General features: G+C 39.2%; 2 protein-coding genes across 3 annotated transcripts; both read right to left on the bottom strand.

Moving 5' to 3' along the window:
* Positions 1-14,066: 14,066 nt before the first annotated feature.
* On the bottom strand, positions 14,067-49,669 carry LOC137047408 (uncharacterized). The gene is made up of 16 exons (XM_067425038.1): positions 49,568-49,669; positions 48,658-48,742; positions 47,647-48,218; positions 47,440-47,535; positions 45,556-45,789; positions 45,326-45,464; positions 41,235-41,261; positions 40,577-41,123; positions 27,578-27,752; positions 25,849-25,933; positions 21,175-21,746; positions 20,968-21,063; positions 19,080-19,313; positions 18,850-18,988; positions 14,962-14,988; positions 14,067-14,824 (listed from the first exon to the last, which is right to left on the bottom strand). Exons 2-16 carry the CDS (start codon positions 48,728-48,730, stop codon positions 14,277-14,279), a joined length of 3,564 nt encoding a protein of 1,187 aa, XP_067281139.1. The 5' UTR covers positions 48,731-48,742; positions 49,568-49,669; the 3' UTR covers positions 14,067-14,276.
* A 13,657-nt stretch (positions 49,670-63,326) lies between these two features.
* On the bottom strand, positions 63,327-70,326 carry LOC137047626 (E3 ubiquitin-protein ligase TRIM39-like). Of its 2 annotated transcripts, none has more exons than XM_067425420.1 (8): positions 70,213-70,326; positions 69,272-69,353; positions 68,268-68,839; positions 68,061-68,156; positions 66,238-66,471; positions 66,008-66,146; positions 64,193-64,219; positions 63,327-64,097 (listed from the first exon to the last, which is right to left on the bottom strand). In XM_067425420.1, exons 2-8 carry the CDS (start codon positions 69,342-69,344, stop codon positions 63,550-63,552), a joined length of 1,689 nt encoding a protein of 562 aa, XP_067281521.1. In that variant the 5' UTR covers positions 69,345-69,353; positions 70,213-70,326; the 3' UTR covers positions 63,327-63,549. The 2 variants fall into 2 exon arrangements, with proteins under 2 accessions (XP_067281521.1, XP_067281520.1); XM_067425419.1 differs by having other exon boundaries at positions 63,328-64,097; positions 69,272-69,356.
* Positions 70,327-72,089: the final 1,763 nt, after the last annotated feature.

Raw genomic sequence — 72,089 nt, 5'->3', positions numbered from 1 at the left:
ACAGCTCAGAAGGGTATTGAGAGTTGCTAGACGACACTGGCGGGCAGATTAGATTCGCTGCCGCTAGCGTGCGTCTAGATTTCTAGGCTACCAGATTAATGCTGTTTAAATGACTGAAAAAAATCATTCAGAAAACACACGTCTGCCACGGAAGTCTCGTCGAGCACCTGAGAGAGAAATTTGCCGGTTTTCTTGCGATACTTTCTTGAAGGAAAGCAACGATCTCTTGCCTAAGTTCACAGAACCGTCTTAGTGCATTGCCTTTACTGAGCCACCGTACATCATTATTCTGGAGCAAATCAGTGTGATCAGCAGACATGATGATAAGAGCTTACGAAACAAGCGGATGAAATTAATTATAGACATAACTCTATCCATTGTGTTTTTAAATTCATCACTTAGTTCAGCACAAAGATCGCTCTGGTGAATCAAGCCGTGCAGCGATCTGGCGCTCTGCGATCTGTTACGAGCATATTTACTCGTTTCAAATCTAGTCCGTGCTCAGGAAAAACAGAAAACATTATTAAAAAGTATCTCACCACTTGCATGTCCCGCCAATGGATTTAATCCCAGCAGTTCCTCACAAAAGCACATCCCATCACAAAATCTCCCAGAGACACAGCTGTCCCACATCACTACCATCAGTAGATTCATCCACAGCTAATGACTTTACCTCTGCCTTTTAAAATGTTCAAAAACTTAATTTGACAGAATTTCAACTCTTCGTTTGGTTGAAGTGTCAGGCACTGGAATTTTCTGAAAAGAGGAAATGTTGTTGTTTCCTTTTTTTTCACAATCTCCTGTACAACTGTACATGCAATCTTTCACAGTCTCCGAATCGAATCAGTAAAAGTTTCTCTCTTTCTCGGTACCCAATCGAAACATGATGGCTCATCTTTGCTCATAGTCAGCAGTGAGACTTTGCACTTTACGTCGACGAGCATCAGAGTCAGAAGGATATTGAGTGTCAAAGTTAGCCTGTTTGGTTTTGAAGTGTCTTCTCAAGTTTCCTCCTTGGTTACAGCGATACACTCGCTGCATATCAAACATACTGGCTTTGGTGAAACAGGAAGAAACAGGTATTTTTCTGTCCATTCTCCACAAAACTTCTCTCTTCTTCAAGGTAGAGAGCGACATTTGATCTTGATTGGTTCTCATTTATCTGTCAAAAAAAAAAAATTATCGATTAATTGATCGTTAATTTAAACGACGATTGATCATGGGAATTTGTGAAAATCGACATCCCTAAATAAGAGACATGAAGGGTATAGATATTGATATCGCCTTGGACGAGGTCAAATTCTATTTTAGATGTGTAAATCCTCGTAAAGCTTGTGGACCTGATGGTATGAGCTGCAGGACACTAAAGGTGTGTGTTGATGAGTTGGCTCAGCCTTTCCATAGGTTGTTTCAGCTGTCATTAGATACAGGCGTTATTCCCAGTTTATGGAAACAAGTTTTAATAGTGCCTGTGCCTAAAAACAATAGACCTAAGGAGTTTAATGATCTGCGCCCTGTTGCCCTGACCTCTGCAGTTATGAAATGTTTTGAAAAATAATTTTAAAACAACTTCTCCAAGAGGTTTCACGTCTTTTAGACCCGAATCAATTTGCCTATCGTGCAGAGAGAGGTGTTGAGGATGCAGTGCTATCTTTGATGAACAGCACTCATGAGCACCTTGAACATGCTCAGAGCCTGGTGAAGATTGTGTTCATTGATTTTAGTAGTGCTTTTAATACGATCCAACCCCACTTGTTGGCGAGAAAACTACTGCATTTGGGAGTAAATCCCCAAATGATTTTATGGATCTATGACTTCTTGACAGATCGTAGTCAGAAAGTCAGATTTAATTCATGTACATCATCCTCAAAAATGATAAACACAGGGGCACCTCAAGGGTGTGTTCTGTCGCCTATCCTATACACATTATATACCAATAATTGTCAAGCTTCCTCTTCAGCTCACACTTATTTTAAATATGCTGATGATACAGCAATGGTTGGTCATTTTCTGGAAATCAATGTGAGGAAAACAAAAGAGATGGTCATAAATTTTAGTAAAAACAATGATAAATATAGCTGCAAGCAGCCATTATCGGGGCCAAGCGCAAAGAAGAAGACAAGACATGCCAGCATGGCTGGAAGTCTCAAGCCAACTGCAACAATGAGCCATTAAGGACCTATTAAGTTGATTTTAGGCAAAATAGCAGTCAAATTTTAAATACAGTCAATAATAATGGTTTAATGGTTTATCACTTTCGACCAATAGGTGTCACTGTTACGAAACTGATGTGGTTTAGTCAGATTGAGATGACAATGACACATGCAAAGTTTGGTGTCAATATGTCAAAGCATTGCAGAGATACAGCCTCAAGAGTAATTTTTGCATCATGGCTCAACTCTGTTGCAGTGGTATATGAAAACTGTTTTGTCTATCAATCCGAAATCCATAACTATTTGTCAGCATGGTCTGAAGACGATACGGATCAATTTTGGTGAAAATCGGACAAACGGTCTAGGATGAGTTTGAAAAAGTAGATTTTTAACAAATAACAAGATGGAGCACAGATATGTTTGCAAAATATGGCAAAATTGGTATCTATCTTCTCGGCATGAGCCAATGAATGTATTATGACCAGTCTCATTACAATAGGCTAATTTAATCAAAAGTTATTAGCATTTTTGTACATTTTATTACAACTTTTGACCACAAGGTGGCGCTGCCCCGAAACTTTTTGAATATCTTCGGGACATAGAGCGGAAGACACATACCGAGTTTTGTAACGATACACTAGTGCATTCTTAAATTATAGCATTAGCATTTTAAACCGTAATACTGCATTGAAGTCAATGGGAATTTCATGTTTTGTTTTATTATAGCGCCACCAAGAGGCACAATCCCACCAATTTTTTTATGTGTCCTCGTAGTGAGCCCATACATATGTGTGTCAAGTTTGGTGAAAATATCTCATTTTGTTTTGGAGTTATAGACATTTATATGAAAAAACACGTAAAAAAGGACTGACACCTGACTTTGATTGGATTTTACTACCCCTTACTATCAATATTTTGAGATTTGGGCATTAGCGTATAGCTATCGACCTATGTTTCCGAACTTCTGAGGCTGGTTTCGTCTCGATCGGACTAGCGGTTTCGAAGATATCAGCAAATGTTTTTTAAGCACTAAATTACAACTCTGCGCAAACCATATGCCGAAACCTGGCAAGTCTGGTATCGTTGGAGTCGGCAAGGATTCAGGAGACCAAAAAACACACTCCCATCAAAATATGTCAACCACACCCAAAGTTATAAGCGTTTGAAAAAAAAAATTCTCCACTAGGTGGCGCTGTTTCGAAACTTCTCAGGCTACTTCAGGGCATCGTGGTGATGACCCATACCAAGTTTCATAACAATCTGTTCATGCGTTCATAAAATACAGCATTTTTGCACATAATTCAAAATGGCCGACATCCAAAATGGCCGACATGGTAAAATTGGATATCAGTCGACTCGGCATGACGCCCTGAATCTAATGAGACCAATTTTATGATTTTTGGATAAACGGTTCAGAAGTTATAAGCCAAAATAGGCATTTTTCATATCTCCGGACAGGTAGGTGGCGCTGCGCCGAAACGCTGCATGTTGCTTCAAGTCATGCTTGTGATGACATGTACCAAGTTTGGTTTGAATACGATAAAGCGTTGCGGAGATATAGCCTTTAGTGTGTTTTTGCAACCTCCACGTAAAATTTGTTTGTGCGTTTATTGAAAACGATTGGACGAATCAACTTGAATTCCATAACTTTTTGTCAACATGCTCTGAAGATGATCTGTTTCAATTTTCGTGAAAATCGGAGCAACGGCCTAGGAGGAGTTCGAAAAAGTAGGTTTTTCAGAAAATTCAAAATGGCGGGAAAATTTGCATACCGGAAAATGACATCATAGGGTGAAATCGAATCGGCTTGAGCCAAGGAATCCGATGAAAAAAGAATTTTGTTTCTAGCCCTTAGGGGTCAAAAGTTATAAGCATAAATATGAGTGAAACTTTGGACAGGTGGTGGCGCTAGAGGGATTGAGTTAGAGGCACCAAATTTGCTATAGTGACAGCTCAGACTGGCCTCTATGAGTGTGCCAAATTTCACAACTTTTTACCATACGGTTCTATGGGCTGCCAGAGACTCCTATGGCGGAAGAAAAAGAAAAAGAAGAAGAAGAAGAAGCAGAATAATAATTATCGGGGCCAAGCGCAAAGAAGAAGACAAGACATGCCAGCATGGCTGGAAGTCTCAAGCCAACTGCAACAATGAGCCATTAAGGACCTATTAAGTTGATTTTAGGCAAAATAGCAGTCAAATTTTAAATACAGTCAATAATAATGGTTTAATGGTTTATCACTTTCGACCAATAGGTGTCACTGTTACGAAACTGATGTGGTTTAGTCAGATTGAGATGACAATGACACATGCAAAGTTTGGTGTCAATATGTCAAAGCATTGCAGAGATACAGCCTCAAGAGTAATTTTTGCATCATGGCTCAACTCTGTTGCAGTGGTATATGAAAACTGTTTTGTCTATCAATCCGAAATCCATAAGTATTTGTCAGCATGGTCTGAAGACGATACGGATCAATTTTGGTGAAAATCGGACAAACGGTCTAGGATGAGTTTGAAAAAGTAGGTTTTTAACAAATAACAAGACGGAGGACAGATAGGTTTGCAAAATATGGCACAATTGGTATCCATGTTCTCGGCATGAGCCATTGACTGTATTATGACCAGTTTCATTACAATGGGTTAATTTAATCAAAAGTTATTCGCATTTCTGTACATTTTATTACAACTTTTGACCACAAGGTGGCGCTACCCCGAAACTTTTTGAGTATCTTCAGGACATGGAGCGGAAGACACATACCGAGTTTTGTAACGATACGCTAATGCATTCTTAAATTATAGCATTAGCATTTTAAACCATAATACTGCATTGAAGTCAATGGGAATTTCATGTTTTGTTTTATTATAGCGCCACCAAGAGGCACAATCCCACCAATTTTTTTATGTGTCCTCATAGTGAGCCCATACATATGTGTGTCAAGTTTGGTGAAAATATCTCATTTTGTTTTGGAGTTATAGACATTTATATGAAAAAACACGTAAAAAAGGACTGACACCTGACTTTGATTGGATTTTACTACCCCTTACTATCAATATTTTGAGATTTGGGCATTAGCGTATAGCTATCGACCTATGTTTCCGAACTTCTGAGGCTGGTTTCGTCTCGATCGGACTAGCGGTTTCGAAGATATCAGCAAATGTTTTTTAAGCACTAAATTACAACTCTGCGCAAACCATATGCCGAAACCTGGCAAGTCTGGTATCGTTGGAGTCGGCAAGGATTCAGGAGACCAAAAAACACACTCCCATCAAAATATGTCAACCACACCCAAAGTTATAAGCGTTTGAAAAAAAAAATTCTCCACTAGGTGGCGCTGTTTCGAAACTTCTCAGGCTACTTCAGGGCATCGTGGTGATGACCCATACCAAGTTTCATAACAATCTGTTCATGCGTTCATAAAATACAGCATTTTTGCACATAATTCAAAATGGCCGACATCCAAAATGGCCGACATGGTAAAATTGGATATCAGTCGACTCGGCATGACGCCCTGAATCTAATGAGACCAATTTTATGATTTTTGGATAAACGGTTCAGAAGTTATAAGCCAAAATAGGCATTTTTCGTATCTCCGGACAGGTAGGTGGCGCTGCGCCGAAACGCTGCATGTTGCTTCAAGTCATGCTTGTGATGACATGTACCAAGGTTGGTTTGAATACGATAAAGCGTTGCGGAGATATAGCCTTTAGTGTGTTTTTGCAACCTCCACGTAAAATTTGTTTGTGCGTTTATTGAAAACGATTGGACGAATCAACTTGAATTCCATAACTTTTTGTCAACATGCTCTGAAGATGATCTGTTTCAATTTTCGTGAAAATCGGAGCAACGGCCTAGGAGGAGTTCGAAAAAGTAGGTTTTTCAGAAAATTCAAAATGGCGGGAAAATTTGCATACCGGAAAATGACATCATAGGGTGAAATCGAATCGGCTTGAGCCAAGGAATCCGATGAAAAAAGAATTTTGTTTCTAGCCCTTAGGGGTCAAAAGTTATAAGCATAAATATGAGTGAAACTTTGGACAGGTGGTGGCGCTAGAGGGATTGAGTTAGAGGCACCAAATTTGCTATAGTGACAGCTCAGACTGGCCTCTATGAGTGTGCCAAATTTCACAACTTTTTACCATACGGTTCTATGGGCTGCCAGAGACTCCTATGGCGGAAGAAGAAGAAGAAGAAGAAGAAGAAGCAGAATAATAAATATAGCTGCAAGCAGCCATTATCGGGGCCAAGCGCAAAGAAGAAGACAAGACATGCCAGCATGGCTGGAAGTCTCAAGCCAACTGCAACAATGAGCCATTAAGGACCTATTAAGTTGATTTTAGGCAAAATAGCAGTCAAATTTTAAATACAGTCAATAATAATGGTTTAATGGTTTATCACTTTCGACCAATAGGTGTCACTGTTACGAAACTGATGTGGTTTAGTCAGATTGAGATGACAATGACACATGCAAAGTTTGGTGTCAATATGTCAAAGCATTGCAGAGATACAGCCTCAAGAGTAATTTTTGCATCATGGCTCAACTCTGTTGCAGTGGTATATGAAAACTGTTTTGTCTATCAATCCGAAATCCATAAGTATTTGTCAGCATGGTCTGAAGACGATACGGATCAATTTTGGTGAAAATCGGACAAACGGTCTAGGATGAGTTTGAAAAAGTAGATTTTTAACAAATAACAAGATGGAGCACAGATATGTTTGCAAAATATGGCAAAATTGGTATCTATCTTCTCGGCATGAGCCAATGAATGTATTATGACCAGTCTCATTACAATAGGCTAATTTAATCAAAAGTTATTAGCATTTTTGTACATTTTATTACAACTTTTGACCACAAGGTGGCGCTGCCCCGAAACTTTTTGAATATCTTCGGGACATAGAGCGGAAGACACATACCGAGTTTTGTAATGATACACTAGTGCATTCTTAAATTATAGCATTAGCATTTTAAACCGTAATACTGCATTGAAGTCAATGGGAATTTCATGTTTTGTTTTATTATAGCGCCACCAAGAGGCACAATCCCACCAATTTTTTTATGTGTCCTCGTAGTGAGCCCATACATATGTGTGTCAAGTTTGGTGAAAATATTTCATTTTGTTTTGGAGTTATAGACATTTATATGAAAAAACACGTAAAAAATGACTGACACCTGACTTTGATTGGATTTTACTACCCCTTACTATCAATATTTTGAGATTTGGGCATTAGCGTATAGCTATCGACCTATGTTTCCGAACTTCTGAGGCTGGTTTCGTCTCGATCGGACTAGCGGTTTCGAAGATATCAGCAAATGTTTTTTAAGCACTAAATTACAACTCTGCGCAAACCATATGCCGAAACCTGGCAAGTCTGGTATCGTTGGAGTCGGCAAGGATTCAGGAGACCAAAAAACACACTCCCATCAAAATATGTCAACCACACCCAAAGTTATAAGCGTTTGAAAAAAAAAATTCTCCACTAGGTGGCGCTGTTTCGAAACTTCTCAGGCTACTTCAGGGCATCGTGGTGATGACCCATACCAAGTTTCATAACAATCTGTTCATGCGTTCATAAAATACAGCATTTTTGCACATAATTCAAAATGGCCGACATCCAAAATGGCCGACATGGTAAAATTGGATATCAGTCGACTCGGCATGACGCCCTGAATCTAATGAGACCAATTTTATGATTTTTGGATAAACGGTTCAGAAGTTATAAGCCAAAATAGGCATTTTTCGTATCTCCGGACAGGTAGGTGGCGCTGCGCCGAAACGCTGCATGTTGCTTCAAGTCATGCTTGTGATGACATGTACCAAGGTTGGTTTGAATACGATAAAGCGTTGCGGAGATATAGCCTTTAGTGTGTTTTTGCAACCTCCACGTAAAATTTGTTTGTGCGTTTATTGAAAACGATTGGACGAATCAACTTGAATTCCATAACTTTTTGTCAACATGCTCTGAAGATGATCTGTTTCAATTTTCGTGAAAATCGGAGCAACGGCCTAGGAGGAGTTCGATAAAGTAGGTTTTTCAGAAAATTCAAAATGGCGGGAAAATTTGCATACCGGAAAATGACATCATAGGGTGAAATAGAATCGGCTTGAGCCAAGGAATCCGATGAAAAAAGAATTTTGTTTCTAGCCCTTAGGGGTCAAAAGTTATAAGCATAAATATGAGTGAAACTTTGGACAGGTGGTGGCGCTAGAGGGATTGAGTTAGAGGCACCAAATTTGCTATAGTGACAGCTCAGACTGGCCTCTATGAGTGTGCCAAATTTCACAACTTTTTACCATACGGTTCTATGGGCTGCCAGAGACTCCTATGGCGGAAGAAGAAGAAGAAGAAGAAGAAGAAGCAGAATAATAATAATAGGAACACTAACGATTTCAATAGGTGCCTCCGCACCTTCGGTGCTTGGCCCCTAAATATAGCTGCAAGCAGCCATTATCGGGGCCAAGCGCAAAGAAGAAGACAAGACATGCCAGCATGGCTGGAAGTCTCAAGCCAACTGCAACAATGAGCCATTAAGGACCTATTAAGTTGATTTTAGGCAAAATAGCAGTCAAATTTTAAATACAGTCAATAATAATGGTTTAATGGTTTATCACTTTCGACCAATAGGTGTCACTGTTACGAAACTGATGTGGTTTAGTCAGATTGAGATGACAATGACACATGCAAAGTTTGGTGTCAATATGTCAAAGCATTGCAGAGATACAGCCTCAAGAGTCATTTTTGCATCATGGCTCAACTCTGTTGCAGTGGTATATGAAAACTGTTTTGTCTATCAATCCGAAATCCATAAGTATTTGTCAGCATGGTCTGAAGACGATACGGATCAATTTTGGTGAAAATCGGACAAACGGTCTAGGATGAGTTTGAAAAAGTAGATTTTTAACAAATAACAAGATGGAGCACAGATATGTTTGCAAAATATGGCAAAATTGGTATCTATCTTCTCGGCATGAGCCAATGAATGTATTATGACCAGTCTCATTACAATAGGCTAATTTAATCAAAAGTTATTAGCATTTTTGTACATTTTATTACAACTTTTGACCACAAGGTGGCGCTGCCCCGAAACTTTTTGAATATCTTCGGGACATAGAGCGGAAGACACATACCGAGTTTTGTAACGATACACTAGTGCATTCTTAAATTATAGCATTAGCATTTTAAACCGTAATACTGCATTGAAGTCAATGGGAATTTCATGTTTTGTTTTATTATAGCGCCACCAAGAGGCACAATCCCACCAATTTTTTTATGTGTCCTCGTAGTGAGCCCATACATATGTGTGTCAAGTTTGGTGAAAATATTTCATTTTGTTTTGGAGTTATAGACATTTATATGAAAAAACACGTAAAAAATGACTGACACCTGACTTTGATTGGATTTTACTACCCCTTTCTATCAATATTTTGAGATTTGGGCATTAGCGTTTAGCTATCGACCTATGTTTCCGAACTTCTGAGGCTGGTTTCGTCTCGATCGGACTAGCGGTTTCGAAGATATCAGCAAATGTTTTTTAAGCACTAAATTACAACTCTGCGCAAACCATATGCCGAAACCTGGCAAGTCTGGTATCGTTGGAGTCGGCAAGGATTCAGGAGACCAAAAAACACACTCCCATCAAAATATGTCAACCACACCCAAAGTTATAAGCGTTTGAAAAAAAAAATTCTCCACTAGGTGGCGCTGTTTCGAAACTTCTCAGGCTACTTCAGGGCATCGTGGTGATGACCCATACCAAGTTTCATAACAATCTGTTCATGCGTTCATAAAATACAGCATTTTTGCACATAATTCAAAATGGCCGACATCCAAAATGGCCGACATGGTAAAATTGGATATCAGTCGACTCGGCATGACGCCCTGAATCTAATGAGACCAATTTTATGATTTTTGGATAAACGGTTCAGAAGTTATAAGCCAAAATAGGCATTTTTCGTATCTCCGGACAGGTAGGTGGCGCTGCGCCGAAACGCTGCATGTTGCTTCAAGTCATGCTTGTGATGACATGTACCAAGGTTGGTTTGAATACGATAAAGCGTTGCGGAGATATAGCCTTTAGTGTGTTTTTGCAACCTCCACGTAAAATTTGTTTGTGCGTTTATTGAAAACGATTGGACGAATCAACTTGAATTCCATAACTTTTTGTCAACATGCTCTGAAGATGATCTGTTTCAATTTTCGTGAAAATCGGAGCAACGGCCTAGGAGGAGTTCGAAAAAGTAGGTTTTTCAGAAAATTCAAAATGGCGGGAAAATTTGCATACCGGAAAATGACATCATAGGGTGAAATCGAATCGGCTTGAGCCAAGGAATCCGATGAAAAAAGAATTTTGTTTCTAGCCCTTAGGGATCAAAAGTTATAAGCATAAATATGAGTGAAACTTTGGACAGGTGGTGGCGCTAGAGGGATTGAGTTAGAGGCACCAAATTTGCTATAGTGACAGCTCAGACTGGCCTCTATGAGTGTGCCAAATTTCACAACTTTTTACCATACGGTTCTATGGGCTGCCAGAGACTCCTATGGCGGAAAAAGAAGAAGAAGAAGAAGAAGCAGAATAATAATAATAGGAACACTAACGATTTCAATAGGTGCCTCCGCACCTTCGGTGCTTGGCCCCTAATAATAGGAACACTAACAATTTCAATAGGTGCCTCCGCACCTTCGGTGCTTGGCCCCTAATTCCCCCCTCTAATATTAATGGTGAATTAGTGGAGAGGGTCTCAATGTATAAATACCTCGGAGTGGAAATTGATTTTAAATTAACTTTTAATGAATGTGCACCGAACAAAACTAAGAAAATGCACCAGCGGATGTACTTCCTCAGGAAGAGTTTGTGTGTCCGTATAATCTTAGTGAAAGTGGTAAACAGATTTGGCTTGCTGTCTGCTATAGAGGGGCTCGGAGAGGATATTCTACCCGAGCTCAGATTGCCCCCCTATAACAGGCAAATTGAATGAATAAAATAATGAATGAATGAGTCGTTTATATAGTGCTTTCATATGTACTACTGTACACCCAAAGCGCTTTACACTCGTGTCAGGGATCTCTCCTCAACCACCCCCTGTGTGGTGTACAAAAGGAGGAGCAGGGGAGGAGAAGGGATGCTTCAGGAACTAAAAAGGGGAAGAGGTAAGCTGCTGGTTTTATACCTTGGTATTAATTGAAAGATTAGATGGGCGTACTCCTCCCGAAATTATGTTTATTAACTTCACTTAGAAAAACACATTCTTGTAATGTTTTATAAAAGTCTACTTCAGAGTGTTCTGTCCTTTGGCCTCATCTGTGTGTTTGGAGGACCAAAGGAAACTGCAGCGCATGATTAAGATGGCCAGCAGGATCATTGGAATTGACCAGGTGTCGGCAGTACAATGAGCTTATTTCAAAAAAGACTGACCAAATCCTTAATGACCCTACTCACCCTCCATATCATACATTCATGAGAAGTAAGAGGTCAACTGGTAGAATTTTACAACAGAATTAGAACAGAAAGGTATAATAGATCATTTGTCCCCACAGCGATCAGACTGTATAATGATCAAGCACATCGTAAGCTATCATAGTTTTAGTTACCTGTTAATATTATATATTTTAATGTTAAATGTTGGATAGTAATTGTAATTTTGTAACAATAAAGTTTACCTTGACCTTGACTTACCTTGGTTGGACGGTGTGGTAATTTGACAGTCAGTGCTTTGGTATTGCAAGGAAGTGACTTCATGATAGATTTTTGTGTGTAATGTGTGTTTAGTTTTTTGCAAATCACGGTGTGTAGAGTTTTGCAGCAAGTGTGAGGTTGACCTTATAGTTGTGCAAATACGGGCTGATGTTTTGCTTCATAAGAGTAAGGTTTTGCTAATAATGTACTACTTTTAATTTTAGTGTGTAAGCAATCCAAAAAAACTGTAAAAAACAAAACAAAAAAACACTTCAAACGAAATTTAATTTTTCTTTCGCTGTTGCCGAAAGGTTGATTAACGCGTTTGTTTTCTCGCGGTTAGATTATTGTAATGCCCTTCTTGTCAGAGTTTCCAAATCTTGTATTAACAAACTTCAATATTTGCAAAACTCTGCGGCTAGAAATGTATCTGGGGCGAGGGCAGTTGATCACATAACTCCTGTTTTGGCTTCCAGTCAAATTTCGTGTTGATTTTAAAGTCCTGATGTTAACATGTAAGGCATTGGATGGTTTGGCTCCTCAGTACTTAACCGAGTTTTTAATACCGTACACGTCTAGTCGTAACCTGCGTTCTTCTCAGAGTGGGCTTTTAGTCGTTCCTAACACTCGGCTTCGCTCGAGGGGTGATAGGGCTCTCTCATCTTATGCCCCCAAATTGTGGAATTCTCTCCCGTCTGACATCAGGGAAGCTCATTCTTTAGTCAGTTTTAAAAATCATCTTAAAATCTTTTTTTTGTTTTTTAATTGCATTTTTAATTTGTTGTTTATTTACTGTTATTTCCTTTTATATTACTTTTTTTTCTTATATATATACATTGTTGTGGTTTTTGTGATGTGAAGCGCTTTGAGAAAGCAACTTTTAAAGGCGCTATACACAATAAATGTATTATTATTATTATTATTATTATTATTGTTATTATTATTATTATTATATTTTTGTTTGCTATTTCCAGCTGTTTGTGTCACTGGTGTTTGCAGGCAGAAGAATGAAGAGCGGCAGATACAATTTCAAAAGATGTTAAAGATTCTCAGGCGAGTCAAAACACGCGATACACAACGGAGATCAGATCAAGACTAAAGGGAAACAGCAGAACTTAAATTGGGAACACAAACGAGATAATAGACCAGACACAGCCGAAGAGAAATAACTAATGAGGGTTACCATGGTGACACATGAGCGGCGGGAAACTGGAACAAAGGAACATGTGATCAGGAAACAGAACGACAACACACACTGACAGACAAATGAACACACACTGACAGTCCAAGGACAAAACAGAACATAACTTACAATTTGGGGATTATTTTATGACACTACAATCTCTTTTACTGAAGGCTACCGAAAGCTAATAGACAACCTTATAATGTCTGCTTCTAATTTATTACTTTAACATAATAGTGTGTGTGTGTTAAATTATATACATATTGTATTTTTTGTACCATTTAAAAATAAATAAAAAGATATTACATTTTTGTTCCTGAAATCCACCCTTCTGCTGGGATCAGGACAATCCTTTTTTATCAAATGTATCCCAATCCTACTAAATAAGTTTTGAACAACACAAACTGATGATTAGACCCACATTTACTGTGTGTGTGTGTGTGTGTGTGTGTGTGTGTGTGTGTGTGTGTGTGTGTGTGTGTGTGTGTGTGTGTGTGTGTGTGTGTGTGTGTGTGTGTGTGTGTGTATCGTGTAGGTGGAGGTGTACGTGTGTGTGTGTGTGTGTGTCCATGAGGGCCACCAGCGAGCCAATAGACACACACCTCAGCTGTAAAGTTCAGATGACTGTAGTGATGTGTCAGTTGTGTAGAAGTAGAAGATGTTGATTGTGTTGTTGAGCTGTGAGAAAGCATCATTACACTGTTACTGGAACTGAACGCTTTAAATATTTACCCTCAGATAGAAATGATTTGAGACATTTTATTTTTTAGTGTGGGAGGATGTGATGACCTCAAAGAATTCACAGGTGAAAAAGACACAATATTAAATATTATTAAAACTATATTTGAAATTCGAGTATTATGCATTTTAATGTATTTCTAAAAAGTATAATAAATATATTCTTAGTTAAGCTTTTAAGAAATATGCTAAACACAAGCATAATTTAAGTGAAGGTTTCGTGTATTTACAGAAAACTCTTATTTTACTCTTTCTCAAAGTATATTTGATGTGTATTTTGTGTGAGAACAGTAAAATGATTGAGCTCAAGCGTGCTGCGTAACACTGGTTACTAGAGTTAGACTTTAATGATAATATTTGAGGAAACAAATGACATGAAACTATAAAATATTTATGATCACATTTTTTTAACAAGCATTTTACATTTAAAATATGTAATTATTGCTTACAAATTAAAATAAAAAATAGCAGCACATAAATCATGTTTTAAGTTAAAATTATTAAGAAAATTAATTTCATATTGGGCTGTAAATTCATTTATTGTATTTGACAGGTGTGATGATCAGAGGAGTTGAGTTTTTACCTCCATCATTAAGGCACGGGCAGAAATATGGATAGAGTTTCTCAGTGAAAGACTGAGCAGTGAAAGAGTAGATATGAGAGCTGGACTCCACATCATAAAAGGAGACGAGACCCTCCTCATAATCCACAAACACACCGACCCGCTGCGGCTTCACTCTCAGAGACAGAGAGACTGGAGGACCAGCAAAGGCTCTATATTCATTCTCATTCCTCAGCCACACAGCCCAGAATCCATTACTGGGTCTCGCTGTGATCTCTCCCTTCCTATCAACAGATTCTCTGGCCACTCCTAAATCCCATTTAGTCTTTCCCTTCACCTGCACCTCAAAATAAAATCTCCCTGAGGAGAATCCCTCTTTTCCCAGGACACATGCACATTGATCAAATCTCTCTGGTTTGTCTGGGAGTTTCTGTCTAATGTCTCCATGTCTCACTTGTTTTCCATCATCAGACAGGATGAGATGAGGATGAGCTGTGTCAGGATCCAGAGTCACATCCACTGAGAAAACAGAGAATAGGAATCATGACTCAATACACACACACACACACACACACACACACACACACACACACACACACACACACACACACACACACACACACACACACACACACACACACACACACACACAGTACCTGCATACTGCTGCATCCTCTTCAGAACTGTAGAGACAATAAAACATCTTCAGATCTTTGACATGTTTATGTGTGAAATTATAGACAAGATTTAAGATTATATTTTATTTAAGTCTCTGATATTCAGAGAATCAAACAGAAACTTCTGTGATTGGCTGCTGTGAGACTTCAGTGTAAACGCCCACTACTGTGATTGGCTGCTGTGAGACTTCAGTGTAAACGCCCACTGCTGTGATTGGCTGCTGTGAGACTTCAGTGTAAACGCCCACTGCTGTGATTGGCTGCTGTGAGACTTCAGTGTAAATGCCCACTGCTGTGATTGGCTGCTGTGAGACTTCAGTGTAAATGCCCACTGCTGTGATTGGCTGCTGTAAGACTTCAGTGTAAACGCCCACTGCTGTGATTGGCTGCTCAGTGTCAACACCCACTGCTGTGATTGGCTGCTGTGAGACTTCAGTGTAAACGCCCACTGCTGTGATTGGCTGCTGTGAGACTTCAGTGTAAACGCCCACTGCTGTGATTGGCTGCTGTGAGACTTCAGTTTTAACGCCCACTGCTGTGATTGGCTGACATCTTTGCATATGAAATCAGTATTACATATTGAATGCTCTCAAATACTTTGACTGCGTTGTTACGTGTTGATTATATTTAGATCTATTCCCATCCCATGAAAGGTTGCAGTGATAAGCGTTGAGCAGATGACGTGACATTGATCTCATCATTGCAGCGCGATTAATGCACTCTCACGAATGCTTTCATCATAACTAACAATGCAAACACAAATCTTTACATGACCCATTTAAATAAGTGAGGTATTTAATCTCTCTTTATTAACCAATATATCTGCTGCTGACCTTTGATGATCCATTTCAACCACACTAACACGCAAAATTACTTTAGATAAACCACATTTGTGTTTATTATTATTATTATTATTATTATTATTATTATTATTATTGTTGAAGTAAGAGTCTTGAATTTTCTTTAGCCTGAGGCTTTTTATTTTACTTTTGTTGTGAAAAGGTCTTTACATTTGCCAAAACTGCACTGTAAAAAAATACGGTAACACTTTACTTGAAGGGGTGTGCATAAGACTGACATGACACCTTCATAATCATGACACGTGTCATGAATATGAAGGAGTTTTTATGCATGTTTATGACAACTGTCATTAAGTGTAATTCGCTTAATTATGTCATTTTTAATGCAATGATGACATTTCGGAGTTGTCTTTATTATGACAACTTGACATAAACCAATACATCACAACCTGTCAGTGTCTTTGTCATGACAACTTGACATTACCAAGACAACACAACCTGTCATAAACAGACATGAAATGACATAGCAGATTAATTATCAAATTTAAGAAACTAGCTTTTTGGGTTTACATTACATTAGTTGCTAGGCAACGTGGGGGAGAGGATGCTGGCGTTGTCTGTTCGCCGCTTCTCCACCCACAAGTCATGTTAACTTTACTATTAAATTTAGATTTTATTTTATTTTCTTATGTTTGTGACTAGTCTAACAGAGCTACTATTGGGACTGTTGCTGATTGCTGGCAGCCACTGAGAGGACGTTGTTTGCCGTTTTTTCACCGCTTCTCTTCTGTTTTTGTTTGAATATGTGGTTGGTTTTGGTTTGAAGGACATTTGATGTTGCTCGCTGCGGCTGCTCTCTCTTCTGGTGTCGGCTGCTCACTGCTGGTCTCCCTCGGGCTTGAACTGCATGGTGGCTGAAGTTTGCACCAGGCTAGCGTCATCAGCGTCCGGCATGATGTTGAGATGTAATTTTTACTTGTTATTCATGTATTGTTATTTTTTCCCTTTGTTGCACTTTGAGATTATTCGGAATGAAAAGTGCGTTATAAATAAAATATATTATTATTATTATTATTAAACTGTCATGTGGTTGGTTTTGACAGTGGCTGTCATTAGGCTATTATAATGTCATGATTTTTTAATAAATTTAATTTGTCATTTACATGTCATTAAGTGTCAATACTGTGTCAAAATATTTTATAACATTGTCATGAATATATTTCTTAACCTAAACTACAGTGGTACAAGTTGAATTTGTCATTAACATGTCATTAAGTGTCAATACTGTGTCAAATTATTTTATAACAGTGTCATGAATATTTAGCTTGACCTGAAATATGGCATCATAGAGGAAATCGTACAGAGTCATTAAAAACTATTAATATAACTCAAAATGATAGAGTGGCATAGTCATATACACCTATGATGTCTATGGTGGCACCACTGGTAATGTGTATGCTGTAACAGTTGTTGGCAGAGCCTCAGTCAGGTTAGTTTGTTTAGGTGTTTAATGTCAATTTAGTTTGCAGTAAGTAAAAACAATTCACAACAACGTTATTTTGGGTTTAATATACTTTATTTAAACTTTCGCTCACTCTTTAACGAATAGTTTGAGTTTATTCTTACCATTCCGTTTGTTATGGTGGAGTCTCGTGTGCTGGTGCACCGTCTAAAGAGGTTCGGGCGGAAACGTTGGCCCTACATATAATGTTCCTGCCTAGGCTCTAGCCACAACCATTCCTTGTTCAGCCCGGGGTGGGGCTCTAAAGACTATTTCTCTTATTTGTATACATCGGAAGATAATTTATAAAGTGAAGTCATTTGACAACGTGTTATTTTTCTGTGTTTGTTTATGTGTGTATATGATGTTGATATATATATGTTTATTTTGTGTAATGGCCATTATTTGTGTACGTGTTTTCCCCTTTTTGCGTTAATTGGTGCTGGTCACCTGTGTATAAATTAATGCCTTGTGTTTTTAAGAGTCAGTTCTGTGAGAGGGCAGGTCTTAAAAATTAAATGATTGATTTTATTTCTCGAACTCCTTTTCATATTTTTAAGACATTTGAAATTGTCTATTATCTAACCTTCTGTTGAAGCTGGTGGAGGAAACTTAAAAAATAAAATAAAACATTGTGAACTGAAAAATATTAATGATGCTGTTATTAAAAAATAATTTGACAGCGTATTAACACCTAATTACATTTTAATGACAAATTAAACTTTTGCCACTGAAAATTTTTTATGACATTATAATGGCCTCAGTCAACATCAAAACCAACCACATGACAGTTTAAGGTTAACCCTAAAAGCTAAGTAAGTTTCTTAAATTTGATAATCTGTTATGTCTGTTTATGACAGGTTATGTTGTCTTGGTAATGTCAAGTTGTCATGACAAAGACACTGACAGGTTGTGATGTATTGGTTTATGTCAAGTTGTCATAATAAAGACAACTCCGAAATGTCATCATTGCATTAAAAATGACATAATTAAGCGAATGACACTTAATGACAGTTGTCATAAACATGCATAAAAACTCCTTCATATTCATGACATGTGTCATGTCATGATTATGAAGGTGTCATGTCAGTCTTATGCACACCCCTTCAAGTAAAGTGTTACCAAAAATACTGTCAAATTAACAGTAACTTACTGTCAACAATTATCCAGTAGTTGCTGTATTTCATTCAGCAGTAAAATTACTGTAACACTAACTACAGTAGAGTTTAGCATTCTGTGAAATTGAATACAGCAATTTACTGTTATTCTTACCATGAAACTGTTGAGAAAAACAGTATAATACTGTGAAGACAACAGAAATCATTTACAGTGTGGACTTCTGTTTTTCTGTTATTAAAAACAAACAAACAAGCAACAAACTATAATAAAAAAGTAACGTAACACTACTTTCCATAAAAGTTAACTAAGTAATGCAATTAGTTACCGTTTTTAGGTACTAACCCAATATTGTAAAGCATTACTTTTAAATGTAACGTTCCCCAACACTGCTGATGTTTAAAGATGATGAATATCTGTATCTGTGCGGTGTGTTTGATATTGTCGTACCAGTGTGTGTGAGTTTCTCCTGTAGAGTGTCCTGCAGTTGAGTCAGAGCTCTCCTCAGAGTCTCCAGACTCTCATCAGTCTTCACACTGATCTCAGGCCAGTTCCTGGTGTTTCTAGAGCTGCACAGGGATGAGTCGATCTACAGCAGGAGAGAGGAGAAATCCTTCAGCATGGGGAGTGTTATGGTGTCATATACTGCATTATCATTGATCAGAGAGATGCTGACTGACCTGTAGGAGGTGGAGGTGATCTTCAGTGTGTGAGAGCTGCTCCAGCTCAGTGTTTCTCATCTTTAGCTCAGTGATCTCCTGCTCCAGCTCTTCAATGAGCTCTTCCTCCTGTTTCTCCAAAGCTTTCTGCTGCTCCTCCATCATCTCCAGCAGTTCAGTCTGACATCTCTCAATGGAGCGGATGAGATCAGTGAAGAGCTCAACACGGGCTGCTTTCTCCTCCTCTGTGTTTCTCTGCTCAACCAGGACAATCAACCAATGATTAGAGGTGTTTGATAAGACAAGAATCAGTGTTACTATTGCTCATACTATACTATAGCAAAACCCCTCAAATTAAGTATTCTGGAAGAATTGTTGCTGTGACGGCGCAATAACTAGCCTGACAAGCCAGACCCACATCAAGATGTTTGGTCTGGAAACTCACCATTGACAGCTCAATCCGAGGGGCGGATAAACGGTTGTCTTTCAAACTCACTCTGCACGCGATAGGATAGCGCTACACCAACCAGAGCAACGAAGGTGAAGCAGAGCTCGCTGACAGATTAAACATTCGCCGTATTCGGTCGGCTAAACCCCGAACACATCTTCCCTTTTTAAGAATGACTTCAGTGCCGTTCTTTGTTCTTTTCTCAGAGAAAAGCTCAACTCCAAGTTTTCCAGAGTCGCGGTCAAAGCTGATTCGAAAGACCGCCGCCGTTTGCCAGTTTCTGTGTTTACCATAGACAGTAAAAGAATTGGACACAGCGACCCCATAGACTACAACGGCAAAAAGTGAAGTCAATTACAAGCACTCACTTCCTGATGGCTGAGCGAACTGCGCAGGCTCAGACTGTGCTTGACGACGAAGATGTGACGTAAGCAACCTGACTGACAGCTGTAGGTCTTCTAGTCAGTGCCGTTTCTAGGCATAGGCAAGCTAGGCGGTCACCTAGGGCGCCAACAGCCGGGGGGCGCCAGTGAGCCCCCACCCCAACAAGATTTTTTAGTTATTTCATATATATTTTATTATTAATATTTTGTACGTTTGCTTTTTCGAGGCATTATGATTAGTTGTGATTATTGGAGTGAAGTCGCCATGGTGATAGTGGCGCTGCTGTAATGAGATCATGTAGAGGCCGGCAGGGAACGTCGTCATCCGTGCTTTAGTTTCATCATCATGAAGAGGTCAAAGCCATCAGGGCTCAGTATCATAAAAAGAAAAAAGAGGAAATATAAAAAAGAAAGCAAAATATACAAGTATGCTAGACTACTTACTGGTTACTTGTTCTCTACTAAGCTGGTCGCTCTATCATAACGTTGAGCAAAACATTACACTGAATATTAGTGCTGGACGGACCACACGCCATGATCATTTATTTCAGGTGCAGAACATTATAGCAGTTAATTTGAATAATTAAAAAAATGATGCTATCGTTAGCCTATTTTTACAAAAGCAGCTTCTACGGGCGATAGTGTAAGATACAATGTAATGGAGCCTTTTATGCATTGTTGTGTTTCTTTATTAATAAACAATGGACAAATGGAGTCTTTAAACGCCTCAGATGTAAAGTTATTCACTGTCAAAGTGACGCAAAAACAAATGGGAGTCAATGGGATGCTAACAGCAGGTGATGGCTTGGTTACTAATGGCCGCCCCTATGGGTGGAACGCTTTCCGGGTGCTAGATTACCCCCTTGGGGATTACTAGTAGCACACAAGCGCAACTCTGCTGCTACTGTTAAGCCCCGCCCACTGACTCTATACACGATGTGATTGGCCTGACCAGAGTCTAGAGTTCTAGGCTACCCAATGACTGCTGTTTACATACATTCATAATGAAGATCGACACGACTGGCTCCTCCTGAATCTGTGTAGAGATCTTCATATAATGACATTATTTTAAACTCACTTTTCTGACTTCTGCTGAGTGTTTGACGTCTTGAATCTTCTTGATTCTGTCCTGGATCATCTGCTGCACGTCTTTCTGTGTCTTCATCAGTTGAGTCTATAGACACAGAACAACACAATATGTTTTCAAAACTGATTCATTTATAATAAAGAGCATGTGATTCTTCATGATAAGAGCCTTTAAATTCAGTTTGTCAGTAACTTCTACCTTCTTCTCTTCACTCTCCTCTTCTAGAGGAACAGTGTTGTGGTTCTTGTGGTCCGTCACAGTGCAGATCGGACACACACACGTCTGATCATCTCTACAGAACAGCTCCAGAGGTCTCTCATGTTTCTGACAGATATAGTCCTCCAGATTCCTCACAGGATTGATCAGTTTGTGTTTCTTTAAACCTGCCACTCTCAAATGACGCTCCAGGTGAGTTTCACAGTAAGAGCTCTGACACACCAGACACGACTTCAGGGCTTTCTGCTTTCTTTCCTCACAGACGTCACACACAACTTCAGGTTTTTTCAGAACTCCAGGTTTTGTCTCAGGACTTTTCTTTTTATAGTGATCTACAACTTCTCTGAGTGTGGTATTAATCTTGAGATCAGGTCTGTGCTTGAATGTTTCTTTACAATATGGACAGTTGCAGGTCTGGCTGTTGTCCCAGCACTTATTCAGACAGGTCTTGCAGAAGTTGTGTCCACATGGAGTGCTGACTGGATCAGTGAACACGTCCAGACATATAGAGCACTGAAGCTCGTCCGTCAGTCGACCGCTGGAGGAAGACATCACTGGAGAGAGAAATGAAGAAGAGAAATCACTACTAGTCTAAAGTCTGGAGACACTTGAACAACACTGAATTCAAGTTTCTCATGCAGAGACATTTAGTTTGAAGAGCTTAAATTTAAAATATTGAGATGATGATGATTTTATTATACGGATGAATTAGAGCAGATAAGAAAATAATGTTTAAAAGAATCCCATGATTCACCTCATGAATTAGGTTGAAGGTAAAGAGCAGCTTTGAAAAATATCTAATTGTGGCAAGGGGGGCGTGGTTTAGCGAGGTCTGCAGCGGGAGAGAGAGCCGCGGGACGAGCGGTAAGTGAGTGGGTTGGACGCAGATTAATAACACCTGTATCTTGTTCCAGTAATGGGCGTGGAGAGAGGATAAAACGCCAGTGGAACCGGAAGCCAGGGAGAGAGAGAGTCGGACTGTTGACGCGATCCCCCACAGAGACTGAGTTAACCCGGAAGCCGGAAGTGCCGACCCGGAAGTGATCGTTGTGTTGAGAGAAACCACACTATTGAGTGTGTTGAAAAGTGTTTGAGTATTCTAAATAAAGAGAAGCGTCAACAGTCCAGCCGACCCCCGTGTCCTCTTCCTTCCCCACCCACGAACACGTTACACTGGTGCCGAAACCCGGGAAGGAAGTAGGACAGCGCCGCCGCCATGCAGACACCCTCCGCCACGCCGTTTGCGGACATCATTACATCCCTCGCGGCCCTCCCCCAGGATTAACATCAGGCCATGCTGGACCTTCGGGCGGACCAGGAGCGCCGCTTCGCGGCCATCGTCCAAGGCCAGCAAGAGGACCGCGAGAGGTTCCGGAGCTGGATTGACCGGGAGGTTCGCACCGAGGCCGCCGGGCTGGTCGGCGCACCGGTTCACGTGCCCCTTCACAAAATGGGGCCACAAGATGATCCCGAGGCCTTCATAGACCTTTTCCAAAAAGCAGCGGAGGCCTGCGGGTGGCCCCGGGCACAGTGGCCGGTGCGCCGGATACCACTACTGTCCGGAGAAGCCCAGGCGGCCGCCCAACAACTGCCGGTGGCGAACCTTGCAGGGGCGGTGGGTAGGCCTGGGCTGGCCTAATGGCGTTGCGGCGACCCGGATCATTTTGTGGACCGATGTCCTATGATGGACATCGGGACAATGATCCGGGTCCCGGACGTTCAGCAGACCACCCCCGATCAAGCAGGAGAGTACCAAATTCCTGTGAGTATCAAGGGGGGTACATATCAGGCCTTGGTGGATTCAGGATGTAACCAAACCTCAATCCATCAAAGCCTGATGCAGCCTGGGGCATTGGATACAAGCCGCTTGGTTAAGGTGCGGTGTGTGCACGGGGATGTGGTGGAATATCCGCTTGTCCCAATCACGATACAGTTTCGGGGAGAAAAGCATAATGTAGAGGTGGCGGTTAGTCCTCACCTCCAGCATCCGCTAATTCTGGGGACGAATTGGCCCGCCTTTTCGGCTTTATTGGGATCATTATGTGCGGATGCCGCTTGGGAGAAAAAGGCTAGGAGGGGGGCGGCGCGAGTGCAGCTTGGGGAGACTGAGACGGGACCCTTGGGGACGGCTTCAGAGGAAACGAGCGGGATCAAGAGACTGATTCTCTCGGACCGCGATGACTTCCCTCTGGAGCAGTCCCAGGATGAGACCCTCAAAAACGCCTTCCAGCAGGTCCGCTCTATTGACGGCCAGTCTCTCCAACCTGCCTTGCCTGTCACTTATCCCTATTTCGCCATAATAAAAGACCGGTTGTATCGAGTGACCCAAGACACTCAGACAAAGGTAGATACAACCCAGTTGTTAGTTCCAAAGAGCCGCCGGGAAATGCTTTTCCAGGCGGCTCACTCTAATCCAATGGCGGGTCACCTGGGACAGGCGGCCACGCTGAATCGCCTTATGACCCGATTTTTTTGGCCAGGCATTCATGACAACGTGCGCAGGTGGTGCGCGTCTTGTCCGGAATGTCAGTTGGTGAATCCACTGGCCGCCCCAAAAGCACCATTGCGCCCCCTTCCATTAATGCAGGTCCCCTTCAAGAGAATTGCGATGGACCTCATCGGGCCATTAGAGCGATCCGCACGCGGACATCGTTTTGCGTTAGTCATCGTGGACTACGCAACACAATATCCGGAAGCAGTGGCTCTCCACAACATCTCCGCGAAGAGTGTTGCGGACGCACTGTTTCGACTAATCTCCCGGGTGGGGGTTCCGAAAGAAATCCTCACTGATCAAGGCACGGCGTTTATGTCACATACGTTACGCGAACTGTACGGATTATTGGGCATTAAATCCATTCGAACAAGCGTCTATCACCCACAAACGGACCTCTTGGTCGAACGGTTTAATCGCACACTTAAAACCATGATCCGTAAGTTCGTGCAGGAAGACGCCAAAAATTGGGATCGGTGGTTAGAACCCCTCTTATTTGCCGTGCGGGAGGTCCCACAAGCCTCCACAGGGTTTTCCCCCTTCGAGCTTCTCTACGGGCGCCAGCCACGGGGGGTGCTGGTCGTCCTGCGAGAAACTTGGGAGGAGGGACCTTCTTTGGCGAAGAACGAAATTCAATATGTGCTGGACTTGCGAACAAAACTCCACACACTGGGGCGGCTATCCAGGGAGAATTTGTTGCAAGCCCAGGACCGCCAGAGCCGGTCATATAACAGGGGTACGAAACTACGCAAATTCACACCGGGAGAGAAAGTGCTCGTATTACTCCCTACGTTGAGCTCGAAATTAATGTCAAAGTGGCAGGGGCCGTTTGAGGTCGCACGACAGGTCGGGGATCTCGATTATGAAGTGATACGATCCGATAGGAACGGGGCGCGTCAAATATACAACCTCAACCTACTTAAAAAATGGAATGAGGTGGAATCAGTGTTGTTGGCAACGGTGATCGGGGGGGAGGATGATCTCGGGCCAGAAGCGAGCATCAAGGCACAATTAGTCGTACTGGCCCCTGGTGGAGATCACCTCTCACCGTCCCAACTCACTGATTTATCAAAATTACAGGCGGAGTTCGCCGACGTGTTCTCGCCCCTACCGGGACGTACCGACTTAATTCAGCACCATATCGAGACGGAGCCGGGCGTGGTAGTTCGCAGCCGGCCTTATCGATTGCCTGAACACAAGAAAAAGGTGGTTCAGGAAGAATTAGGGGCAATGCTGGACATGGGAGTAATAGAGGAGTCCAACAGTGACTGGGCGAGCCCGATAGTTTTGGTTCCTAAAACCGACGGCTCGGTCAGGTTCTGTGTGGACTATCGCAAGGTGAACGCAGTGTCGAAATTCGACGCTTATCCAATGCCGCGGGTTGACGAGTTGCTTGATCGGCTGGGCTGGGCTCGATTTTATTCGACATTGGCGGGTGGAAGTAAGGTATCTGGGCTTCCACTTGGGTCATGGACAAGTGCGTCCCCAAATTGATAAGACTGCCGCGATTGCAACCTGTCCGAGACCCAAGACCAAAAAGGAGGTAAGGCAGTTCTTGGGGCTGGCGGGATATTATAGAAGGTTTATACCAAATTATTCGGACCTCACCAGCCCTTTGACTGACTTTACTAGAAAGGGGCTACCAGATACGGTCCAGTGGACGGAGCTGTGCCAGCAGGCTTTCACCCAAGTTAAGGCTGCTCTATGTGGCGGGCCGCTTTTACACTCCCCTGACTTTTCTCTCCCTTTTCTGTTGCAGACTGACGCGTCGGACAGGGGGCTGGGCGCAGTACTGGCCCAGGAGGTGGAGGGGGGAGAGCGGCTCCGACCCGGAACTGATCGTTGTGTTGAGAGAAACCACACTATTGAGTGTGTTGAAAAGTGTTTGAGTATTCTAAATAAAGAGAAGCGTCAACAGTCCAGCCGACCCCCGTGTCCTCTTCCTTCCCCACCCACGAACACGTTACACTAATATTATTTCTCAAATATATAAGAGGTCATGTATAATTTAGTCGTTACTGCACAATGAATCCAGACAAGCTGATCAGTGCCTTAATGTGAAGTAGTACTGTATATTCCTGAACTGTACATTTAAAATATCAACATATGAGAAGAGTTAAAGTCATTCATGCACTAATTCAAACTTTACTGAGTTATTGACTTACATGGAGGATCAAAGTCAATACTGCGTCTCCTGGTTTTTCTTTCTTTTGTTGATGTTGGTGAAGATTCTGCCATTGTTCTTTCCTTCTTCAAGCCATTTCAAGAAATTAAAAAAACATATTGTATTTCAAAATTTTAATTATGACCAACAGACTGATAATACCAAACTAAGCCCATTCACTATATTTTTTCACCAAAGTTTAAATTAAGTCTTGAAGTTTCAAATCTTGAAGTCTAGTCAGATTTGGGGTTACTTCATATTCTCTCTATAAAAAATATTTCTATTAAAGTTTAAACTCATAAACTCACTTAATCTGAACTATGACCTTCTGTTTAGATCAGAAACAGTACAAAGGTCACATGCTTACCTACGAATAAATATATATCTCCACAAAATAAACATAAATACTGTATGACCGGGTGAAGCTTGCATGACAAAGTCTAGTTTTAATCTTTAACATAAATGTGATTTTAAGCTGCAGTTCAACAGGTTTGTCAAGTCTGTCTGCAGTTCATTTTACTTCCTGTTTCTTTAGTCTTTATGTAACGTGACAAAATGACAGAAACACTAAACTTTGCTTTACAACCAATCAAATTACATTTTTAATACAATTCTGATTTAATTTCAGTGCTGTAAACTAAAGTAGTCGAGTATTTGACATGATTAAACCTGGTTCTGTTCAACTTATCCCAGTTTGACATAAACCCACTAAACCAGATCACTTCCATTAGAAACCTGTTCAGCTCAATCTCTCTTATATTTCTGTCATTACCTGTGAGGATCAGATGTGTCCACAAGACTCTCTGAGCGGATCAGTAAATATTCTGTTGTTTGAAGAGGTTGATCGTTTCAGGCGTCCGTGCTGTTGCTGATCAAGTTAGTTTCACTTTCTCTGAATCTCTCTGAACTGCAGTGATGTCAGAGCTCCTCCTGTATTCACACACTTACATTCGTCCCTGTATTCAGTGTGTTGGGTTCATGTGTGTCTGTTTGTGTTTAATCTCATTCTTTAATATATAGACGATACAAGAGGACCAAAGAAGAAATATTTGTATGAATTTCTAAATGTCTTTTGTGATCCACTGAAGAAAGTCCCTCAGGTTCAGAACGACATGAGTAAATGATGACAGAAAGCTGCTCTTCCTTTTAAACATCTTACTTTTGTGCCGGTTTTCCAAAGCAAAATCAGATTGGATCACCCTGATCCAGATACACACTTTAATCTGGATTATTAAAGCAGCTCTTCTTTGAGGGCCAGATTTAAAAAATGTAAATATGACCCGGGCCAAACTTTTACCATTCTCTTATAACCTATTATATATTACTGTGTTATAACTAATATATTGTTTTTGTTACTTATAGGTCATATCTTAAAAAACATGCACACAGCTTGTATCCAGTATTTTGCCTTTTAATATTTACTTATAAATCATTTCTTTTTTAAGTCATACTTTAAAATACAGTTTAACAAATGTTAATAGTTCAACTATGAACATTGTACAAAAAGTTCAAAGCAAGTGTAAATAATCATCACGTCAATGATCAACATACTGTATTTGTACAGCACTGTAACTGTAATGCAGAGCTCTTAAACGTCTTTTGTTTATAACTGTTTAACATTTTAAAAATATATGCAAGTATTCACAACCTATGCCGGTCTTTTGCTAAAGACTAAAATTGCATTTGCTTGATCTTGAAAGAGCAGCAAAAAATTGGGCCCAGAGCTGTACACATCCTCCAGACAGAAATGAACTCTCAGCATCAGATGACGTCTGGATGTCTATGAGCTCCTGCAGCAATCCTTCATCGAGTGAAATGAGCGCCTCTTTGGCTTTAGAAGCAAACGCTCGTCCCGCATCAACACTAAACGGGTCCTTGACACACTGCATCACCTCGGGGGGTAAACTGAAGTCGCCAAACCTCAAAGCAAAATTTACACACAGTTTTTCCAAAAATCTGTCATATCTCTGGAAGTTTTTGCTGACATCCCACAGTGTTGGGAAATGCAGCATTTTCACAATATTCAAATCGGTTACAAACAAGCCCATCTTGCTTTTCTCCACAATATCACTCACGGTTTAATCCTTTCCCTGCAACTCCAGATTAATAGCCTGACAAGCCAGACCCACATCAAGATGTTTGGTCTGGAAACTCACCATTGACAGCTCAATCCGAGGGGCGGATAAACGGTTGTCTTTCAAACTCCCTCTGCACGCGATAGGATAGCGCTACAACCAACCAGAGCAACGAAGGTGAAGCAGAGCTCGCTGACAGATTAAACATTCGCCGTATCCGGTCGGCTAAACTCCGAACACATCTTCCCTTTTTAAGAATGACTTCAGTGCCGTTCTTTGTTCTTTTCTCAGAGAAAAGCTTAACTCCAAGTCTTCCAGAGTCGCGGTCAAAGCTGATTCGAAAGACCGCCGTTCGCCAAGAACAACACACAAGAACAACATACATACAAAGGGTCACAGAGTATTTTTATCGATTACATACATAATAGCATCAAAGGAAACAACAGAAAGGAAAAAATAAAAAATAAAACAAACAGAAGAAAAAAAGAAAAAAAATTCAGAGAAAAATGTACAAAATTTCAAAAAGAAAAGGATTTAAAAATTCTCTACATTCTTATCACTTTTTTATTTCTTGCATCTTTTCGGGCCTCAATATAATGTTTAAGTTCAATTGTAAATAGTATAATGTTAGGTTTATTATTTGTCCATTCCTGTTTGTGTATATGGTATTTTCCATACATAATTATTAAGTTAACCACCAAATTCTGCTCCAAATTCTTATTTTTGTATAACAAAAATATATCTTTACCAGACAGTCGTATCTTACACTTTGTGAATTTAAATATCAAATACTCAACATCAATCCAAAACAACTGGGTAAATACACATTCAAAAAATAGGTGTTTTATGGATTCTTCTTCTGTGTTACAAAAGGCACATGTCTCTAAAACATCTTGAGACAACTTGTTTCACTGGATAAATCAAATGAATAACTTTATATGTCATTTCTTTAATTTTATTAGTGAGACAGTATTTAACTCCAGACCTCTTTCCATTCAATCTGATTATATATTGAGTTTTGCATTTCGGTAATAATGTAGTTCTACATAATTCTTTAATATAAACGTTATTTAAAAAAATTCTACAATTTTCACACCATTAATACTTAAGTGATTGGTTGTATATACAGAGATAGATTCAGAAGCTATATTACCTGATAAAAGTTGAATAAGGCCACTAGGAATGGCATCAAATACTGCAAACTCTTTAGCAGTAACAGGGACATTATAATAATTAAGGAATTCACAGTAATTAAATAGATGCCCATTATTCTTAAATAACTGTCTGACTAATATTATACCATTATTAGACCAATTTCTATCAAATAAAGATTTGTCTTTAAATATAATACATTTGTTGTTCCAAATCACAGATTCGTGTGGAGAAAAGTTATGCTTAAAGATGAGCATCCATAATAAAAAAAACCTGTTTATGAAAGGAAGAAAGTTTTATCGGAATCTTGTTTACATCAAAATTGGACCTCAAAAAAAATTCTAAACCCCCAATTTATCAGAAATGAACTCGGGGATGATATTCCAAATTTTGCCTTTAGAGCTGAAGTAGTTCTTTATCCACTTGTTCTTGAATACACCATTGGCAGTATTAAAGTCAAGTACATTTAGACCACCATCTTCAACTGGATTGCATAGAATAGTTTTTTGTAAATAATGTGGTCTGTTCTTCCAAATAAAATTGAACAAAACAGTGTCCACCTCTTTTATGACTGATTGTGGAACGTCTAAAACGAGAGCTGTATACACCAAGCGCGATAACCCTTCAGTGTTTGATAGTAATATTCTTCCTTATAACGAAAGATCTCTCATTAACCATGAGTTAAATTTTTGTTTAACTTTCCTAATAATTGGGGTAAAATTCCCGTTCGCCAGTTTCTGTGTTTACTCGGCCGTCGTCATTATGGCCCCGCCCACCGACTCTATACACGATGTGATTGGCCCGGCAAGAGTTTGGCGTTTACAGCTCAGAAGGGTATTGAGAGTTGCTAGACGACACTCGCGGGCAGATTAGATTTGCTGCCGCTGGGGTGCGTCTAGATTTCTAGGCTACCAGATTAATGCTGTTCAAATGACTGAAAAAAATCATCATTTAGAAAACACACGTCTGCCACGGAAGTCTCGTCGAGCACCAGAGAGAGAAATTTGCCGTTTTTCTTGCGATACTTTCTTGAAGGAAAGCAACGATCTCTTGCCTAAGTTCACAGAACCGTCTTAGTGCATTGCCTTTACTGAGCCACCGTACATCATTATTCTGGAGCAAATCAGTGTGATCAGCAGACATGATGATAAGAGCTTACGAAACAAGCGGATGAAATTAATTATAGCCATAACTCTATCCATTGTGTTTTTGAATTCATCACTTAGTTCAGCACAAAGATCGCTCTGGTGAATCAAGCCGTGCAGCGATCTGGCGCTCTGCGATCTGTTACGAGCATATTTACTCGTTTCAAATCTAGTCCGTGCTCAGGAAAAACAGAAAACATTATTAAAAAGTATCTCACCACTTGCATGTCCCTCCAATGGATTTAATCCCAGCAGTTCCTCACAAAAGCACATCCCATCACAAAATCTCCCAGAGACACAGCTGTCCCACATCACCACCATCAGTAGATTCATCCACAGCTAATGACTTTACCTCTGCCTTTTAAAATGTTCAAAAACTTAATTTGACAGAATTTCAACTCTTCGTTTGGTTGAAGTGTCAGGCACTGGAATTTTCTGAAAAGAGGAAATGTTGTTTCCGTTTTGTTTTTCACAATCTCCTGTACAACTGTACATGCAATCTTTCACAGTCTCCGAATCAAATCAGTAAAAGTTTTTCTCGTGCTCGGTACCCGATCGAAACATGATGGCTCATCTTTGCTCATTGTCAGCAGTGAGACTTTGCACTTTACGTCGACGAGCATCAGAGTCAGAAGGATATTGAGTGTCAAAGTTAGCCTGTTTGGTTTTGAAGTGTCTTCTCAAGTTTCCTCCTTGGTTACAGCGATACACTCGCTGCATATCAAACATACTGGATTTGGTGAAACAGGAAGAAACAGGTATTTTTCTGTCCATTCTCCACAAAACTTCTCTCTTCTTCGAGGTAGAGAGCGACATTTGATCTTGATTTGTTCTCATTTATCTGTCAAAAAAAAAAATACGCTGACGCTGAGTGTAAATTGGTTTGTGTAATTTCTAAACGTCTTCCGCCAGAGAACAAATCAGATCGGCTAAACATGAATGGGCAGCGGCTCGATCTTAAAGTAACCGCGCTGATTTTAAATGTTTAGGAGGGTCAGATAATAATCGATAATAATGATGAGCACCAGTTGATTAGTCCTGCTCTAAAGGGACATGATGGGGAAAAAAATATTTCAATGCTTTTGTCTCACAGTAAAGTTTTGTGTAGTGAGAAACTGAGAAACTGCCTTTACTCACAGAGAACTTTTGACTGACCCATCTCTTATTGTGCCAATGTGGTTTACAAACAGTGAGTACAGTTTTTTTGGATTGCTTAAGCATGATTTTCAAAACACTACACACAATTAGCAAAAAAAATACAGATCCTTTGCATAATTAAACACACTTGTAAAAACTATAGACATCTGTTTAAAAAACACACTTTGTAACCATATGAAACACACACGTTTCACATTTCTATACTTTCTTTGCCTGAGTTACACTCTGCTGTGATAATCCTAAAACACTTTTAGCACTTCTACTTCCCTATGATTAGAGTAGGCTACCATCAATGTACAAATATAATGTAAATCCACCAAACACTACATGAGACTAATGTTGCAAACTGAAGAAACTCATTTATTTCAACATGCCCAAAATGTTAAAAAACAAAAATCAGCCTAGACATTGTCTCTTCGCCTAGCTGGATCTGGCCAGAGATTTTCATCAACAATGTTATCTTTAGCAAGACACCTTGGAAAGAAACGTCTTGAATGACGAATCCATCCTTGCATTGCTGCTCCTCCGTCTGGTCACAGGCCTCCACCTTGTCCTCCTCCTCGTCTTACTCTTTCTCTGACTCTTGTGCTTGAAGACCGATGAACTCACCTGCTGCTTTTTATAGTGCTTATACACCTGATTGGTGTGTCTGCAATTCAGCAAACAAGTGTTTGCACAGCGGATGACTGTGTTGAACCAATTGGGCGAGCGGCGACATGGTCTCTTCGCTTGTCCTTAGCTGTGTTTGTTTTATTACAGTTTTTTTCAACTGCTTACACACAAAATTGTTACTTGTCACACAATTTTTAAAACCTGACACTCAAACACCAGAACCACACACTAAATCTGCAAAACCATACACTAATTTTTGGCCTTTTACTCAGTTTTCAATTTCATTAAACACTTTTTGCAAAACACAACACACAATTTTCTATGCAACACACACAAATCTGAGAGGAAGTTTCTTGATTTCCTTTTATAAACACAACCAATCAAAATGCCACACTAATTCATCAGTGCCTCACACTAACTCCTCACATGTGCAAACACTTGTTGCTTTACTTAACAACAACCAATCATAACTTTAGTAGTGGCCTATAAATAGGCAAACGGTCAAGTAATAGCTTTTGGACAATGGATGCAAACAATGCAGACAGAGTAAGAGGAGTTGGAGGGAGAACCAGATGACGAGTTCGACTAAGAGGAGTTGGAAAGGGAGGAAGAGGACGAGTCAGAAATGGAGGAGGACAAGGAATGAGAAGAGTGGTCTCAAATGAGATTAGGGCTACAGTAGTCGATCATGTGATAAACCATGGTTTAACAATGAGAGAGGCTGGACTGAGAGTCCAGCGTAATTTGAGTAGATTTACTGTGGCGGGTTTAATTCGAACCTTTAGAAATGAGAACAGGTATGTAACAATCCAATGTAATGTACACATGTTCTAATGTACACACAATAGCTTTTTTTACCATAACAAACAGTAGGCCTATACTATAATAAATATATTTTACTGTAGTACTCTTGCATTCATTTACTACAGTGCATTGCATTGGTCACAGTTTGGTAAGGTATCAAACTGTACAATAAAACAGCCAACTTTAAGACAATCTGACCATATTACCAATTAAATATTATATATATTGTTACAGTTTATGGCACACACTTACTGTTCCTGAATCTTTTACAGAGTGGAAAGGCAAAGGGTTCATGGTGGGCGATGTCACATGTTCACTGAAGTGCAGGAGACGGCTATTGTGAATTTGGTTTTGGCCAATAATGCTATTACAATCTGTGAAATACGCAACCATATCCTTAATGATGCCACAATTTTTGCGACCATAAATGCTGTGAGTGCCTCAACAATACACCGCATCCTCCAGAAAAATCAAATGAGAATGAAACAACTGTACAGGGTCCCTTTTGAAAGGAACTGTGACAGAGTCAAGAATCTTCGACATGACTTTGTGAATGTATGCATTTCTCCAATATATCAGACTTGCACCTGCAAAACCAGGCTACTCGGCTGTGCATATTCTGATCTACAGATTCATTTGTCTTTTACAGAGAGTTTTGGAGATGGATGCCCATGCCAATGTCCATGAATACATTTTTGTGGATGAGGTGGGCTTTAATCTAAGTAAAACCAGAAGAAGGGGAAGGAATGTCATTGGACAAAGGGCCATTGTCAATGTCCCTGGACAACGTGGCGGAAACATTACAATGTGTGCTGCAATTTCACAAAATGGTGTCCTGCACCATCACGCCACACTTGGCCCCTATAACACTGATCACATCATACAATTTCTGGAAACTATTCATGACATGCTTGTTCAGGGTCTGCAGAATGAAGACCAGGCAAGATTTGTCATCATCTGGGATAATGTCAGGTTTCATCATGCCCATCAGGTCCAAAACTGGTTTGCTATGCATCCCCATTTTTCTGTTGTCTACCTGCCTCCATATTCACCATTTCTAAATCCTATTGAGGAATTTTTCTCCACATGGCGCTGGAAAGTGTATGATCGTCGTCCCTATGTTAACATGACACTTCTCCAGGCAATGGAGGAGGCATGTGGAGACATTGATGCTGCCTCCATCCAAGGTTGGATACGCCATACAAGAAGGTACTTTCCACGGTGTCTGGCAAGAAAGAATATAGCATGTGACGTGGATGAAGTATTGTGGCCGGACCCAGCCCGGAGGAGAGATGGAGCCTAGATACACCCAACCATCTCCACATGCAAGCACACACATTATGTTTGGTTTTACACTACATGCTACAACACTACATATTTTTGATGTGTTTTTTTCTTTCTTTTCAAACTGTGTAATACTACATTTACAACCACAAAGAGCAAAAAAATAAAAATAAAAACATAAATAAAAAGTTTGGTTTCAATTTTGCTTTTGTTTTTACTTTATATATTCAACAGCTCTCTCCCGATTACATTCATTCATGTACATGTGAGCTTTTAAAAGAAGAGCTTTAGGTTTTGAATAACAGTGTGTATATGACATAATCAAAAATATAACATTGTGGTAAAGGTGTTTACAACGTAAGACAAATGTTTGCTTTTGAAATATGTTTGTGATATTTTGACTGTGTTGTTTCATTTTGAAAGAGATGTGAGGCATTTTGCATCTTGTGTGTGGAATTCTTGAATTTGTGTGTTAAGTTTTGAAAAAAAGAGGAAACCTTTAGAAAATGTGTGTAAGCAGTTGAAAAAAACTGTAATTGTTTTACAATCCATCAATATTAACGGTTAAAGTAAGTCTCTTTTATTTAGATAGGTGAATGTCCACGGCTCAGAATGAAACCGAACTCTGTTATCTTGCTGGTGATTTTGATCACTTATGCTGCCGGTTACAATCATTACATATATAGTGACCAGGGAGCGCGAATCACCTACACACGAGACTTTCTGCTAAATTTTAATTCCCCTGCAACGCGATTTCATCCCTATGACACATCTTTGTTACCACTGGAATGTGTCAGAGGCAACAACGTTAAAACAAGGAAACGTGGCAGGAAAGGAGGAATCCGGGAACGAGTGAGAAGACAGCCCTACAGACAATCACTTCTAACCATCATGCTCGGCGATGTCCAAAGCTTACGGAATAAGGCAGATGAGTTGCGGGCATGCACTCAGTATCTCACCGAGTACCGGCAATCCTGCCTTATCTGCCTGACAGAAAGTTGGCTTACCGAGACTCTGACTCGTCGGTCAAACTAGAGGGCTACACGCTGGTGAGGATGGACCGTAATCAGAACTACGGGAAAAGGAAAGGTGGAGGTGTGTGTGTTTGTTAATAATACATACTGTAACCCTGGTCATATTACGATGAAGCATCAGATATGTACGAAGGACATTGAATTAGTAGCGCTCTCTTTAAGGCCTTATCATTTCCAAATACACCAAATCAGACTGTTTGTTGTGTATATTGTGCCCTCTGCCGATACATTGGCCGCTGCCACTACGATTCATGAACTTGTAACTAAAGCGGAGGAAGAGACCCCCGACGCAGCTAAATTTTTGTTGGGTAACTTTAATTCATGCAGTTTAAAGGAACATTTACCTACTTATCAACAATACGTCACCTGTTCAACGCGCAATAAAGCTTGCCTTGACCATTGTTATGGAAACATCCAGGATGCGTTTTACTCTAAGCCCCTGCCCGGGTTAGGGAATTCGGACCATAATATGATTAAACTGATACCAATATATGTGTCCCGCCTACGGCGTGAGAAATCAAAAAGGTGAAGGTTAAATGCTGGACTGATGTTGCGATTGAGGCACTTCAGGATTGCCTGGAGTGCACAGATTGGAATGTCGTGACTGATCTGACTGACAATGTCAATGACGCAGCGTTCACTATATCAGGGTATGTACAATTCTGTGAGGACGCAATCATCCCCGAAAGACTGTTAAGATGTTTCCTAATAATAAGCCCTGGGTTACCCCAGAGTTAAAGCAACTCCTTAATGGGAAAAAGTGTGTGTTTAAATCAGGAGAAAGTAGAGAAGAGAAAAAGACTAAAAGATTAAAAGTAAAATCAATGACTGTAAAGCAGCATAAAAACATAAGTTAGAAAACATTTTTAAAGGTGATCCTAGGAGAGCTTGGCAGGGAGTCCAATCTATCACAGGATATAAGCCCAAGAAGCATTCGTTGGTAGCAGAGAATAACTTTAACATGGCAAATTAATTAAATGATTTTTATTGTCAATTTGATATATATGATTTTAAAGCTGAACAGAATGAAACCATTACAGAAATAAGAGACATGAAGGGTGTAGATATTGATATCGCCTTGGACGAGGTCAAATTCTATTTTAGATGTGTAAATCCTCGTAAAGCTTGTGGACCTGATGGTATGAGCTGCAGGACACTAAAGGTGTGTGTTGATCAGTTGGCTCAGCCTTTCCATAGGTTGTTTCAGCTGTCATTAGATACAGGCGTTATTCCCAGCTTATGGAAACAATTTTTAATAGTGCCTGTGCCTAAAAACAATAGACCTAAGGAGTTTAATGATCTGCGCCCTGTTGCCTTGACCTCTGCAGTTATGAAATGTTTTGAAAAATAATTTTAAAACAACTTCTCCAAGAGGTTTCACGTCTTTTAGACCCGAATCAATTTGCCTATCGTGCAGAGAGAGGTGTTGAGGATGCAGTGCTATCTTTGATGAACAGCACTCATGAGCACCTTGAACATGCTCAGAGCCTGGTGAAGATTGTGTTCATTGATTTTAGTAGTGCTTTTAATACGATCCAACCCCACTTGTTGGCGAGAAAACTACTGCATTTGGGAGTAAATCCCCAAATGATTTTATGGATCTATGACTTCTTGACAGATCGTAGTCAGAAAGTCAGATTTAATTAATGTACATCATCCTCAAAAATGATAAACACAGGGGCACCTCAAGGGTGTGTTCTGTCGCCTATCCTATACACATTATATACCAATAATTGTCAAGCTTCCTCTTCAGCTCACACTTATTTTAAATATGCTGATGATACAGCAATGGTTGGTCATTTTCTGGAAATCAATGTGAGGAAAACAAAAGAGATGGTCATAAATTTTAGTAAAAACAATGATAATTCCCCCCTCTAATATTAATGGTGAATTAGTGGAGAGGGTCTCAATGTATAAATACCTCGGAGTGGAAATTGATTTTAAATGAACTTTTAATGAATGTGCACTGAACAAAACTAAGAAAATGCACCAGCGGATGTACTTCTTCAGGAAGAGTGTGTGTCCGTATAATCTTAGTGAAAGTGGTAAACAGATTTGGCTTGCTGTCTGCTATAGAGGGGCTCAGAGAGGATATTCTACCCGAGCTCAGATTGCCCCCCTATAACAGGCAAATTGAATGAATAAAATAATGAATGAATGAGTCGTTTATATAGCGCTTTCATATGTACTACTGTACACCCAAAGCGCTTTAAACTCGTGTCAGGGATCTCTCCTCAACCACCCCCTGTGTGGTGTACAAAAGGAGGAGCAGGGGAGGAGGAGGAGGGATGCTTCAGGAACTAAAAAGGGGAAGAGGTAAGCTGCTGGTTTTATACCTTGGTATTAATTGAAAGATTAGATGGGCGTACTCCTCCCAAAATAACGTTTATTAACTTCACTTAGAAAAACACATTCTTGTAATGTTTTATAAAAGTCTACTTCAGAGTGTTCTGTCCTTTGGCCTCATCTGTGTGTTTGGAGGACCAAAGGAAACTACAGCGCATGATTAAGATGGCCAGCAGGATCATTGGAATTGACCAGGTGTCGGCAGTACAATGAGCTTATTTCAAAAAAGACTGACCAAATCCTTAATGACCCTACTCACCCTCCATATCATAAATTCATGAGAAGTAAAAGGTCAACTGGTAGAATTTTACAACACAGAATTAGAACAGAAAGGTATAATAGATCATTTGTCCCCACAGCGATCAGACTGTATAATGATCAAGCACATCGTAAGCTATCATAGTTTTAGTTACCTGTTAATATTATATATTTTAATGTTAAATGTTGGATTGTAATTGTAATTTTGTATTTGGATTGTCATTTTCTTTTTTGTAGTATTATTTCTTTTTTGTCTTTATTGTTCTATTTATAGACTGCTGTGTATTATGTGTTGTGTTTTTGAAGAATATGTTGTGATAAGGGCGCGTAATGAATGAATGACCATATGAATTTCCCCTTGTGGGATAATAAAGTTTACCTTGACCTTGACTTACCTTGGTTGGACGGTGTGGTAATTTGACAGTCAGTGCTTTGGTATTGCAAGGAAGTGACTTCATGATAGATTTTTGTGTGTAATGTGTGTTTAGTTTTTTGCAAATCACGGTGTGTAGAGTTTTGCAGCAAGTGTGAGGCTGACCTTATAGTTGTGCAAATACGGGCTGATGTTTTGCTTCATAAGAGTAAGGTTTTGCTAATAGTGTACTACTTTTAATTTTAGTGTGTAAGCAATCCAAAAAAACTGTAAAAATAAAAAAAACACTTCAAACGAAATTTAATTTTTCTTTCGCTGTTGCCGAAAGGTTGATTAACGCGTTTGTTTTCTCGCGGTTAGATTATTGTAATGCCCTTCTTTGTCAGAGTTTCCAAATCTTGTATTAACAAACTTCAATATTTGCAAAACTCTGCGGCTAGAATTGTATCTGGGGCGAGGGCAGTTGATCACATAACTCCTGTTTTGGCTTCCAGTCAAATTTCGTGTTGATTTTAAAGTCCTGATGTTAACATGTAAGGCATTGGATGGTTTGGCTCCTCAGTACTTAACCGAGTTTTTAATACCGTACACGTCTAGTCGTAACCTGCGTTCTTCTCAGAGTGGGCTTTTAGTCGTTCCTAACACTCGGCTTCGCTCGAGGGGTGATAGGGCTCTCTCATCTTATGCCCCCAAATTGTGGAATTCTCTCCCGTCTGACATCAGGGAAGCTCATTCTTTAGTCAGTTTTAAAACTCATCTTAAAATGTTTTTTGTTTTTTAATTGCATTTTTTATTTGTTGTTTATTTACTGTTATTTCCTTTTATATTACTTTTTTTTCTTATATATATATATACATTGTTGTGGTTTTTGTGATGTGAAGCGCTTTGAGAAAGCAACTTTTAAAGGCGCTATACAAAATAAATGTATTGTTATTATTATTATTATTATTATTATTATTATTATTATTATTATTATACTTTTGTTTGCTATTTCCAGCTGTTTGTATCACTGATGTTTGCAGGCAGAAGAATGAAGAGAGGCAGATACAATTTCAAAAGATGTTAAAGATTCTCAGGCGGGTCAAAACACGCGATACACAACGGAGATCAGATAAAGACTAAAGGGAAACAGCAGAACTTAAATTGGGAACACAAACGAGATAATAGACCAGACACAGCCGAAGAGAAATAACTAATTAGGGTTACCATGGTGACACATGAGCGGCGGGAAACTGGAACAAAGGAACATGTGATCAGGAAACAGAACGACAACACACACTGACAGACAAATGAACACACACTGGACAAAACAGAACATAACTTACAATTTGGCGATTATTTTATGACACTACAATCTCTTTTACTGAAGGCTACCGAAAGCTAATAGACAACCTTATAATGTCTGCTTCTAATTTATTACTTTAACATAATAGTGTGTGTGTTAAATTATATACATTTTGTATTTTTTGTACCATTTAAAAATAAATAAAAAAAGATATTACATTTTTGTTCCTGAAATCCACCCTTCTGCTGGGATCAGGACAATCCTTTTTTATCAAATGTATCCCAATCCTACTAAATAAGTTTTGAACAACACAAACTGATGATTAGACCCACATTTACTGTGTGTGTGTGTGTGTGTGTGTGTGTGTGTGTGTGTGTGTGTGTGTGTGTGTGTGTGTGTATCGTGTAGGTGGAGGTGTACGTGTGTGTGTCTGTGTGTGTGTGTGTGTGTGTGTGTGTGTGTGTGTGTGTGTCCATGAGGGCCACCAGCGAGCCAATAGACACACACCTCAGCTGTAAAGTTCAGATGATTGTAGTGATGTGTCAGTTGTGTAGAAGTAGAAGATGTTGATTGTGTTGTTGAGCTGTGAGAAAGCATCATTACACTGTTACTGGAACTGAACGCTTTAAATATTTACCCTCAGATAGAAATGATTTGAGACATTTTATTTTTTAGTGTGGGAGGATGTGATGACCTCAAAGAATACACAGGTGAAAAAGACACAATATTAAATATTATTAAAACTATATTTGAAATTCGAGTATTATCCATTATATATTTCTAAAAAGTATAATAAATATATTCTTAGTTAAGCTTTTAGGAAATATGCTAAACACAAGCATAATTTAAGTGAAGGTTTCGTGTATTTACAAAAAAACTCTTATTTTACTCTTTCTCAAAGTATATTTGATGTGTATTTTGTGTGAGAACAGTAAAATGATTGAGCTCAAGCGTGCTGCGTAACACTGGTTACTAGAGTTAGACTTTAATGATAATATTTTACAGTTTCACTGTCGAGAGATGGGAGAAAAAATTATAAAATAAATGGAAAAAAAATATTTATTGAATAAGCATTATATTTTTACAAATTAAAATATGCAATTATAGCTGACAAATTAAAATAAAAAATAGCAGCACATGCTTTTTTCATATTTAATTATTAAGATCATTACTTTCATCTCATTTCATATTGGGCTGTAAATTCATTTATTGTGTTTGACAGGTGTGATGATCAGAGGAGTTGAGTTTTTACCTCCATCATTACGGCACGGGCTAAAATATGGATAGAGTTTCTCAGTGAAAGACTGAGCAGTGAAAGAGTAGATATGAGAGCTGGACTCCACATCATAAAAGGAGACGAGACCCTCCTCATAATCCACAAACACACCGACCCGCTGCGGCTTCACTCTCAGACACAGAGAGACTGAAGGATCAGCACAGGCTTTATATTCATTCCCATTCCTCAGCCACACAGTCCAGAATCCATCACTGGGACTCAGTGTGATCTTTCCCTTCCTATTAACGGATTCTCTGACCACTCCTAAAGTCCATTCAGTCTTTCCCTTCACCTGCACCTCAAAATAAAATCTCCCTGAGGAGAATCCCTCTTTTCCCAGGACAATTACATATCTATCAAATCTCTCTGGTGTGTCTGGGAGTTCCTGTCTAATGTCTCCATGTCTCACTTGTTTTCCATCATCAGACAGGATGAGTTTAGGATGAGCTGTATCAGGATCCAGAGTCACATCCACTGAGAAAACAGAGAATATGAATCATAACTCAATACACACACACACACACACACACACACACACACACACACACACACACACACACACACACACACACACACACACAGTACCTGCATACTGCTGCATCCTCTTCAGAACTGTAGAGACAATAAAACATCATCAGATCTTTGACATGTTTAAGTGAAATTATAGACAAGATTTAAGATTATATTTTATTTAAGTCTCTGATATTCAGAGAATCAAACAGAAACTTCTGTGATTGGCTGCTGTGAGACTTCAGTGTAAACTCCCACTGCTGTGATTGGCTGCTGTGAGACTTCAGTGTAAACGCCCACTACTGTGATTGGCTGCTGTGAGACTTCAGTGTAAACGCCCACTGCTGTGATTGGCTGCTGTGAGACTTCAGTGTAAACGCCCACTACTGTGATTGGCTGCTGTGAGACTTCAGTGTAAACGCCCACTGCTGTGATTGGCTGCTGTGAGACTTCAGTGTAAACGCCCACTGCTGTGATTGGCTGCTGTAAGACTTCAGTGTAAACGCCCACTGCTGTGATTGGCTGCTCAGTGTCAACACCCACTGCTGTGATTGGCTGCTGTGAGACTTCAGTGTAAACGCCCACTGCTGTGATTGGCTACTGTGAGACTTCAGTGTAAACGCCCACTGCTGTGATTGGCTGCTGTGAGACTTCAGTGTAAACACCCACTGCTGTGATAGGCTGCTGTGAGACTTCAGTGTAAACGCCCACTGCTGTGATTGGCTGACATCTTTGCGTTTGAAATAAGTATTACATATGGGACACTCAAATACTTTGACTGCGTTGTTACGTGTTGATTATATTTAGATCTATTCCCATCCCATGAAAGGTTGCAGTGATAAGCGTTGAGCAGGTGACGTGACATTGATCTCATCATTGCAGCGATTAATGCACTCTCACGAATGCTTTCATCATAACTAACAATGCAGACACAAATCTTTACATGACCCATTTAAATAAGTGACGTATTTAATCTCACTTTATTAACCAATATATCTGCTGCTGACCTTTGATGATCCATTTCAACCACACTAATACGCAAAATTACTTTAGATAAACCACATTTGTGTTTATTATTATTATTATTATTATTATTATTATTATTATTATTATTATTATTATTATTGTTGAAGTAAGAGTCTTGAATTTTCTTTAGCCTGAGGCTTTTTATTTTACTTTTGTTGTGAAAAGGTCTTTACATTTGCCAAAACTGCACTGTAAAAAAAATACGGTAACACTTTACTTGAAGGGGTGTGCATAAGACTGACATGACACCTTCATAATCATGACATGTGTCATGAATATGAAGGAGTTTTTATGCATGTTTATGACAACTGTCATTAAGTGTAATTCGCTTAATTATGTCATTTTTAATGCAATGATGACATTTCGGAGTTGTCTTTATTATGACAACTTGACATAAACCAATACATCACAACCTGTCAGTGTCTTTGTCATGACAACTTGACATTACCAAGACAACATAACCTGTCATAAACAGACATGAAATGACATAGCAGATTAATTATCAAATTTAAGAAACTACTTAGCTTTTTGGGTTTACATTACATTAGTTGCTAGGCAACGTGGGGGAGAGGATGCTGGCGTTGTCTGTTCGCCGCTTCTCCACCCACAAGTCATGTTAACTTTACTATTAAATTTAGATTTTATTTTATTTTCTTATGTTTGTGACTAGTCTAACAGAGCTACTATTGGGACTGTTGCTGATTGCTGGCAGCCACTGAGAGGACGTTGTTTGCTGTTTTTTCACCGCTTCTCTTCTGTTTTTGTTTGAATATGTGGTTGGTTTTGGTTTGAAGGACATTTGATGTTGCTCGCTGCGGCTGCTCTCTCTTCTGGGTGTCGGCTCGTGGTCTCCCTCGGGCTTGAGCTGCATGGTGGCTGAAGTTTGCACCAGGCTAGCGTCATCAGCGTCCGGCATGATGTTGAGATGTAATTTTTACTTGTTATTCATGTATTGTTATTTTTTCCCTTTGTTGCACTTTGAGATTATTCGGAATGAAAAGTGCGTTATAAATAAAATATATTATTATTATTATTATTATTATTAAACTGTCATGTGGTTGGTTTTGACAGTGGCTGTCATTAGGCTATTATAATGTCATGATTTTTTAATAAATTTAATTTGTCATTTACATGTCATTAAGTGTCAATACTGTGTCAAAATATTTTATAACATTGTCATGAATATATTTCTTAACCTAAACTACAGTGGTACAAGTTGAATTTGTCACTAACATGTCATTAACTGTCAATACTGTGTCAAATTATTTCATAACATTGTCATGAATATATTTCTTGACCTAAACTACAGTGGTACAAGTTGAATTTGTCATTAACATGTCATTAAGTGTCAATACTGTGTCAAATTATTTTATAACAGTGTCATGAATATTTAGCTTGACCTGAAATATGGCATCATAGAGGAAATCGTACAGAGTCATTAAAAACTATTAATATAACTCAAAATGATAGAGTGGCATAGACATATACACCTATATGATGATGTCTATGGTGGCACCACTGGTTATGTGTACGCTGTAACAGTTGTTGGCAGAGCCTCAGTCAGGTTAGTTTGTTTAGGTGTTTAATGTCAATTTAGTTTGCAGTAAGTAAAAACAATTCACAACAACGTTATTTTGGGTTTAATATACTTTATTTAAACTTTCGCTCACTCTTTAACGAATAGTTTGAGTTTATTCTTACCATTCCGTTTGTTATGGTGGAGTCTCGTGTGCTGGTGCACCGTCTAAAGAGGTTCGGGCGGAAACGTTGGCCCTACATATAATGTTCCTGCCTAGGCTCTAGCCACAACCATTCCTTGTTCAGCCCGGGGTGGGGCTCTAAAGACTATTTCTCTTATTTTTATACATCGGAAGATAATTTATAAAGTGAAGTCATTTGACAACGTGTTATTTTTCTGTGTTTGTTTATGTGTGTATATGATGTTGATATATATATGTTTATTTTGTGTAATGGCCATTATTTGTGTACGTGTTTTCCCCTTTTTGCGTTAATTGGTGCTGGTCACCTGTGTATAAATTAATGCCTTGTGTTTTTAAGAGTCAGTTCTGTGAGAGGGCAGGTCTTAAAAATTAAATGATTGATTTTATTTCTCGAACTCCTTTTCATATTTTTAAGACATTTGAAATTGTCTATTATCTAACCTTCTGTTGAAGCTGGTGGAGGAAACTTAAAAAATAAAATAAAACATTGTGAACTGAAAAATATTAATGATGCTGTTATTAAAAAATAATTTGACAGCGTATTAACACCTAATTACATTTTAATGACAAATTAAACTTTTGCCACTGAAAATTTTTTATGACATTATAATGGCCTCAGTCAACATCAAAACCAACCACATGACAGTTTAAGGTTAACCCTAAAAGCTAAGTAAGTTTCTTAAATTTGATAATCTGTTATGTCTGTTTATGACAGGTTATGTTGTCTTGGTAATGTCAAGTTGTCATGACAAAGACACTGACAGGTTGTGATGTATTGGTTTATGTCAAGTTGTCATAATAAAGACATCTCCGAAATGTCATCATTGCATTAAAAATGACATAATTAAGCGAATGAACTTAATGACAGTTGTCATAAACATGCATAAAAACTCCTTCATATTCATGACATGTGTCATGTCATGATTATGAAGGTGTCATGTCAGTCTTATGCACACCCCTTCAAGTAAAGTGTTACCAAAAATACTGTCAAATTAACAGTAACTTACTGTCAACAATTATCCAGTAGTTGCTGTATTTCATTCAGCAGTAAAATTACTGTAACACTAACTACAGTAGAGTTTAGCATCCTGTGACATTGAATACAGCAATTTACTGTTATTCTTAGCATGAAACTGTTGAGAAAAACAGTATAATACTGTGAAGACAATAGAAATCATTTACAGTGTGGACTTCTGTCTTTCTGTTATTAAAAACAAACAAACAAGCAACAAACTATAATACAAAAGTAACGTAACACTACTTTCCATAAAAGTTAACTAAGAAACGCAATTAGTTACTTTTTTAGGTACTAACCCAATATTGTAAAGCATTACTTTTAAATGTAACGTTCCCCAACACTGCTGATGTTTAAAGATGATGAATATATGTATCTGTGCGGTGTGTTTGATATTGTCGTACCAGTGTGTGTGAGTTTCTCCTGTAGAGTGTCCTGCAGTTGAGTCAGAGCTCTCCTCAGAGTCTCCAGACTCTCATCAGTCTTCACACTGATCTCAGGCCAGTTCCTGGTGTCTCTAGAGCTGCACAGGGATGAGTAAATCTACAGCAGGAGAGAGGAGAAATCCTTCAGCATGGGGAGTGTTATGGTGTCATATACTGCATTATCATTGATCAGAGAGATGCTGACTGACCTGTAGGAGGTGGAGGTGATCTTCAGTGTGTGAGAGCTGCTCCAGCTCAGTGTTTCTCATCTTTAGCTCAGTGATCTCCTGCTCCAGCTCTTCAATGAGCTCTTCCTCCTGTTTCTCCAAAGCTTTCTGCTGCTCCTCCATCATCTCCAGCAGTTCAGTCTGACATCTCTCAATGGAGCGGATGAGATCAGTGAAGAGCTCAACACGGGCTGCTTTCTCCTCCTCTGTGTTTCTCTGCTCAACCAGGACAATCAACCAATGATTAGTGGTGTTTGATAAGACAAGAATCAGTGTTACTATTGCTCATACTATACTATAGCAAAACCCCTCAAATGAAGTATTCTAGAAGAATTGTTGCTGTGACGGCGCAATAACTAGCCTGACAAGCCAGACCCACATCAAGATGTTTGGTCTGAAAACTCACCATTGACGGCTCAATCCGAGGGGCGGATAAACGGTTGTCTTTCAAACTCCCTCTGCACGCGATAGGATAGCACTACACCAACCAGAGCAACGAAGGTGAAGCAGAGCTCGCTGATAGATTAAACATTCACCGTATTCGGTCGGCTAAACTCCGAACACATCTTTCCTTTTTAAGAATGACTTCAGTGCCGTTCTTTGTTCTTTTCTCAGAGAAAAGCTCAACTCCAAGTTTTCCAGAGTCGCGGTCAAAGCTGATTCGAAAGACCGCCGCCGTTCGCCAGTTTCTGTGTTTACCATAGACAGTAAAAGAATTGGACACAGCGACCCCATAGACTACAACGGCAAAAAGTGAAGTCAATTAGAAGCACTCACTTCCTGATGGCTGAGCGAACTGCGCAGGCTCAGACTGAGCAAGACGATGAAGATGTGACGTAAGCAACCTGTCTGACAGCTGGAGGTCTTCTAGTCAGTGCCGCTTCTAGGCATAGGCAAGCTAGGCGGTCACCTAGGGCACCAACAGCTGGGGGGCGCCAGTGAGCCCCCACCCCAACAAGATTTTTTAGTTATTTCATATATATTTTATTATTAATATTTTGTACGTTTGCTATTTCGAGGCATTATGATTAGTTGTGATTATTGGAGTGAAGTCGCCATGGTGATAGTGGCGCTGCTGTAATGAGATCATGTAGAGGCCGGCAGGGAACGTCGTCCTCCGTGCTTTAGTTTCATCATCATGAAGAGGTCAAAGCCATCAGGGCTCAGTATCATAAAAAGAAAAAAGAGGAAATATAAAAAAGAAAGCGAAATATACAAGTATGCTAGACTACTTACTGGTTACTTGTTCTCTACTAAGCTGGTCGCTCTATCATAACATTGAGCAAAACATTACACTGAATATTAGTACTGGATGGATCACACGCCATGATCATTTCAGGTGCAGAACATTATAGCAGTTAATTTGAATAATTAAAAAAATGATGCTATCGTTAGCCTATTTTTACAAAAGCAGCTTCTACGGGCGATAGTGTAAGATACAATGTAATGGAGCCTTTTATGCATTGTTGTGTTTCTTTATTAATAAATAATGGACAAATGGAGTCTTTAAACGCCTCAGATGTAAAGTTATTCACTGTCAAAGTGACGCAAAAACAAATGGGAGTCAATGGGATGCTAACAGCAGGTGAGGGCTTGGTTACTAATGGCCGCCCCTATGGGTGGAACGCTTTCCGAGTGCTAGATTACCCCCTTGGGGATTACTAGTAGCACACAAGCGCAACTCTGCTGCTACTGTTAAGCTCCGCTCACTGACTCTATACACGATGTGATTGGCCTGACCAGAGTCTAGATTTTTAGGCTACCCAATGACTGCTGCTTATATACACTCATAATGAAGATCGACAGGACTGGCTCCTCCTGCATCTGTGTAGAGATCTTCATATAATGACATTATTTTAAACTCACTTTTCTGACTTCTGCTGAGTGTTTGACGTCTTGAATCTTCTTGATTCTGTCCTGGATCATCTGCTGCACGTCTTTCTGTGTCTTCATCAGTTGAGTCTATAGACACAGAACAACACAATATGTTTTCAAAACTGATTCATTTATAATAAAGAGCATGTGATTCTTCATGATAAGAGCCTTTGAAATCAGTTTGTCAGTAACTTCTACCTTCTTCTCTTCACTCTCCTCTTCTAGAGGAACAGTGTTGTGGTTCTTGTGGTCTTTCAAAGCACACATCGGACACACACACGTCTGATCATCTCTACAGAACAGCTCCAGAGGCCTCTCATGTTTCTGACAGATATAGTCCTCCAGATTCCTCACAGGATTGATCAGTTTGTGTTTCTTTAAACCTGCCACTCTCAAATGAGGCTCCAGGTGAGTTTCACAGTAAGAGCTCTGACACACCAGACACGACTTCAGGGCTTTCTGCTTTCTGTCCTTACAGACGTCACACACAACTTCAGGTTTTTTCAGAACTTCAGGTTTTTTCTCAGGACTTTTCTTTTTATAGTGATCTACAAGCTCTCTGAGTGTGGTATTAATCTTGAGATCAGGTCTGTGCTTGAATGTTTCTTTACAGTATGGACAGTTGCAGGTCTGGCTGTTGTCCCAGCACTTATTCAGACAGGTCTTGCAGAAGTTGTGTCCACATGGAGTGGTGACTGGATCAGTGAACACGTCCAGACATATAGAGCACTGAAGCTCGTCTGTCAGTCGACCGCTGGAGGAAGACATGACTGGAGAGAGAAATGAAGAAGAGAAATCACTACTAGTCTAAAGTCTGGAGACACTTGAACAACAGAATTCAAGTTTCTCATGTAGAGACTTTTAGTTTGAAGAGCTTAAATTTAAAAATATTGAGATGATGATGATTTTATTATATGGATGAATTAGAGCAGATAAGAAAATAATGTTTAAAAGAATCCCATGATTCCCCTCATGAATTAGGTTGAAGGTAAAGAGCAGCTTTGAAAAATATCTAATATGATTTCTCAAATATATAAGAAGTCATGTATAATCTGGTCGTTACTGCAAAATGAATCCAGACAAGCTGATCAGTGCCTTAATGTGAAGTAGTACTGTATATTCCTGAACTGTACATTTAAAATATCACCATATGAGAAGAGTTAAAGTCATTCATGCACTAATTCAATCTTTACTGAGTTATTGACTTACATGGAGGTAAAGTTTCAATACTGTGTCTCCTGGTTTTTCTTTCTTTTGTTGATGTTGGTGAAGATTCTGCCATTGTTCTGTCCTTCTTCAAGACATTTCAAGAAATAAAATAAATAAATTATGACCAATAGACTGATAAGACCGATCTAAGCCCATTCTCTCCTGTATTTGTTCACTGAAGTTTAAATGAAATCTTGCCTCAAAAGTCAGATTTGGGGTTACTTCATATTCTCTCATGATCCTTTAATAAATATTTCAATTAAAGTGTTAAAATCTCATAAACACAATCACTCCTCATACAGACTCATAAACTCACTGAACAATCTGAACTATGACCTTCTGTTTAGATAATAATTATAATAATTTGTTCGATTTATATAGCGCTTTTCAAGGCACTCAAAGCGCTTTACATTGAAGGCGGGAATCTCCTCAACCACCACCAATGTGCAGCATCCACCCGGGTGATGCTACGGCAGCCATATTAGAAGCAGAAACAGTACAAAGGTCACATGCTTACCTACGAATAAATATATAACTCCACAAAATAAACATAAATACTGTATGACCAAGTGTAGCTTGTATGAATAAGGATAGTTTTAATCTTCAATATAAATGTGATTTTAGCAGGTTTGTCAAATCTGTCTGCAGTTCATTTTACTTCCTGTTTCTTTAGTTTTTATGTATTGTGACAAAATGACAGAAACACTAAACTTTGCTTTACAACCAATCAAATGACATTTTTAATGCAATTCTGATTTCATTTCAGTGCAGTAAACTAAAGTAGTCGAGTATTTGACATGATTAAACCTGGTTCTGTTCAACTTATCCCAGTTTGACATAAACCCACTAAACCAGATCACTTCCATTAGAAACCTGTTCAGCTCAATCTCTCTTATATTTCTGTCATTACCTGTGAGGATCAGATGTGTCCACAGGACTCTCTGAGCGGATCAGTCATATTCTGTTGTTTGAAGAGGTTGATCGTTTCAGGCGTCCATGCTGTTGCAGATCAAGTTAGTTTCACTTTCTCTGAATCTCTCTGAACTGCAGTGATGTCAGAGCTCCTCCTGTATTCACACACTTACATTCGTCCCTGTATTCAGTGTGTTGGGTTCATGTGTGTCTGTTTGTGTTTAATCTCATTCTTTAATATATAGACGATACAAGAGGACCAAAGAAGAAATATTTGTATGCATTTCTAAATGTCTTTTGTGATCCACTGAAGAAAGTCCCTCAGGTTCAGAACGACATGATGAGTAAATGATGACAGAAAGCTGCTCTTCCTTTTAAACATCTTACTTTTGTGCCGGTTTTCCAAAGCAAAATCCGATTGGATCACCCTGATCCAGATACACACTTTAATCTGGATTACTAGTGCTCTACGGAGCCCCTAAAGCAGCTCTTCTTTGAGGGCCAGATTTTAAAAATGTAAATATGACCCGGGCCAAACTTTTACCATTCTCTTATAACCTATTATATATTACTGTGTCATAACTAATATGTTGTTTTTGTCACTTATTGGTCATATCTTAAAAAACATGCACACAGCTTGTATCCAGTATTTTGCCTTTTAATATTTACTTATAAATAATTTCTTATTTAAGTCATACTTTAAAATACAGTTTAACAAATGTTAATAGTTCAACTATGAACATTGTACAAAAAGTTCAAAGCAAGTGTAAATAATCATCACGTCAATGATCAACATACTGTATTTGTACAGCACTGTAACTGTAATGCAGAGCTCCTAAACGTCTTTTGTTTATAACTGTTTAACTTTGATACATTGTTACATTTCAAGAAAATATATGCAAGTATTCACAACCTATGCCGGTCTTTTGCTAATGACTAAAATTGCATTTGCTTGATCTTGAAAGAGCAGCAAAAAATTGGGCCCAGAGCTGTACACATCCTCCAGACAGAAATGAACTCTCAGCATCAGATGACGTCTGGATGTCTATGAGCTCCTGCAGCAATCCTTCATCGAGTGAAATGAGCGCCTCTTTGGCTTTAGAAGCAAACGCTCGTCCCGCATCAACACTAAACGGGTCCTTGACACACTGCATCACCTCGAGGGGTAAACTGAAGTCGTCAAACCTCGCAGCAAAATTAAAACACAGTTTTTCCAAAAATCTGTCATATCTCTGGTAGTTTTTGCTGACGTCCCACAGTGTTGGGAAATGCAGCATTTTCACAATATTCAAATCGGTTACAAACAAGTCCATCTTGCTTTTCTCCACAATATCACTCACGGTTTAATCCTTTCCCTGCAACTCCAGATTAATAGCCTGAGAAGCCAGACCCACATCAAGATATTTGGTCTGGAAACTCACCATTGACAGCTCAATCCGAGGGGCGGATAAACGGTTGTCTTTCAAACTCCCTCTGCACGCGATAGGATAGCGCTACACCCATAGACATCATATAGATAGACGCCCTATCGAGCGCTACTTCCTATTGGTACGGTCGAGCCGTGGAGCCGCCATCTTGGACCGGTCGCCAGCTCCACTCAGTGTAACTTGTTTGTCAGGTGCAGTGAGCTGTCAGCGAATTTAATCAAATCTCACTGAATACCTAACCGATTGTAACGCGTTTTTTTTTTTTTTTTGCTGCAAAGGTCATTAATCTAGCTATGATACAGGACACATGGTTCAGCGTATTTCAATATTCTTAAGCCATATTCGGATGGTAATTGTTTCTCGTGGGGTCGTAAGGTATTTTTCGGATGCATTTTAAAGATCTAAAGCCTACACTTTTATTACTAAAATGCTGGAAAGTATTTACAAGAATAATCTTTCATCACCGCTTAAAAGAGAAAGAGAAAAAAAACACTTAAACATTTGAAATGAGCCGTTATTTCCGCTCATTTTTAAAATGACTTTTTTTAAACAAGACATTTAAATAAAATAATAATGTCTTATTATTAAATATGATTTTTTAAATCCTTTTTATTCCAAGCATATGACATTTTTACAGCAGACAATCATTTGAATTACCACGTGAGCAGTGTTTCCCAGGTGCGGAGGATCACTCGCTCCTCCACCGGGAATATATCGCCATCCGAATAGACTAGTTTTATCACTGAGGTGGCCTGCAAATGTATTTTACAGACGTCCACATGAGAAACAATTACCGTCCGAATAGGGTTATAGTGGGCGTAACAGTTACATAATATTCTGATATAAGATATAAAGTGTCCAGACGTCCAAAATCAAAATATGTGATATAGGATATACGGGGATTTATAAAACCACACAATATATATAAACAGAGAGTTGAAGTAAAATAAGATATTTTAATAAGTTGAAAAAATGTATAATGATTTGTGACACTCGCTCTTGCTCACACACACACACACACACACACACACACACACACACACACACACTAGTGTTGTAGTACTCGAGATCGGTCTTGGTCTCGAGACCACTTTTTAAAGGTCTTGGTCTCGTCTCGGTATCGACCGCATTTTTACTCGGTCTCGTCTCGGGCGAAGATGACTCGGGATTTTGTCTCAAGACCGGTCAAGACCACAGCTGAAGGCATATAAAGAGCAGAGAACTCCACAATGCGCGCACTCTCTCTGTCTTCAAAATAAGCAGATAAGCTCTCTCTGACACTTCACATATTAAGCTACATTAAAAGTTCAGAAAACCGAATCCATGTTGAACGTTGCGCATTCGGACAACTGTTTTGAAGTACCGCTCGGTGTGAATTGCGCTCAAAAAACGTTTGACCAGCTAAACAGCTGACGTAAATCATACATTAAATAAACAGGAAACAATTTCTATCCAGTTATGAAGTGTTTTCTGTGTGACAAACCTTCCGCGATGTTCTGACAGCCGTGATTCACACACAACGGGTCTGCTAATGTCCGATTCACGACCAAATGACTCATTTGAACCGAATCATTTTAACGACGGTAATAAGAACTGATCTGTTTAACAATGAACTGAACGAATCAGTTTAATCATTTACTCAGAACACCTCAGAAATGAGAACACAAGTGTGCTTACCCAATTTAGCAAGAGTGGAGAGGAAGATTTATTAGTTTTAACTATCCACAGTATTTCAGCTTATGTATGTTGAATGTGTAGTAAAATAAATAGTCTAAAATCATTTAGTTTAGACTGGAGTGAGGTGAAAACAGAACAAAGTTGTTTGTTAGCTAGCTGATCATTTTATTAAATTGTATATGGCAGAAAATGTGGCTATTTGTTAACTGTTAATGCTATTTCTAATATTGATATGATTATATACCAAAACAATTCAACCTGTTGGAACAAAAGAAACATCAAGATAAGAGATCATACATAATATGAGATATAAACATAAGATAATAAAAAATGATTGTTTCGTTGCATTGTGAGATATTTGTTAAATCAAACTGTAGTTAATCAAAAAATGCAAGTACAGGGTTTCTTTTCCTTGTTGTTGCACAATAAAGCTGCACAATAAAGCTGCAATAACATTTTCAATTTGTAAATAAAAAATATGTACATATATAAAATAATTTGCTTAAGCAGCATACTAACATATCTGTATGATACATCTTCCACCTCCTGTTATTCACATTCATTTAAGACATAATGGACTGTGTCTGAGATTAATACCTCATCCAGATTAGCATTCTTAGGGAACTTTGAGTTTTAAAATGGGCACGAGCGCTTTTCACAAAACAAAACACAAAACTGTTTGGTGTTTGTGTCCACCATAGACTGTAAACAATATGGACACGTCGTCTTCAGTGCCTCCCATTGACGAAAAGTTAAGTGTAATTTACTTATAGAAGAAAAAGATTAATTTCCACAAAGCTGCAATGCCTTTTGATTATTTGATCAAAACTTCTCTCATGGTACACTTACACACCCACACATACGAGAGAAGTGCCAATCATTATGCATATTCCACATTTTATCATAAGTGTGGGGACATTCATTGGTCTCGGTCTTGACTCGGTCTCGGCCTGTCTTGGTCTTGGTCTTGACTCGGTCTCGGCCCTTCAAAGTCTTGGTCTTGTCTTGGTCTCGGCCCTTCAAAGTCTTGGTCTTGTCTTGGTCTCGGCCCTTCAAAGTCTTGGTCTTGACTCGGTCTCGGCCCTTCAAAGTCTTGGTCTTGTCTTGGTCTCGGCCCTTCAAAGTCTTGGTCTTGTCTTGGTCTCGGCCCTTCAAAGTCTTGGTCTTGACTAGGTCTCGGCCCTTCAAAGTCTTGGTCTTGTCTTGGTCTCGGCCCTTCAAAGTCTTGGTCTTGTCTTGGTCTCGGTTTAGGTGGTCTTGACTACAACACTAACACACACACACACACACACACACACACACACACACACACACACACACACACACACACACACACTAAATATATAATATTCTGATAAAGTTCCGGCATCAGCCTTTGTGATTGGGATTGTTCTGTTCGTCTTCATCTGCAACACAACGACAGTTATTATGCCCGGTCAGCAATGCATGTATTTAACTTCAGATTGGATTGTGTTGGTACTAATAGGCACATAATGTTACCAAACGCTAAAAGTAAGTTTCGTGCATCTAACAAGTGCTTTCTAACATCTTTTTGATCTGAATAGTAACTTAAGTTATGTGGAAAACACTTGAGTTGAGGGAGATACATAGCTTAGCTAACATTAGCTAGCTACGATTTCAGTACAGTACTATCAAAGATCCTTGCTCCTTCTCAATTATCTGGATTTAAGGACAAAATACAACCAATAGTACGATGGCAAAGCTAAATCTTACTTGTGAAAAGTAATCCCGCGAGCCCTACCTGCGATGGTTCGCCGATTAGAACAGGAAAATGCTGCACAGTGCTCTGGCATCTTAACTGCTGCTATGCAACGAAACTAGGAGTATGACCGGTTCAAAATGGCCGCCGCAAATCTCGGCGCCCTATATGATGTCTATGGCTACACCAACCAGAGCAACGAAGGTGAAGCAGAGCTCGCTGACAGATTAAACATTCGCCGTATCCGGTCGGCTAAACTACGAACACATCTTCCCTTCTTAAGAATGACTTCAGTGCCGTTCTTTGTTCTTTTCTCAGAGAAAAGCTTAACTCCAAGTCTTCTGGAGTCGCAGTCAGAGCTGATTCGAAAGACCGCTGCCGTTCGCCAGTGTTTTTTTTTTTTTTTTGATTTGGCAGTTGTTGTTTTTTATATTTATTGCATAACAAGAACAACATACATACAGAGGATCACAGAGTATTATTATCTATTACATACATAATAACATCAAAGGAAACAACAGAAAGGAAAAAAATAAAATAAAACAAACAGAAGCAAAAAAAAGTTTTCAGGGGAAAATTTACAAAATTTTAAAAAGAAAAGGATTTAAAAATTCTCTACATTCTTATCGCTTTTTTATTTCTTGCATCTTTTCGGGCCTCAATATAATGTTTAAGTTCAATTTTAAATAGTATAATGTTAGGTTTATTATTTGTCCATTTCTGTTTGTGTATATGGTATTTTCCATAATTATTAAGTTCACCACCAAATTCTGCTCCAAATTCTTATTTTTGTATAACAAAAATATATCTTTACCAGATAGTCGTATCTTACGCTTTGTGAATTTAAATATCAAATACTCAACATCAATCCAAAACAACTGGGTAAATACACATTCAAAAAATACGTGTTTTATGGATTCTTCTTCTGTGTTACAAAAGGCACATGTCTCTAAAACATCTTGAGACAACTTGTTTCACTGGATAAATCAAATGAATAACTTTATATGTCATTTCTTTAATGTTATTAGTGAGACAGTATTTAACTCCAGACCTCTTTCCATTCAATCTGATTATATATTGAGTTTTGCATTTCGGTAATAATGTAGTTCTACATAATTCTTTAATATAAACGTTATTTAAAAAAATTCTACAATTTTCACACCATTAATACTTAAGTGATTGGTTGTATATACAGAGATAGATTCAGAAGCTATATTACCTGATAAAAGTTGAATAAGGCCACTAGGAATGGCATCAAATACTGCAAACTCTTTAGCAGTAACAGGGACATTATAATAATTAAGGAATTCACAGTAATTAAATAGATGCCCATTATTCTTAAATAACTGTCTGACTAATATTATACCATTATTAGACCAATTTCTATCAAATAAAGATTTGTCTTTAAATATAATACATTTGTTGTTTCAAATCACAGATTTGTGTGGAGAAAAGTTATGCTTAAAGATGAGCATCCATAATAAAAAAACCTGTTTATGAAAGGAAGAAAGTTTTATCGGAATCTTGTTTACATCAAAATTGCACCTCAAAAAAAATTCTAACCCCCAATTTATCAGAAATGAACTCGGGGATGATATTCCAAATTTTGCCTTTAGAGCTGAAGTAGTTCTTTATCCACTTGTTCTTGAATACACCATTGGCAGTATTAAAGTCAAGTACATTTAGACCACCATCTTCAACTGGATTGCATAGAATAGTTTTTTGTAAATAATGTGGTCTGTTCTTCCAAATAAAATTGAACAAAACAGTGTCCACCTCTTTTATGACTGATTGTGGAACGTCTAAAACGAGAGCTGTATACACCAAGCGCGATAACCCTTCAGTGTTTGATAGTAATATTCTTCCTTTTAACGAAAGATCTCTCATTAACCATGAGTTAAATTTTTGTTTAACTTTCCTAATAATTGGGGTAAAATTCCCGTTCGCCAGTTTCTGTGTTTACTCGGCCGTCGTCCAGGGCCGGCTCTAGCTCTTTGGTTGCCCTAGGCGAGATGGAGTTTTGCGCCCCCCACCCCACCCCACCCCACTCACTTTTATCGTCTCTATTCTAATTCAGCACATGTCTGTTTTCCTAGGCCTACCCCTAACCGAGAAGCACTTATTATTAAACACGTTCGACGCTTTATTTCCACTTTTCAAACATTTTCTCACTTTTTATTGAAAATAAATGCCTTTCCGATCTGATATGTGATGGGAAAGGGGAATAGAGCGAGTGTGGTAAAAGGTAGGCTCGAACCTCTGATCGATCTGCATCAAATCTTTATGCCATGCGTCTTACCACTACACTACAGCCGCTAAGTAGAATTTGGTGAATACAGCAAATTTGTGTTTAATGTAAATAATATGGTATCTATCGTTAGGCTGCTCCAGTAAAAAAAAAAAAAAAACGAGAGGCCGTATTTATTTCCTTCCGACGCCCACGTAGAGAGCGTTTGTACTTTTTATAACTAACGTGCATAGGCCTACGTTATCCATATTCATAACGAACTGGGCTTTTGATATTTAAATGACATCCATGTAGGTTATTGTAGATTATTGTCAATGAAAATATGTTTGCAATACGTATAGCCTAGTAATTATGTAGCAAGTGATAGCTTGGATAGCTTGGTGACAATATTAATAATATTTATAAAATAAATATTAGTTGATAAGATTGATACTAAGTAATTTTATTTTGTTTGACATCTTATTGGCTGAGATAAGAAGACGAACCTCTATACTGGGCTTTCTTTCGATTTTCTTCCTTTCTCTTTTTCTATTTTTCCGTCCCTGTGCACCCGCGGGGTTTAGGCGCCTCATTTTTGATGAACGCGCAAGATGAGCACTTGACCTAACGCCTGAACTAATAATCAATAATCACCATCAATTCAATCCAATAATCAGGTTGAAAAGTAATTAAACGTGTGGCTGAGGGGGCGCCCTATGATGATCATGTTTCATGAACATTATGTTGTATGTCGCTCGTTCCGATTATATGCTTAATGTGAAGTAATGGGCGGCACTAGAGCGCGCTCGCGCCCCTAACACAATTGTCGCCCTAGGCGACCGCCTAGCTCGCCTATAGCAAACGCCGGCCCTGCCGTCGTCATTATGGCCCCGCCCATCGACTCTAAACACGATGTGATTGGCCCGGCAAGAGTTTGGCGATTACAGCTCAGAAGGGTATTGAGAGTTGCTAGACGACACTCGCGGGCAGATTAGATTCGCTGCCGCTAGGGTGCGTCTAGATTTCTAGGCTACCAGATTAATGCTGTTCAAATGACTGAAAAAAATCATTCAGAAAACACACGTCTGCCACGGAAGTCTCGTCGAGCACCTGAGAGAGAAATTTGCCGGTTTTCTTGCGATACTTTCTTGAAGGAAAGCAACGATCTCTTGCCTAAGTTCACAGAACCGTCTTAGTGCATTGCCTTTACTGAGCCACCGTACATCATTATTCTGGAGCAAATCAGTGTGATCAGCAGACATGATGATAAGAGCTTACGAAACAAGCGGATGAAATTAATTATAGACATAACTCTATCCATTGTGTTTTTAAATTCATCACTTAGTTCAGCACAAAGATCGCTCTGGTGAATCAAGCCGTGCAGCGATCTGGCACTCTGCGATCTGTTACGAGCATATTTACTCGTTTCAAATCTAGTCCGTGCTCAGGAAAAACAGAAAACATTATTAAAAAGTATCTCACCACTTGCATGTCCCGCCAATGGATTTAATCCCAGCAGTTCCTCACAAAAGCACATCCCATCACAAAATCTCCCAGAGACACAGCTGTCCCACATCACCACCATCAGTAGATTCATCCACAGCTAATGACTTTACCTCTGCCTTTTAAAATGTTCAAAAACTTAATTTGACAGAATTTCAACTCTTCGTTTGGTTGAAGTGTCAGGCACTGGAATTTTCTGAAAAGAGGAAATGTTGTTTCCTTTTTTTTCACAATCTCCTGTACAACTGTACATGCAATCTTTCACAGTCTCCGAATCGAATCAGTTTTTCTCGTGCTCGGTACCCGATCGAAACATGATGGTTCATCTTTGCTCATAGTCAGCAGTGAGACTTTGCACTTTACGTCGACGAGCATCAGAGTCAGAAGGATATTGAGTGTCAAAGTTAGCCTGTTTGGTTTTGAAGTGTCTTCTCAAGTTTCCTCCTTGGTTACAGCGATACACTCGCTGCATATCAAACATACTGGATTTGGTGAAACAGGAAGAAACAGGTATTTTTCTGTCCATTCTCCACAAAACTTCTCTCTTCTTCAAGGTAGAGAGCGACATTTGATCTTGATTGGTTCTCATTTATCTGTCAAAAAAAAAAAAAAATTATCGATTAATTGATCGTTAATTTAAACGACGATTGATCATGGGAATTTGTGAAAATCGACATCCCTAAATAAGAGACATGAAGGGTATAGATATTGATATCGCCTTGGACGAGGTCAAATTCTATTTTAGATGTGTAAATCCTCATAAAGCTTGTGGACCTGATGGTATGAGCTGCAGGACACTAAAGGTGTGTGTTGATCAGTTGGCTCAGCCTTTCCATAGGTTGTTTCAGCTGTCATTAGATACAGGCGTTATTCCCAGCTTATGGAAACAAGTTTTAATAGTGCCTGTGCCTAAAAACAATAGACCTAAGGAGTTTAATGATCCGTGCCCTGTTGCCCTGACCTCTGCAGTTATGAAATGTTTTGAAAAATAATTTTAAAACAACTTCTCCAAGAGGTGTCACGTCTTTTAGACCCGAATCAATTTGCCTATCGTGCAGAGAGAGGTGTTGAGGATGCAGTGCTATCTTTGATGAACAGCACTCATGAGCACCTTGAACATGCTCAGATCCTGGTGAAGATTGTGTTCATTGATTTTAGTAGTGCTTTTAATACGATCCAACCCCACTTGTTGGCGAGAAAACTACTGCATTTGGGAGTAAATCCCCAAATGATTTTATGGATCTATGACTTCTTGACAGATCGTAGTCAGAAAGTCAGATTTAATTCATGTACATCATCCTCAAAAATGATAAACACAGGGGCACCTCAAGGGTGTGTTCTGTCGCCTATTATATACCAATAATTGTCAAGCTTCCTCTTCAGCTCACACTTATTTTAAATATGCTGATGATACAGCAATGGTTGGTCATTTTCTGGAAATCAATGTGAGGAAAACAAAAGAGATGGTCATAAATTTTAGTAAAAACAATGATAATTCCCCCCTCTAATATTAATGGTGAATTAGTGGAGAGGGTCTCAATGTATAAATACCTCGGAGTGGAAATTGATTTTAAATGAACTTTTAATGAATGTGCACTGAACAAAACTAAGAAAATGCACCAGCGGATGTACTTCTTCAGGAAGAGTGTGTGTCCGTATAATCTTAGTGAAAGTGGTAAACAGATTTGGCTTGCTGTCTGCTATAGAGGGGCTCGGAGAGGATATTCTACCCGAGCTCCGATTGCCCCCCTATAACAGGCAAATTGAATGAATAAAATAATGAATGAATGAGTCATTTATATAGCGCTTTCATATGTACTACTGTACACCCAAAGCGCTTTACACTCGTGTCAGGGATCTCTCCTCAACCACCACCTGTGTGGTGTACAAAAGGAGGAGCAGGGGAGGAGGAGGGATGCTTCAGGAACTAAAAAGGGGAAGAGGTAAGCTGCTGGTTTTATACCTTGGTATTAATTGAAAGATTAGATGGGCGTACTCCTCCCGAAATTACGTTTATTAACTTCACTTAGAAAAACACATTCTTGTAATGTTTTATAAAAGTCTACTTCAGAGTGTTCTGTCCTTTGGCCTCATCTGTGTGTTTGGAGGACCAAAGGAAACTACAGCGCATGATTAAGATGGCCAGCAGGATCATTGGAATTGACCAGTTGTCGGCAATACAATGAGCTTATTTCAAAAAAGACTGACCAAATCCTTAATGACCCTACTCACCCTCCATATCATAAATTCATGAGAAGTAAGAGGTCAACTGGTAGAATTTTACAACACAGAATTAGAACAGAAAGGTATAATAGATCATTTGTCCCCACAGCGATCAGACTGTATAATGATCAAGCACATCGTAAGCTATCATAGTTTTAGTTACCTGTTAATATTATATATTTTAATGTTAAATGTTGGATTGTAATTGTAATTTTGTATTTGGATTGTCATTTTCTTTTTTGTAGTATTATTTCTTTTTTGTCTTTATTGTTCTATTTATAGACTGCTGTGTATTATGTGTTGTGTTTTTGAAGAATATGTTGTGATAAGGGCGCGTAATGAATGAATGACCATATGAATTTCCCCTTGTGGGACAATAAAGTTTACCTTGACCTTGACTTACCTTGGTTGGACGGTGTGGTAATTTGACAGTCAGTGCTTTGGTATTGCAAGGAAGTGACTTCATGATAGATTTTTGTGTGTAATGTGTGTTTAGTGTTTTGCAAATCACTGTGTGTAGAGTTTTGCAGCAAGTGTGAGGTTGACCTTATAGTTGTGCAAATACGGGCTGATGTTTTGCTTCATAAGAGTAAGGTTTTGCTAATAGTGTACTACTTTTAATTTTAGTGTGTAAGCAATCCAAAAAAACTGTAAAAAAAAAAAAAACACTTCAAACGAAATTTAATTTTTCTTTCGCTGTTGCCGAAAGGTTGATTAACGCGTTTGTTTTCTCGCGGTTAGATTATTGTAATGCCCTTCTTGTCGGAGTTTCCAAATCTTGTATTAACAATCTTCAATATTTGCAAAACTCTGCGGCTAGAAATGTATCTGGGGCGAGGGCAGTTGATCACATAACTCCTGTTTTGGCTTCCAGTCAAATTTCGTGTTGATTTTAAAGTCCTGATGTTAACATATAAGGCATTGGATGGTTTGGCTCCTCAGTACTTAACCGAGTTTTTAATACCGTACACGTCTAGTCGTAACCTGCGTTCTTCTCAGAGTGGGCTTTTAGTCGTTCCTAACACTCGGCTTCGCTCGAGGGGTGATAGGGCTTTCTCATCTTATGCCCCCAAATTGTGGAATTCTCTCCCGTCTGACATCAGGGAAGCTCATTCTTTAGTCAGTTTTAAAACTCATCTTAAAATCTTTTTTTTGTTTTTTAATTGCATTTTTTATTTGTTGTTTATTTACTGTTATTTCCTTTTATATTACTTTTTTTTCTTATATATATATATACATTGTTGTGGTTTTTGTGATGTGAAGCGCTTTGAGAAAGCAACTTTTAAAGGCGCTATACACAATAAATGTATTATTATTATTATTATTATTATTATTATTATATTTTTGTTTGCTATTTCCAGCTGTTTGTGTCACTGGTGTTTGCAGGCAGAAGAATGAAGAGCGGCAGATACAATTTCAAAAGATGTTAAAGATTCTCAGGCGAGTCAAAACACGCGATACACAACGGAGATCAGATAAAGACTAAAGGGAAACAGCAGAACTTAAATTAGGAACACAAACGAGATAATAGACCAGACACAGCCGAAGAGAAATAACTAATGAGGGTTACCATGGTGACACATGAGCGGCGGGAAACTGGAACAAAGGAACATGTGATCAGGAAACAGAACGACAACACACACTGACAGACAAATGAACACACACTGACAGACAAATGAACACACACTGACAGACAAATGAACACACACTGACAGACAAATGAACACACACTGGACAAAACAGAACATAACTTACAATTTGGGGATTATTTTATGACACTACAATCTCTTTTACTGAAGGCTACCGAAAGCTAATAGACAACCTTATAATGTCTGCTTCTAATTTATTACTTTAACATAATAGTGTGTGTGTTAAATTATATACATTTTGTATTTTTTGTACCATTTAAAAATAAATAAAAAAAGATATTACATTTTTGTTCCTGAAATCCACCCTTCTGCTGGGATCAGGACAATCCTTTTTTATCAAATGTATCCCAATCCTACTAAATAAGTTTTGAACAACACAAACTGATGATTAGACCCACATTTACTGTGTGTGTGTGTGTGTGTGTGTGTGTGTGTGTGTGTGTGTGTGTGTGTGTGTGTGTGTGTGTGTGTGTGTGTGTGTGTGTGTGTGTGTGTGTGTGTGTCGTGGAGGTGGAGGTGTGTGTGTGTGTGTGTCTGTGTTAGTATCGTGGAGGTGTGTGTGTGCGTGTGTGTGTGTGTGTGTGTATCGTGGAGGTGGAGGTGTGTGTGTGTGTGTGTGTGTGTGTGTGTGTGTGTGTGCCTGTGTTAGTATCGTGGAGGTGTGTGTGTGTGTGTGTGTGTGTGTGCGTGTGTGTGTGTGTGTGTGTGCGTGTGTGTGTGTATCGTGGAGGTGGAGGTGTGTGTGTGTGTGTGTGTGTGTGTGTGTGTGTCTGTGTTAGTATCGTGGAGGTGTGTGTGTGCGTGTATGTGTGTCTGTGTCAGTATCGTGGAGGTGTGTGTGTGTGTGTGTGTCCATGAGGGCCACCAGCGAGCCAATAGACACACACCTCAGCTGTAAAGTTCAGATGACTGTAGTGATGTGTCAGTTGTGTAGAAGTAGAAGATGTTGATTGTGTTGTTGAGCTGTGAGAAAGCATCATTACACTGTTACTGGAACTGAACGCTTTAAATATTTACCCTCAGATAGAAATGATTTGAGACATTTTATTTTTTAGTGTGGGAGGATGTGATGACCTCAAAGAATTCACAGGTGAAAAAGACACAATATTAAATATTATTAAAACTATATTTGAAATTCGAGTATTATCCATTATATATTTCTAAAAAGTATAATAAATATATTAAGATTAAGCTTTTAGGAAATATGCTAAACACAAGCATAATTTAAGTGAAGGTTTCGTGTATTTACAGAAAACTCTTATTTTACTCTTTCTCAAAGTATATTTGATGTGTATTTTGTGTGAGAACAGTAAAATGATTGAGCTCAAGCGTGCTGCGTAACACTGGTTACTAGAGTTAGACTTTAATGATAATATTTGAGGAAACAAATGCCATGAAACTATAAAATATTTATGATCACATTTTTTTTGAACAAACATTTTACATTTAAAATATGTAATTATTGCTTACAAATTAAAATAAAAAATAGCAGCACATAAATCATGTTTTAAGTTATAATTATTAAGATAATTAATTTCATATTGAGCTGTAAATTCATTTATTGTATTTGACAGGTGTGATGATCAGAGGAGTTGAGTTTTTACCTCCATCATTACGGCCTGGGCAGAAATATGGATAGAGTTTCTCAGTGAAAGACTGAGCAGTGAAAGAGTAGATATGAGAGCTGGACTCCACATCATAAAAGGAGACGAGACCCTCCTCATAATCCACAAACACACCGACCCGCTGCGGCTTCACTCTCAGAGACAGAGAGACTGAAGGATCATCACAGGCTTTATATTCATTCCCATTCCTCAGACACACAGTCCAGAATCCATCACTGGGACTCAGTGTGATCTTTCCCTTCCTATTAACGGATTCTCTGACCACTCCTAAAGTCCATTCAGTCTTTCCCTTCACCTGCACCTCAAAATAAAATCTCCCTGAGGAGAATCCCTCTTTTCCCAGGACAATTACATATCTATCAAATCTCTCTGGTGTGTCTGGGAGTTTCTGTCTAATGTCTCCATGTCTCACTTGTTTTCCATCATCAGACAGGATGAGATGAGGATGAGCTGTATCAGGATCCAGAGTCACATCCACTGAGAAAACAGAGAATATGAATCATAACTCAATACACACACACACACACACACACACACACACACACACACACACACACACACACACACAGTACCTGCATACTGCTGCCTCCTCTTCAGATCTGTAGAGACAATAAAACATCATCAGATCTTTGACATGTTTATGTGTGAAATTATAGACAAGATTTAAGATTATATTTTATTTAAGTGTGTGTGTGTGTGTGTGTGTGTGTGTGTGTCTGCTGATATTCAGAGAATCAAACAGAAACTTCTGTGATTGGCTGCTGTAAGACTTCAGTGTAAACGCCCACTGCTGTGATTGGCTGCTGTGAGACTTCAGTGTAAACGCCCACTGCTATGATTGGCTGCTGTGAGACTTCAGTGTAAATGCCCACTGCTATGATTGGCTGCTGTGAGACTTCAGTGTAAACGCCCACTGCTGTGATTGGCTGCTGTGAGACTTCAGTGTAAACGCCCACTGCTGTGATTGGCTGCTGTGAGACTTCAGTGTAAACGCCCACTGCTATGATTGGCTGCTGTGAGACTTCAGTGTAAACGCCCACTGCTGTGATTGGCTGCTGTGAGACTTCAGTGTAAACGCCCACTGCTATGATTGGCTGCTGTGAGACTTCAGTGTAAACGCCCACTGCTGTGATTGGCTGCTGTGAGACTTCTGTGTAAACGCCCACTGCTGTGATTGGCTGCTGTGAGACTTCAGTGTAAACGCCCACTGCTGTGATTGGCTGCTGTGAGACTTCAGTGTAAACGCCCACTGCTGTGATTGGCTGCTGTGAGACTTCAGTGTAAACGCCCACTGCTGTGATTGGCTGCTGTGAGACTTCAGTGTAAACGCCCACTGCTGTGATTGGCTGCTGTGAGACTTCAGTGTAAACGCCCACTGCTGTGATTGGCTGCTGTGAGACTTCAGTGTAAACACCCCCTGCTGTGATTGGCTGCTGTGAGACTTCAGTTTTAACGCCCACTGCTGTGATTGGCTGACATCTTTGCATATGAAATAAGTATTACAATTTGAATGCTCTCAAATACTTTGAGTGCGTTTTTACGTGTTGATTATATTTAGATCTATTCCCATCTCATGAAAGGTTGCAGTGATGAGCGTTGAGCAGATGACGTGACATTGATCTCATCATTGCAGCGCGATTAATGCACTCTCACGAATGCTTTCATCATAACTAACAATGCAGACACAAACCTTTACATGACCCATTTAAATAAGTGACGTATTTAATCTCACTTTATTAACCAATATATCTGCTGCTGACCTTTGATGATCCATTTCAACCACACTAATACGCAAAATTACTTTAGATAAACCACATTTGTGTTTTTTTATTATTATTATTATTATTATTATTGTTGAAGTAAGAGTCTTGAATTTTCTTTAGCCTGAGGCTTTTTATTTCACTTTTGTTGTGAAAAGGTCTTTACATTTGCCAAAACTGCACTGTAAAAAAATACTGTCAAATTAACAGTAACTTACTGTCAACAATTATCCAGTAGTTGCTGTATGTCATTCAGCAGTAAAATTACTGTAACACTAACTACAGTAGAGTTTAGCATCCTGTGAAATTGAATACAGCAATTTACTGTTATTCTTACCATGAAACTGTTGAGAAAAACAGTATAATACTGTGAAGACAACAGAAATCATTTACAGTGTGGACTTCTGTTTTTCTGTTATTAAAAACAAACAAACAAGCAACAAACTATAATAAAAAAGAAAACGTAACACTACTTTCCATAAAAGTTAACTAACGCAATTAGTTACTTTTTTAGGTACTAACCCAATATTGTAAAGCATTACTTTTAAATGTAACGTTCCCCAACACTGCTGATGTTTAAAGATGATGAATATATGTATCTGTGCGGTGTGTTTGATATTGTCGTACCAGTGTGTGTGAGTTTCTCCTGTAGAGTGTCCTGCAGTTGAGTCAGAGCTCTCCTCAGAGTCTCCAGACTCTCATCAGTCTTCACACTGATCTCAGGCCAGTTCCTGGTGTCTCTAGAGCTGCACAGGGATGAGTCGATCTACAGCAGGAGAGAGGAGAAATCCTTCAGCATGGGGAGTGTTATGGTGTCATATACTGCATTATCATTGATCAGAGAGATGTTGACTGACCTGTAGGAGGTGGAGGTGATCTTCAGTGTGTGAGAGCTGCTCCAGCTCAGTGTTTCTCATCTTTAGCTCAGTGATCTCCTGCTCCAGCTCTTCAATGAGCTCTTCCTCCTGTTTCTCCAAAGCTTTCTGCTGCTCCTCCATCATCTCCAGCTGTTCAGACTGACATCTCTCAATGGAGCGGATGAGATCAGTGAAGAGCTCAACACGGGCTGCTTTCTCCTCCTCTGTGTTTCTCTGCTCAACCAGGACAATCAACCAATGATTAGAGGTGTTTGATAAGACAAGAATCAGTGTTACTATTGCTCATACTATACTATAGCAAAACCCCTCAAATGAAGTATTCTGGAAGAATTGTTGCTGTGACAGCGCAATAACTAGCCTGACAAGCCAGACCCACATCAAGATGTTTGGTCTGGAAACTCACCATTGACAGCTCAATCCGAGGGGCGGATAAACGGTTGTCTTTCAAACTCCCTCTGCACGCGATAGGATAGCGCTACACCAACCAGAGCAACGAAGGTGAAGCAGAGCTCGCTGACAGATTAAACATTCGCCGTATCCGGTCAACTAAACTCCGAACACATCTTTCCTTTTTAAAAATGACTTCAGTGCCGTTCTTTGTTCTTTTCTCAGAGAAAAGCTCAACTCCAAGTTTTCCAGAGTCGCGGTCAAAGCTGATTCGAAAGACCGCCGCCGTTCGCCAGTTTCTGTGTTTACCATAGACAGTAAAAGAATTGGACACAGCGACCCCATAGACTACAACGGCAAAAAGTGAAGTCAATTAGAAGCACTCACTTCCTGATGGCTGAGCGAACGGCGCAGGCTCAGACTGAGCTTGACGACGAAGATGTGACGTGAGCAACCTGTCTGACAGCTGTAGGTCTTCTAGTCAGTGCCGTTTCTAGGCATAGGCAAGCTAGGCGGTCACCTAGGGCGCCAACAGCCGGGGGGCGCCAGTGAGCCCCCACCCCAACAAGATTTTTTAGTTATTTCATATATATTTTATTATTAATATTTCGTACGTTTGCTATTTCGAGGCATTATGATTAGTTGCGATTATTGGAGTGAAGTCGCCATGGTGATAGTGGCGCTGCTGTAATGAGATCATGTAGCGGCCGGAAGGGAACGTCGTCATCCGTGCTTTAGTTTCATCATCATGAAGAGGTCAAAGCCATCAGGGCTCAGTATCATAAAAAGAAAAAAGAGGAAATATAAAAAAGAAAGCGAAATATACAGGTATGTTAGTCTACTTATTGGTTACTTGTTCTCTACTTAGCTGGTCGCTCTATCATAACGTTGAGCAAAACATTACACTGAATTATGCATTACACTGTTATGACGCAATCGTTCGCCTATTTTTACAAAAGCAGCTTCTACAGGGCGATAGTGTAAGATACAATGTAATGGAGCCTTTTATGCATTGTTGTGTTTCTTTATTAATAAACAATGGACAAATGGAGTCTTTAAACGTCTCAGATGTAAAGTTTTTCACTGTTAAAGTGACGCAAAAACAAATGGGAGTCAATGGGATGCTAACAGCAGGTGATGGCTTGGTTACTAATGGCCGCCCCTATGGGTGGAACGCTTTCCGAGTGCTAGATTACCCCCTTGGGGATTACTAGAAGCACACAAGCGCAACGCTGCTGCTACTGTTAAGCTCCGCCCACTGACTCTATACACGATGTGATTGGCCTGACCAGAGTCTAGAGTTCTAGGCTACCCAATGACTGCTGCTTATATACATTCATAATGAAGATCGACAGGACCGGCTCCTCCTGCATCTGTGTAGAGATCTTCATATAATGACATTATTTTAAACTCACTTTTCTGACTTCTGCTGAGTGTTTGACGTCTTGAATCTTCTTGATTCTGTCCTGGATCATCTGCTGCACGTCTTTCTGTGTCTTCATCAGTTGAGTCTATAGACACAGAACAACACAATATGTTTTCAAAACTGATTCATTTATAATAAAGAGCATGTGATTCTTCATGATAAGAGCCTTTAAAATCAGTTTGTCAGTAACTTCTACCTTCTTCTCTTCACTCTCCTCTTCTAGAGGAACAGTGTTGTGGTTCTTGTGGTCTGTCACGTCACACATCGGACACACACACGTCTGATCATCTCTACAGAACAGCTCCAGAGGTCTCTCATGTTTCTGACAGATATAGTCCTCCAGATTCCTCACAGGATTGATCAGTTTGTGTTTCTTTAAACCTGCCACTCTCAAATGAGGCTCCAGGTGAGTTTCACAGTAAGAGCTCTGACACACCAGACACGACTTCAGGGCTTTCCGCTTTCTGTCCTTACAGACGTCACACACAACTTCAGGTTTTTTCAGAACTTCAGGTTTTTTCTCAGGACTTTTCTTTTTATAGTGATCTACAACTTCTCTGAGTGTGGTATTAATCTTGAGATCAGGTCTGTGCTTGAATGTTTCTTTACAGTATGGACAGTTGCAGGTCTGGCTGTTGTCCCAGCACTTATTCAGACAGGTCTTGCAGAAGTTGTGTCCACATGGAGTGCTGACTGGATCAGTGAACACGTCCAGACATATAGAGCACTGAAGCTCGCCCGTCAGTCGACCGCTGGAGGAAGACATCGCTGGAGAGAGAAATGAAGAAGAGAAATCACTACTAGTCTAAAGTCTGGAGACACTTGAGCAACAGAATTCAAGTTTCTCATGTAGAGACTTTTAGTTTGAGCTTAAATTTAAAATATTGAGATGTTGATTTTATTATACGGATGAATTAGAGCAGAGAAGAAAATAATGTTTAAAAGAATCCCATGATTCACCTCATGAATTAGGTTGAAGGTAAAGAGCAGCTTTGAAAAATATCTAATATGATTTCTCAAATATATAAGAGGTCATGTATAATCTGGTCGTTACTGCAAAATGAATCCAGACAAGCTGATCAGTGCCTTAATGTGAAGTAGTACTGTATATTCCTGAACTGTACATTTAAAATATCACCATATGAGAAGAGTTAAAGTCATTCATGCACTAATTCAATCTTTACTGAGTTATTGACTTACATGGAGGATCAAAGTCAATACTGTGTCTCCTGGTTTTTCTTTCTTTTGTTGATGTTGGTGAAGATTCTGCCATTGTTCTTTCCTTCTTCAAGCCATTTCAAGAAATTAAAACAAGAAATAAAATAAATAAATTATGACCAATAGACTGATAAGACCGATCTAAGCCCATTCGCTCCTGTATTTGTTCACTGAAGTTTAAATGAAATCTTGCCTCAAAAGTCAGATTTAGGGTTACTTCATATTCTCTCATGATCATTTAATAAATATTTCAATTAAAGTGTTAAAATCTCATAAACACAATCACTCCTCATACAGACTCATAAACTCACTGAACAATCTGAACTATGACCTTCTGTTTAGATAATAATAATAATAATAATAATAATAATAATAATAATAATTTGTTCGATTTATATAGTGCTTTTCAAGGCACTCAAAGCGCTTTACATTGAAGGGGGGCTCAACCTCAACCTCTCTCCTCAACCACCACCAATGTGGACCCGGCATCCATATTAGAAGCAGAAACAGTACAAAGGTCACATGCTTACCTACGAATAAATATATAACTCCACAAAATAAACATAAATACTGTATGACCAAGTGTAGCTTGTATGAATAAGGATAGTTTTAATCTTCAACATAAATGTGATTTTTGCAGGTTTGTCAAGTCTGTCTGCAGTTCATTTTACTTCCTGTTTCTTTAGTCTTTATGTATCGTGACAAAATGACAGAAACACTAAACTTTGCTTTACAACCAATCAAATGACATTTTTAATACAATTCTGATTTCATTTCAGTGCAGTAAACTAAAGTAGTCGAGTATTTGACATGATTAAACCTGGTTCTGTTCAACTTATCCCAGTTTGACATAAACCCACTAAACCAGATCACTTCCATTAGAAACCTGTTCAGCTCAATCTCTCTTATATTTCTGTCATTACCTGTGAGGATCAGATGTGTCCACAAGACTCTCTGAGCGGATCAGTAAATATTCTGGTGTCTGAAGAGGTTGATCGTTTCAGGCGTCCATGCTGTTGCTGATCAAGTTAGTTTCACTTTCTCTGAATCTCTCTGAACTGCAGTGATGTCAGAGCTCCTCCTGTATTCACACACTTACATTCGTCCCTGTATTCAGTGTGTTGTGTTCATGTGTGTCTGTTTGTGTTTAATCTCATTCTTTAATATATAGACGATACAAGAGGACCAAAGAAGAAATATTTGTATGAATTTCTAAATGTCTTTTGTGATCCACTGAAGAAAGTCCCTCAGGTTCAGAACGACATGATGAGTAAATGATGACAGAAAGCTGCTCTTCCTTTTAAACATCTTACTTTTGTGCCGGTTTTCCAAAGCAAAATGGGACTGGATCACCCTGATCCAGATACACACTTTAATCTGGATTACTAGTGCTCTACGGAGCCCCTAAAGCAGCTCTTCTTTGAGGGCCAGATTTAAAAAATGTAAATATGACCCGGGCCAAACTTTTACCATTCTCTTATAACCTATTATATATTACTGTCATAACTAATATGCTGTTTTTGTTACTTATAGGTCATATCTTAAAAAACATGCACACACCTTGTATCCAGTATTTTGCCTTTTAATATTTACTAAGAACTCCTTTCTTTTTTTGTCATATTTTTAAAAACAGTTTAACAAATGTTAATAGTTCAACTATGAACATTGTACTAAAAGTTCAAAGCAAGTGTAAATAATCATCACGTCAATGATCAACATACTGTATTTGTACAGCACTGTAACTCTAATGCAGAGCTCTTAAACGTCTTTTGTTTATAACTGTTTAATTTTGACACATTGTTACATTTCAAGAAAATATATGCAAGTATTCACAACCTATGCCGGTGTTTTGCTAATGAATAAAATTGCATTTACTTGATCTTGAAAGAGCAGCAAAAAATTGGGCCCAGAGCTGTACACATCCTCCAGACAGAAATGAACTCTCAGCATCAGATGACGTCTGGATGTCTATGAGCTCCTGCAGCAATCCTTCATTGAGTGAAATGAGCGCCTCTTTGGCTTTAGAAGCAAACGCTCGTCCCGCAGCAACACTAAACGGGTCCTTGACACACTGCATCACCTCGGGGGGTAAACTGAAGTCGTCAAACCTCGCAGCAAAATTTAAACACAGTTTTTCCAAAAATCTGTCATATCTCTGGAAGTTTTTGCTGACATCCCACAGTGTTGGGAAATGCAGCATTTTCACAACATTCAAATTGGTTACAAACAAGTCCATCTTGCTTTTCTCCACAATATCACTCACGGTTTAATCCTTTCCCTGCAACTCCAGATTAATAGCCTGATAAGCCAGATCCACATCAAGATGTTTGGTCTGGAAACTCACCATTGACAGCTCAATCCGAGGGGCGGATAAACGGTTGTCTTTCAAACTCCCTCTGCACGTGATAGGATAGCGCTACACCAACCAGAGCAACGAAGGTGAAGCAGAGCTCGCTGATAGATTAAACATTCGCCGTATCCGGTCGGCTAAACTCTGAACACATCTTCCCTTCTTAAGAATGACTTCAGTGCCGCTCTTTGTTCTTTTCTCAGAGAAAAGCTTAACTCCAAGTCTTCCAGAGTCGCAGTCAAAGCTGATTCGAAAGACCGCCGTTCGCCAGTTTTTTTTTATTTATTTTTTTATTGCATAACAAGAACAACATACTTACAGAGGATCACAGAGTATTTTTATCGATTACATACATAATACCATCAAAGGAAACAACAGAAAGGAAAAAAAATAAAACAAACAGAAGAAAAAAAGAAAAAGAAAAATTCAGAGAAAAATTTACAAAATTTC

Source organism: Pseudorasbora parva, chromosome 19, assembly GCF_024679245.1.
Source record: "Pseudorasbora parva isolate DD20220531a chromosome 19, ASM2467924v1, whole genome shotgun sequence".
Lineage (NCBI taxonomy): Eukaryota > Metazoa > Chordata > Actinopteri > Cypriniformes > Gobionidae > Pseudorasbora > Pseudorasbora parva.
Note: the sequence above shows the minus strand (reverse complement) of the source record. Positions and strands in the feature narration are given on the sequence as shown.

Bases quoted from the DNA above. Each gene is read 5' to 3' on its own strand.
- LOC137047408 (XM_067425038.1), bottom strand. From the start codon at position 48,730: ATGGCAGAATCTTCACCAACATCAACAAAAGAAAGAAAAACCAGGAGA. The intron at 47,536-47,646 runs GTAGAAGTTACT...CTGTGTCTATAG, and splicing joins AGGAGAGTGAAGAGAAGAAG to ACTCAACTGATGAAGACACA. The intron at 27,753-40,576 runs AATTTACAGCCC...TGGCGACTTCAG, and splicing joins CCTGTCAAACACAATAAATG to TTTACCCCCCGAGGTGATGC.
- LOC137047626 (XM_067425420.1), bottom strand. From the start codon at position 69,344: ATGGCAGAATCTTCACCAACATCAACAAAAGAAAGAAAAACCAGGAGA. The intron at 68,157-68,267 runs GTAGAAGTTACT...CTGTGTCTATAG, and splicing joins AGGAGAGTGAAGAGAAGAAG to ACTCAACTGATGAAGACACA. The intron at 66,472-68,060 runs GTGAGTTTAAAA...CTGGTTGAGCAG, and splicing joins ACTCAGCAGAAGTCAGAAAA to AGAAACACAGAGGAGGAGAA.